This window comes from Dipteris shenzhenensis, chromosome 4 (assembly GCF_047967505.1).
Source record: "Dipteris shenzhenensis isolate YYH24624 ecotype China chromosome 4, Dip_SZ_1.0, whole genome shotgun sequence".
Lineage (NCBI taxonomy): Eukaryota > Viridiplantae > Streptophyta > Polypodiopsida > Gleicheniales > Dipteridaceae > Dipteris > Dipteris shenzhenensis.
This window is the reverse complement of record NC_141599.1, coordinates 9,760,048-9,832,136: the sequence shown is the minus strand read 5'-3', so window position 1 is coordinate 9,832,136 and position 72,089 is coordinate 9,760,048. Positions and strand designations below refer to the sequence as shown.

General features: G+C 42.3%; 1 protein-coding gene and 1 non-coding gene across 2 annotated transcripts; both read right to left on the bottom strand.

The window, feature by feature from the left end:
* Window positions 1-27,617: 27,617 nt before the first annotated feature.
* LOC147902437 (uncharacterized) lies at window positions 27,618-65,991 on the bottom strand. The gene is made up of 14 exons (XM_087373477.1): window positions 65,864-65,991; window positions 65,494-65,604; window positions 65,119-65,180; window positions 64,809-64,896; window positions 64,514-64,575; window positions 64,219-64,306; window positions 59,037-59,549; window positions 58,095-58,568; window positions 57,786-57,941; window positions 55,508-55,603; window positions 55,126-55,209; window positions 31,818-31,974; window positions 28,863-28,911; window positions 27,618-28,714 (listed from the first exon to the last, which is right to left on the bottom strand). Exons 2-14 carry the CDS (start codon window positions 65,590-65,592, stop codon window positions 28,324-28,326), a joined length of 2,319 nt encoding a protein of 772 aa, XP_087229603.1. The 5' UTR covers window positions 65,593-65,604; window positions 65,864-65,991; the 3' UTR covers window positions 27,618-28,323.
* TRNAG-UCC (transfer RNA glycine (anticodon UCC)) lies at window positions 30,789-30,860 on the bottom strand. Its single transcript has one exon. It is a non-coding gene; the product is annotated as a tRNA-Gly (tRNA).
* Window positions 65,992-72,089: the final 6,098 nt, after the last annotated feature.

Below are 72,089 nucleotides of genomic sequence, written 5' to 3'. Positions count from 1 at the left end.
CGTTACACGCGACCCCAACCTTTGATGGATTGTAAACCATGCCATCCAACCAACGGCCTTTTCTTCGCGAAAAGTAAAACTGTGTATTAAACTAGATTTGCAGGAGGCAACCCTTCCATCATGGAGCACATAACTTCTAACTCGAAACTAATCGTGACTCCTAGTAGTCTATTAGAATTTTAAAGAAAAAAAGCAAATGAGTAAGAGAGACACGACACAGGGTTTTGTTGGGACTTGATCATCCTTGCAAATGTCACGGGTGATATTTTATTATTGACTTGGCGATAGCCATATTGTTTGTGCATTTTGGGATTTTAAGAATACATGAATAAGGCGACGCTCACAAGAGCTCATAATTGATGCTCATTACAATGTATACAATATTGTCACATGAACTACAATCATATGAGTAAAGGTGTTGGTATCTTTCGATCTTACATCTAGCTTGGCTTTCCTTGCTCCCTCGCATCGACAACATGCATCAAAAGAGAGGAATGTTGCAAGAAATATTCAGATTGGAAACAAGCCATTTTGAAATTGAAAACATTTGTATGATAATATGTAATATATAATTATTATAACCACACATAGTGTGGGCGGGGAGGTGGCGTGCTTCCTTTCCCAAAGAGATATAATTCGAGGGAACTGGCCCTTCCCTGGGTATCGAGAATATAAGCACCGAGAATAAGTCTCATGAATGGATAAGATATTGACATATTACCTGGCTGTCAATTGTCATAATCATAGTCGAACGTCGGTAAAATCACCACAAGTGACTGCTTATACTTTCTTTGCTTCAGCTTTTGCTACAAATAAACTGGAACCATCAAGGTGAGAAGTAGCGTAGGACCAGCTCTCCCAATCTTCACCTATCCAGAGTACCAAAGAAACATGATGAAAAGGCCAAACATTTCACACCTTCATATGCTTGTTCCACACCTTAAGTCCATCACAACAGCAACAGCTTGTGATTGCCATCTGATATGTCAATATTTGAATCTACATAGCTTTTCCATTGTCACATGACATGAAAGCAAATGGCTTAAAAAGTATTGTCGCCTTGTCCCCCCCCCTATTTGGATAACCTAAAAACAATTTGAAGGAGATGGAAGCTAAGGAGAAGAAAGATACCCTTCGTATGTTGAGCCCTTTGGGCTCTAAGCCCATAGTGGTTTCATAGTGTTGTAGGATCGTTGGGGAGAAGCTTTTGCTGTTTCATGAAAGATTTGTTGTAAGCCCTAATAAAAAATATAAGTTTTTGCTTCTTTGATTCTTCTCCTGCTCCTTCTTCTTCTTCTCCTGCTCCTGCTCCTCCTCCTCCTCCTTCTTCTTCTTCTTCTTCTTCTTCTTCTTTTTCTTCTTCTTCGGCTACAACCTTGAGTCCCATCCCTTCCAAACTGCTTTTGTCTTTTTAATGAAAGCTTTTGATGTAAAGATTTGTCATAAGCCTTAATACAAAATATAAGTTTCCGCTTCTTATAGGTTCTTCTCCTGCTCTTTCTCTCTCTCCTTCTTCTTCTTGTTCTTCAGCTAACCTTGAGTCTCATTCCTCTAGATCACTTTTATCCCTCTCATATGGCAGCGAGAAAGAGCCATTGTTATATTTCTAAAAAAGAGCCATTGCTACAAAAAGGATGATTAGGGTCTGATTGTATGGTTAAGATATCAAAAAAGTTAAAATTTTGAAGGGTTGACACTTGCATGATGTAGCATAGAGCTTGGAGAAGACCATAAGGAACTCGAAGTAGAACTTTGATGGATGGGTCCTCCAATCAAAATAGCAATTTTGAGTTTTTGAGCACCTTGTGGCTGTCCAACAGCCTGGATGGAGGATTGTGATATGACTTTTAACTCAGTGCAAGCCAGCTATGGCGGCTTTCCTCTACCAGTTCTATGAGTCTTGTCTTGCCTTTAAAGGTCTGATTTATGACTCGTACACAGTCTCCCTTTGTTGTCGACCTTGAAGGAGATTTCCATCCATTAGAGACAACTTCTTTCCATGATTTCCAAAGCTTTCGCAAGCCTGTTGTAGATCGTAGAAAGCTTTCAGTCTCAAAACCAATGAGGAAAAGATTGCAATTCGGGGGTGCTCCTTCTAGCCTTCTAGGTGTTTAAGAACAATTCAAATGTGGGGGGCTAGAGAATTATTTAATGGACTTTGATTTTTCGCTTGGCTGCCAAATAGGTGTATTTTTCAAACAAGTACTTATCGGATGGGGATGCCACTTTGCACATAAGTCAATACTGCCTAGGTTGAGGAACGTGTAAAGTCTTGTGTCCATTGGATATGCTTTGCATAGTCGATCTCACATGATACACCATTTTGTTGCTAGTGTTATACCCATGGATCTTCACTACACAAGCCAGCCCACATCCCAGCACTTCCATCACAAATGGGCGACTCCACCATCTCCAACACACCCCAAGGTCTCCTACTCAACCCAAGCTCCAGAAGCAATGCCTCCAAGCTTCAAGTTGACCCGCCAACCTTAACACCAACCACGTGCTGGCATCAACCATCTGTAGCAGCAACAATGTCCATACACCCTCGGCTTCTACAACAGCTCCTGCATGGCTAAAGAGCATGTAGCTCCAGCTCGAGCAAAAAGTAGTATCAAAAGCTCCTTCTACGAGGCTCACGGCTCCAACTGCATCTACAAATCGGGTTAGGGGAGCACAAGTAATCAACCTCCTCGGTTAGCACTTCAACGTCCTTCAATGCAAACCGACCAATGCCAATGCCTATCTCCTTGATCGACCCGACTCGCAAACTCCAACAAAGGCTCCCACCGATGAGTCAAGCTCCTGAGAGCTTCTCCATGATTGATTCTCCATTGACGTCCAACATAGCGCCCGCTTCTACAACTGTGATGAAAATCCGCAAGCAGATAGAATCTCCATAGATTCCATTAGAATCCTCACAAGATTCTGGCTTCCCAGCAATCAACACATGGCAGGATAAGGTAGCACCTAGGTTAGGTATTTAGTGTGCCATGTGGCACCCTTATCTCTAAGTGCCATGTCATCTACCACGGTGGTAGCCATGTCACTAGGGACACATCACTACCACATCATTAGGGACATGTCATCAATGACATGTCATCAAACACATCATCAGTGCCATGTCATCATTGCCACATCATCTACTGATATCATATGTGCCACCTCAGCTGTCCAGTCAGCACTGACCTCTACAGGCACACACAGTGCTCCATAGTCACTACATGTGACCACTCCTACCACCTCAGCATAGGACTCCACTGGCACACCTCTTGCTAAGCATGGTGCCACATCATCACTGCATGTGACCCACAGTGACACATCATCATTGAGCACCATTTGCACTCCTTTTGCCCCTCCACCTAGATCAAGTCGTATCTCTTGATCCAGGAAGAATTTGAGGGCGCTCCAAAAAGGAAAGTCGCTCGTATTTTTGTGCTCTACATGCTCGTCAGATCATATGCACATTTTGATGCAAGTTACACTCACATTTGAGCCTTGCTAACAAAACCACTTCCTTCACACACATTTTCCTCTACATCAACGCATCTGACCCAACACTTAAAAAGAACAAAAGAAAAGGAATTATTTGCACTTCTTTCATCGATCGACGGTTGGTATAGATCTGACTAGATTGCCATAGAGGGGACGCTTTGAATTTCCCCAAGTTGCCAATCTAAGCCATGCTCAAAATTCTCAACTAGTACCTACTCAGAGTCAGTCCATTCATTACATTACCTGAAACCTTACGTTCATCAGTTCAGTGAGTAGACTTCAGAGAGTACAGAGGCATTGCAAATTGTTTCAGTGGGCATATCGCACTTGATTTCACACACACATGCCACCATTGTAAAGCCTATTCGGTTATCTCACAGCATTGTGCACATCATTTCAGCCTTGTAAAGCCTCTTGACTATTCCCAGCATCATTGCCACAAGTCTTGTAATACAGTTCAGATTTTATATATTGTAGTTCCATCTTCACCGACGGTTCAGAGATTTCACTTGGCATAGTCAGTGTATTTATAGTTGATTCATACAGATATTTTCACGACACTTTTGAGTACATTTCTTGCACCATATCTACAACTAGCAACCTCAATCTGGAGGCATCTACTAAGTTAGACAACTCCAATTACGGTACATGGAAATATTGAATGGAGACCATTCTTGTACTTCAAGACAAATGGGAGAATATCGATGGGTCTACACCTAGACCATTGGATGATCTACCAGTAGCTCTACTCCATCTGTTGTCACAGCACCAGCAACAGGATCTACAAGGGGTCTACAGCTACACAAATAGTTTCCACACCTGTAGAAAATCCTACCTTTGCCAAGCTCAGGCAGAATGGGATAAGAAAGACAAGTATGCCTATCATCTGATCAAGCAGAATGTGCAAGATGTCATGCTAGGACATCTCAACACAATTAAGACATCAAAAGAAGCATGGGATATGTTCGCAACTCTCTACGAGTCCAAGAACACATCCAGGATTCTCACCCTGAGAAACCAAATCAACCAGAGTTTTTGCAACAGTAGCGAAACCAGTCATGCTTATGTACTCCGCATAAAAGACTACAACAATCGACTGCAGCAACAAGAGAGACTATGAATCCCACAGAAATGGTTCAAGTCATTCTGAATGGACTAGGAGAGGGATACGAGAATCTAGTCCAGAGAATTGCCATTCAACGGCAAATTTCAACACTGGAAGAACTTCAGTCAGTTCTACTTTGTGAAGAACTCAGGACTTAGGCAATTCAAGCACCTAAAGGTCATTCTAATGATCAGGCATTCACAGCTTCAGACTGAAGCAGAGGCAGAGGCAGAGGCAGAGGCAGATCATACAAGAAAAGTAGTCATCATCAGCAACAAATCAAAGTCAGCATTAGCATCATCCTCAGCAACATCAGAATCAGCAAAGAGGAAATCATTCCAACGGAGGAAGATTTCAAGGACAAGGGAATGCATCCACCAACATGTTAAACATTCAGTGCAACTACTGTCACAAGTTTGGACACTATGAAAGAGATTGCTGTAAGAAGTAGTACGACCAAGGCGGTCAATCCAGTAGTAATCAAGGGAATTTTCTGTTAGATATCAATGCTCCACTCGTGTAACTACATGGGAACTAGCTAACTCTACTTGTAAGCCCCCCCATATGAGGAGAAGGCATTTTAGTAGCTCGGTTATCTGGTAGGTCCTGGTTTGGACACCAGATGGGGGCCATGTGTGGCCTGATGGCTGGACGGCTTCAAAATGCAAGTGTGGGAAGGCATCCCATGACTGACCGCACTAATCCTTGAGATATCCCATCAAACCCCCCCTCAAGGGAATGCCTCGGGCTATGTCAAAGATACATCTAGTCTCATAGTTTCTCATGCCATCTCATGGTGGTCAAGGATAAATTTATGGCTAGGATCTCATGCTAGCAAGGGTTCCCAAGGGTGTGAAGTCAAACAAAGGGATACATAAGACCTTCCAATGGTTATCTCCCCTGCATGTACATGCACACAATGTCTGCATGAGGTACCATGGAGCAAAACACATACACATGGCCTACATCATATGGTGACCAGAGGTGTTTACAAAGAACACAATAGTTTATTCCATTCATTTTGGAGGACTATCTAGGCAATGTACCTTGACTCAACATAAAAGAGAGATCTAGAGCATATATGGAGATGGTTCAAAAAGCATAATCATCATAGGAGGCCTCATCTTGTGGAGGCACATCAACTGAAAGTAAATTGGCAATTTCTGGTTTTGTAGTTGCTTCCTTTTTGGCCTTACAAAATTTTTCATGGTGATTGTTTTTGCCACAATATTTGCAAGGATTGATCTTGAAGCAATCTTTTGAGAGGTGATTAGTCTTCCCACAATGTTTGCAAGGTTGAAACTTGCCCATTTGAGTTTTTATGGCATAGGCTGTGTCATTGCCTCTCCGGATTTCCTTGTGCCTTTCTTCTTCTTGAAGAGCAGTAATAAGACCTTCAAGAGTAGGATTAGGAAAATTTTTCAATGTGGTAACAACATGATCATAATCTTTAGGCATACTTTTGAGCAATACTGCCATTGCATCATCTGTAGTGATTGGAGAGCTGATAGAAGCAAGTTGAGTCATGAGACTCCGCATGTGATTGACATGGGCAGCCAAGGGAGTGCCACTAGCCATCTTCAATTCAAAGAAAGCAATCTTAAGTGACAATTTTGAGATGTGAGAGCTAGCACCAAAAATAATATCAAGCTTCTGCCAAGCTTCAGAAAGAGACTCCAAATCAGAAATGTGATGAATATAGTCATCTCCTAAGCCAAGAGCAATAATGCCATAGGCTTTCTCCTCTCTAGCAGGATCTCATGCCGGGTGTAGGAGCTGAGGATTCTCCAGCATTAGAGGCTGTTGAAGAAGAAGTTGAAGTAGGTTTGACAAGCCCCCAGAGGTTTTCCCTCATCAATGCAAACTTAACTTTCATCTGCCATGTGTGAAAGCCTTTACCATTGAACTTATCCATATTCAAGAAGGTAGCCATGAGAGAGTCTAACCCAAAATGGGCAATGTCTACTCTCTTACAAGGCTATAAAGAGTTGAAAAGCTTCAAAGTACAAGCATTTAGTGTAGGAAAGACTTGTAACCAAATTCCATACTAAAAATCATAATGGAAATGATACTTCAACTTGCATGCTTCATAGAGGTGGCTAAATGAAAGTATTCCAAGCAAATCTAGGTATAGCAACCTAAAGGAAAGTTGTAGCCACAATTGTATTGATGCTATTCAATACTTTAAAACATCAGAAATGCTAAAGTAGCATCTAATGTAGCACCAAACTCACAACATTGTCAAAACTGTCCAAAATAGAGTCCTGATCTTGGAGGGCTTGGATCTCCTTCTTTAGAGCAAAGAAAATAAGGCTTTTTGGCTCAAATGAAATCACATATGGGAAAATCTCTGGTGTAGAGGTCAAGCATAATGTCGCGTGGTGTTGTTGGCTGGAACGTCATCAATGTCAACTGATTTTTAGCTCTATTCTCCTCGAATATACACCCATTGCTGCTCAAACTTGAACACAAGAGAGTCCAAAGTATGAAAATCTTTCGCTAAAAGGAATTAGAAAGAGGTGGAGCAGAGAAGGAGAATACATGAAATAGAGCTTCGATGGAATTCAGGGAATGGCGACCAGCAGCGACAATCATTTTCTAATTCCTTGCATGTGGAAGGTCACCCATATGAAGGGTCTCTCCAGCTTGGAGAATGGTGAAACGATGAGGGAGAACAAGCTCTCACAAGTTTGGGGAAGAAATGGTGAAGATGAAGAAGAAGATGATGATAACATGGCATAAATGGGCTCAAGGAGGATCATAGTGCTCTAATACCATGTTGAAGAAGTGAAAGGAAAGCATGAAGCTGAACACGAAATGAGAATGCTTGCTTGCCAAGCCTATGAAGCCCATATTCATCACTGGCTATAGCAACCCTGATTCCTTAGCATCCAACCTCCCTCCTCTACTGTTTCCAACATGCCATCGAAGCTTCTCTCATAGGATCGCACGGCTGGGAGGCAACACCATCTATTGTATCAATTTTACAGTAATCAAATTTTTTATTCTCCATACTATCTGCTTTTCTCTCTTGCATAAAAGATCCTGTTATATGTTGAACACAGACGTTGTATTATTTTCTTACATTTTCGAGGGAGAGGAAATCATCGTGGTGGCATTCTAGTCACAGTCATTTTGCAAATGAACATGAAAATATGTTTCTTGCAAGTGAGGAAATGCATCAAACTAATACAGTGTACCCAGAAACTGATTACAATCCCAAAGAGGATTACAACTATCAAGTCAACCAAGTGGAATAGGATCCTTCATACATCGACAGTGGTGCATCATCTCACATGACAAATCATCAAGAATGGTTCACAGAAATGAAGCCATTACAAGGACAAAAAAATGTCATCTACACAGCAGACAATACACCAAATCTAGTACAAGGGACAGGTTTTATCCCTATGAACAATTTCACTGGTACAAAAGGATTAGTAAAAGATGTGCTCTATGTTCCGAAGCTCAGTAAGAACCTCTTGTCAGTAGGTCAAATGAGAGAACGCAACTACAGAGTCATTTTCGACAGTGATGAATGCACTATCAGAGATAAATCCAGAAGATGTTAGCTAGTAGCAAAAGGTGTCAAGGAAGGATGCTTATACAAAATGCTAGCTATAGTACCAGATAAGCATGCCATGTCAGTTCAACCACAACAGATGCCACTATCTACAAAATGGCACAAGAGATATGGTCATGTCAACTTCAAGTACTTGTTAGATCTCAGGAATTAGAATATGGCAATTGGGATCCCGAAGCTACAATTTCTTGGAAAGGTTTGCAAAGCATGCTCCTTCGGCAAACAAAAGCGAACCAACTTTGTCAAAAGTACCTCTCGTGCATGAGGTATTCTTGATTTGATACATACAGATGTATGGGGTTATGCCTAGACCCGCAGCATCAATGGTTCACTTTACTACTTGACTTTCATCGATGACTACAACAGATATTGTTGGGTCTACTTTCTGAAAGAGAAATCTGAAGTGTTTTCCAGATTTCAAGAAATCAAAGCCATGGTAGAAAACCAAATAGGCAGAAAGATCAAGGTCATGCGATCAAAGAGAGGAGGTGAATACATGTCCTCAGCATTCATGAACTTTTTCAAAAGTCATGGCATATGAAGACAATTCACATGTGTGCATACTCCTCAGTAGAATGCAAGAGCTAAAAGGAAGAATGGAACTTTAGCAGACAGTGCTAGAGCAATGCTTAGTGAAAAGCATCTTCTGAATCAATATTGGGTAGAAGCAATAGCCACTGCAAACTATTTGCCTAATCGGCTTCCTACCGAACCGATACAGGGTATGACTCCTTATGAAGCATTCACTGGACACAAGCCACACATTGGGCATCTCCGCATATTTGGTTGCATAGCATATGCCCACATACATGATGATCATCGCAGGAAATTGGATGCGAAGTCATGCAAATGCATCATGGTTGGCTATAGTGAAGAAAGCAAAGCATACAAATTGTATGATCCCATCAAGTGCAAGATCATTATCGCCATAGATGTAATCTTTGATGAGGAATCAGAATGAAAAACCTCACCTACACAGGAGATAGAAGCATCGACTTCACAGTCATCTACAAAAAAGGTTGATGAAGAAGAGCAAGAATTGCCAGCAACACCCCAAGCAGACCCACAACAGCTCAGACGGTCTACTAGGAAAAGCAGACCTCCAGCTAGATTGACATATGCTCAGAAAGGCAAAGCAATTCAAGTGGAAACCACCAACTATGCTCTTATGACTACCATCATGGCTACAGAAGAGCCAATGTACTTTGAAGACACAGTAGACAAGCCGAAATGGCAAATTGCTATGAATGAAGAAATGGATGCTTTGTATAAGAATAATACTTGGGAATTATGGGACCTTCCACCAGGAAAGAAGGCCATAACAAACAAATGGGTATACAAAGTGAAGTACAATCCAGATGGAAGTTTTTAGAGATACAAAGCCAGACTAGTTGCGAAAGGATTTGCACAGCAATATGGTCAGGACTATGATGAGACTTATGCTCTAGTAGCAAAGATGGATTCCATATGGTTCTTAATATCACTAGCGACATTCAACAAATGGAATGTGTATCATCCCGATGTCAAGAATGCATTTCTCAATGGTTATCTAGATGAGGAAGTCTACATGCAACAACTAGCAGGTTATGTTGAACCAGGAAAAGAGAATAAGGTTTGCCATCTCAAGAAAAGTCTCTACAGCTTAAAGCAAGCACCCAAAAGTTGGTACAGCAGAATTGACAAGTATTTTGCTGATTTGGGATACATGAAATCCAATGCAAATCATACTCTCTATTACAAAGTTCAAGGGGAAGACATTACTATTGCACTTTTGTACATAGATGATCTGATTGTCATAGGAAGCAAGGATAGCTTCATCAGAAAATTTAAAAAAAACTTATCTGTAGAGTTTGACAAGAAAGATCTTGGACTTATGCACTATTGTCTTGGAATTGAGTCCTGGAGAGATTCAGATAGCACATTCATGAGTCAGCTCAAGTATGTTGACAGTCTCTAGAAGAAGTTTCATATTGCAAGATTGCAACCACTCCCATGGAACAGAGTTTGAAAATTACTAAAGATTCAAAAAAGCCTACAATCAATGACAGGTACTACAAGCAGCTCATCGGATCTCTTATATATCTAACAATCACACGACCAGATATTTGTTATGCAGTAAGATCACTAGCACATTTTATGGCAAATCCAAAACAGTCTCCTTGGAATGCAGCCAAAAGCGTCTTGAGATACATCAGAGGTACAAGACAGTTTGGGATAGAATGCAGAGGAAATCATCTACGATTACATGGATACTATGACAGTGACTATGTCAGAGATCATGAGACTAGGAGATCGACACAGGGATATGCATTTTTCCTTGGTCAAGGTGCTATATCATGGTTGTCAAACAAACAGCCAATTGTTTCTTTGTCTTTGACTAAATAAAATATCTACATATATCTATATGTCTATATATATCCAATTTTATAGACAAAGTGATCAAAGTGATGTTGTGCTGCAAAGATCCAAAGTGATTGCAGTGATCCTTTTCCAGGACAAGGACCATAATGTTAGACGAAATATTTTGAATATCTATGTACATCTATCTATCTATATACTATAGAAAGATCACTAAAATTTGCATACTCTTTTATATTCAAGTAGTAAAGTGAACCATTGATGCTACGTGTCTGGGCATAACCCCAAACATCTATATGAACTAAATCAAGAATACCTCATGCACGAGAGGTACTTCTGCCAAAGTTGGTTTGCTTTCGTTTGTCGAAGTAGCATGCTTTGTAGACTTTTCCAAGAAATTGTAGCTTTGGAATCCCAATTGCCATATTCTAATTCCTAAGATCTAACAAGTACTTGAAATTGACATGACCATATCTCTTGTGCCATTTTGCAGATAGTGGCATCTATTGCAGTTGAGCTAACATGGCATGCTTATCTGGTACTGTAGCTAGCATTCTGTATAAGCGTCCTTCCTTAACACCTTTTGCTACTAGTTGACATCTTTTGGATTTGTCTCTGATAGTGCATTCATCACCGTTGAAGATGACTCTGTAATTGTGTTCCGTCATTTCACCTACTAACAAGAGGTTCTTGCTGAGCTTTGGAACATAGAGCACATCTTTCGCCAATCCTTTTGTACCAGTGAAATTGTTCATAGGGATAACACCTATCCCTTGAACTACATTCGGTGTATTATCTGCTGTGTAGATGACATTTTTATGACCTTCTAATGGTTTCATTTCTGTGAACCATTCTTGATGATCTGTGATGTGAGATGATGCATCGCTATCGATGTACCAAGGATCCTGTTCAACTTGGTCAACTTGATAGCTATAATCCTCTTTGGGATTGAAATCAGAGTCTAGATACACGATATCAGTCTGCTGCATTTCCTCACTTGCAAGAAACATATTTCCATGTTCATTTGCAAAATGACTGTGACTAGAATGTCCACCACGATGATTTCCTCTACCTTGGGAATTCCCTACTGGATTGACCGCCTTGGTTGTACTGCTTCTTGCGGCAATCTCTTTCATAGTGGCCAAACTTGTGACAGTAGTTGCACTGGATGTTTGACACGTTGGTTGATGCATTCTCTCGTCCTTGAAATCTTCCTCATTTGGAATGATTGCCTCTTTGCTGATTCTGATGCTGTTGATGCTGATTTTGTTATTGCTGATGATAACCACTTTTCTGGTATGATCTACCTCTTCCTTTGCCTCTACCTCTACTTCTCTCTGAAGCTATGAATGCTTGATCATTAGAATGACCTTTTCGTGCTTGAATAGCTTGAGTTCTGAGTTCTTCACCAAGTAGAACTAACTGAAGTTCTTCCAGTGTCAAAATTTGTCATTCGATGGCAATACTCTAGACTAGATTCTCGTATCCCTCTCCTAGTCCATTTAGGATGACTTGAACCATTTCTTTGGGGTTTCAATGTACCAAGAATCTTGTTCAACTTGGTCAACTTGATAGCTGTAATCCTCTTTGGGATTGAAATCAGAGTCTAGATACACGGTATCAGTCTGTTGCATTTCCTTGCTTGCAAGAAACATATTTCCATGTTCATTTGCAAAATGACTGTGACTAGAATGTCTACCAAAATGATTTCCTCTGCCTTGGGAATTCCCTCGATTACTATTGGATTGACCGCCTTTGTCGTACTGCTTCTTGCAGCAATCTCTTTCATAGTGACCAAACTTGTGACAGTAGTTGCACTGGATGTTTGACACATTGGTGGATGCATTCCCTCGTCCTTGAAATCTTCCTCATTTGGAATGATTGCCTCTTTGCTGATTCTGATGCTGCTGAGGATGATGCTGATGCTGATGCTGATTTTGTTATTGCTGATGATAACCACTTTTCTGGTATGATCTACCTCTTCCTTTGCCTCTACCTCTGCTTCTCTCTGAAGCTATGAATGCTTGATCATTAGAATTACCTTTTCGTGCTTGAATAGCTTGAGTTCTGAGTTCTTCACCAAGTAGAACTAACTGAAGTTCTTCCAGTGTCAAAATTTGCCATTGGATGGCAATACTCTAGACTAGATTGTCGTATCCCTCTCCTAGTCCATTCAGGATGACTTGAACCATTTCTTTGGGGTTCATGGTCTCTCCTACTGCTACAAGTTGAGTGTTGTAGTCTTTTATGCGGAGTACATAAGCATGACCAGTTTCACTATTGTTGCAAAAACTTTAGTTGATCTCGTTTCTCAGTGTGAGAATCCTAGATGTGTTCTTGGACTCATAGAGAGGTACGAACATATCCCATGCTTCTTTCGATTTCTTGACTCTGTTGAGATGTCCTAGCATGACATCTTGCACATTCTGCTTGATCAAATGATAGGCATACTTGTTTTTCTTATCCCATTTTCTATCTGAGCTCGGGCAATGGCAGGATCTACTATTGGTGCGAAAATTGTTTGTGTAGTTGTAGATCCCGTTGCTGGTGCTATGACAATAGATGGAGTAGAGCTACTTGTGGCTGGATCATCCAATGGTCTAGGTGTAGACCCATCGACATACTCCCATTTGTCCCGAAGTACAAGAATGGTCTCCATTTAATATTTCCATGTACCGTAATTGGAGTAGTCTAACTTAGCAGATGCCTCCAGATTGAGGTTGCTAGTCATAGACATGGTGCAAGAAATGTACTCAAAAGTGTCATGAAAATCTCTGTATGAATCAACTGCAAATAAAGTGACTGTGCCAAGTGAAATCTCTGAACCATCAGTGAAGATAGAACTGAAATATATAAAATCTGATCTGTATTACAAGGCTTGTGGCAATGATGTCGGGAATAGCCAAGAGGCTTTACAAGGCTAAAATGATGTGCACGATGCCATGAGATAGCCGAATAGGCTTTACAATTGTGGCATGTGTGTGTGAAATCAAGTGCTATCTACCCACTGAAACAATCTGCAATGCCTCTATACTCTCTAAAGTCTACTGACTGAACTGATGAATGTAAGGCTTCACTAGACAACTGAGGTGGCATTGCTAAGGTGGCACAGAGGATGATGTCAATAGATGATGTGACAATGATGATGTGGTAAATGATGTGGCAGATGGCATGGTAGATGATGTGGCACAAGTGACGTGGTAGATGATGTGGGAGTGCTAACGTGGCAATCGATGATGATGTGGCCTATTGATGTGGCAAATATGACATGGCTATCACTGTGGTAGATGACATGGCATTGTGGATAAGGGTGCCATGTGGCAGAGGATAAGATAGGTACACCTGGCACATCCGAGGTGCCTAACGATGTGGAAATTGGATAAGACTCCACGTGGGAGCCCGATGAAATCTTAACAAGATGCGTCGGAATCTTCAGAAGATTTTCTTCGTGCTAGTCATCTGCAGCCTTCTGTTGGATCGAAGACTTAGTTGGAGCCTTCCATCGTATGAAGAGTCAGCTGGCTGTGTGTAGCCCGTGAGCTTATCTATAGTGATGTAGGGCGTAGAGGGTGTCGTAGGTGTAGAGCCAGGATTCGAGAGCCTTGTGGAGAGCATTGGCAGAGGTTGGAGGTAGCCATTCATGGCTGACAAGCCGCGCTGTAGCCATTGGAGAAGCTTGGTTGATGCAAGGCCGTTGATGGCGACCTAGATCCATTCCCACTTGCAAGCGAGCCGATTACACCCTGGATAGCATTTGAAAGGGCACCGTCTTGCTGTTTCTCTACAAGCAAACGAGGTAGGAGAAATACTGCAAGGCCGCGGATCTGCTGCGAGATCAACTACCAACCGTACACCAACGAGGGCGGATTCTAGCACAAGCTGGTCTACCCTTATCAGATGTGGCTAGATGGGTTGTTCATGGCTGAGCCCTTCTATGCGGAGTACGCGATGGATCAAAGGCTGAAGCTCATGGAGTAGTCGACTAGTTGCTAGTATGCGATGGATCGAATGCTGAAGCTCATGGAGTAGTCGACTAGTGGATCTGAGGCGCTGGAGATCCCTGAGCGCAGAAGCCTTTCTTTTGGAGCTAGAGGATGCATGTCGCGTTGGAGAGGAAGAGTTGTTTGCTGGCTGAGTCTTGCTGCTTGTAGGTATGCTACTGGAGCATGAGCAGTATAAGGTCGTGCGGGGTTGGTTGCCTTATGTTTGGAGTAGAGCCCTTGCTTGATGCAACGCTGTGTGCTTGTCTGTCTGGTTGGATGGAGGTGAGACTAATGTGACAGTCATATGTTGTGCTCAGCTTGGAGAGTCATATGTCATTGGAGTAGCCCATGCAGCTTGGAGGCTGCCGGTTGGAGAGATGGTCATCCGCATTGCCTTTGTTGGAGTTGAGGTATTCTTGGAAGCCTTAGTTGGAGCTACATCTAGGAGCAAAGAGTTCGAGAGCAGCTCATCAAGGAGGGAGCTTCTGTTGATGAAGCCGTTGGAAATCTTCTAGACCTTAGAATAGATTTTCTCAGGGATTTGAGAAAGAGACTCTTTCTTTTTCAAAGAATCACAAATCTCTATCACTTTCTCAATTCTAAAATCTCAAAAGGAATAGAACCTCTCTCACATGAGCATAAATCTCTTTCTTCACGCATGTAATCTCTCAAACTCTCTCAACAATGGAATACGGAAATTTTTTATCACTCTATAGAAGTGAATGGAACACTCAATCTCTCTCGATCTCTCAATCTCTCTCGCACTCTCAAGGATCTCAATGCCTCAACGGAAGGCAAGGGAGCTCTGATACCATGACAAAATATGAAGAGGGGAGAGGAGAAGAGTGGAGATGAGGAGAGAGGGCACAGCTAGAGAGCACACCACAAATGACTAACTATATACTAGATTTAGTTGAATATATACAAACCCATTTAGGGTTAGGGTTAGGGTTAGGGGATATAACCCTTTCCTTTATAGCACTCTATAAGGTTAGTACTATGCACATATGATCACATGATGGTGCTATGCACACATGATCACATAATGTTGAGCGTGAACTCTCAACATGGGGGAGATTTGTTGCACAGTAGCAAATAGATATTTACTTCATCCCATCTCAAATCCCCCCCTTCCCCTCTCATGGCTGCTATTCTGAAAGCTTGGGGCTGCTTTAGAAACACACTTCACAGAGTTCCACCCACTTCCCATGAAGAGATTCAAAGGCAGCCATAGTCATGTGCAATGACGCGATTTTGGATCATGATGGCATGCCACTTGGAGTGTCACATTATATGCAGTGGTCTAGATGGGAGAGGGGACCTACCTCTACTATAGGTGCTTGGCAGGCCTTTATGAGACTTCGAGAGGAGTAGAGACTTTTAGCAGTTGGCCACCTCAGAGGGGCACTCAGGATATAGCAGATACAGGCAGCCATTCCGCTAGAGTGGATTGATACAGATGACATGCTGCTTACAGAGTCCACTTGGTGGGGAGCATTTTCAAGGATGGGCATTCCATAACAGATCATTGCGTTGCAGGATAAGTTTGGGAGATTGCCGAGAGGTTGAAAGCACATTGGATAGTGTTTATCGTAAACTAGTAATAATGATAGTCATCATCGGCATATGTAGCTAGCTTATGGTGTGTGTCCCCTTATTGTAATGATCAATAAACTCCACTGCCTGGTGGAGGTTTAGGTGGCATGTAAACCTATCTGTTACCGACTACAGTCCCACAGATTAGATGTAGGGAACCACATCGGGGTCTTAGAGTGCCCGGTACACTGCGACATTACGGTAATAAAGTCTATAACCCTTGGCATTGCACTTGAACTGTGAGTGCAGTACGACTCCTTGTAGTTGTTCAAGCCAATCTTAGCTGAGAGGTGAACTTGCACTACATGCTCAAAAAAGTTATGTACTTCAGTATTGTCCTGAATGTAGTGTTTGCAAAGTGTGCATGTAGAGTGTTGAGCCAAGGATTTGGGCTCCTAAAACTGCTCTTGCTCCACTTGGTCGAGTAGTGGCATAGATATCGTATGAAATGATGAAGGTGTGACTTAACGAGGAAGGGCAAATGAAACTTCACCAATGAGTTCCTTGGCAAAGAAGAGGTCATGAACACTTATGAAGTGCAAAGAGGTGGTGGACATGTAGATTAAGGAGGGGCAGAAGTGATTGTGGGAGCATTTTGAGGCTATGGGAATTCAAAATGAAATCCAACAGAGTTTCGGTATGAGATCAAGTGAGGTCCTAGAGAATGAGGCTAGCTATTTATATAGGGTACCTATTAAAGCAGTGGGCCAACTTTAGCAATAGCGCAATGACTAGATTTAATAAAGCAACGATTGGCATTTGCTAGCAAGAAATATAGCACAACAACGTTGATAAAGCAACGGGGGAGCGTTATTTGAGCAACGGTTAGCTTTATTAAAGCATAGATCTGCATTAATGGGATAGCTTATCATAGCATTAGAGGCAAGGACATTATCAATAAAGTAGTGGGTGGCATCAGTATGGTTGTAAGACTAGCTTTATTTTTAGCTTATCAGGTGAGGAGTCGCTCTGTTACTTGTATAGCAGTTGACTGAGTCAGTCGTCACACTATCAGTCACTACGTTATTTTTATAGTAGCGATGACTTTGGTTTCTGGACCCTACTAAGGAATTTGACTGCCAAACTGACTTCTATGGATTATACCTCAGTGTGTGTAAGTGCATATGAAGTGGTGCAAATGATGTGGTGGATAAAATTGGGAGTATTACGATGTGACCCTAGCCACGTGTTGGTGCGTGAATGTCTTGGTGAATGGAGTGCAAGTGGACACATGGAGCTAGCAGCGATGAGCTAAACTATTATAGCATAAAGGATTGGACTATCAACGGTGAAGACTCATTTTTTACCAAAAGATGATGTGGTGTGGATCCTGCTCTATTCTCACCTAAGACGTAGACTTGCTATTCTCACTTAGACCCAGTGCATGGATGATGGAGTGAAGTTGTTAAGACTGAGAGTACCTAGAATCTCTCTAAGTGGCATATTTGCTCAGCGTACCCGTGAAGAGTGCACATGAGGCCTAGAGAAGTGCCATCACACGTTTGGTGGTACTGTCTTCAATTGATTGGAGAACCGCCTGAAGTTCAACATAGACATGTGGAATCCATTGATTTCCAATGGTCTTGGTGAGGAAATTGGTGCAGGCCTCTAATGCTTATGGTGCAAAAATAGCGACGACAGGTTCTTATGGCTCTATCACTTCCTTTATTAGGGACGATTGCTAAAGTGTGTATGGAGTCACATTTCACTTGCAAACACCAAAAAATGAGTTTGAATCAAATCAAGTTGGCACAGGAGTGTGTTCTCAGCCACCACCTTCAAAAATCCTCATTTTGATGCTTTCAAGTGGTTGTTTTTTGTGTATTTTTTATTGGAGTAGGTAGAATAGGTAGTGTAGCTTCCGTTTGTGCTCACAAATCTTGAACAAAACTTCAAAATTCTCAAAGAGTACTAAAATCCAATAAGCGATTGTGCCAAACTGGGAGTTGTTGCTATAAAATTAATGCAGTGACTTAGTCAATCGCTGCTATGTAAAGAAGCGACTCAACCAGTCACTACTATATAAAGCAACAACAACTGACATGTGGACTGCCAATTGGCCACCCACCCCCACCCATCTCACCTAACACCATGTGGAAGTTAATGAAAAGGAAGGCCAATGGTACAAAGCCTTAGGCCTGAAGAAAATATCAACCAACCGAGGAGGAAACCGATCTGTGTCAAGTCCCTAGGCACTTTAAGGCTCACAGTATAGGACCGTAAAGTACAGTTAGAGTAGGCTAAAAGGTCAGCCAAACAAGGAGACCAAAATGGGTATAACGGTCCTACCAAGGTCAAGGAGGTGAACCTATTGGTCCAGGAGAAGACCCTAAGCTAGTTTAAATAGTTGATAACCTAACTCTCGAGCAATAATAGGCATTGCTTGCCTTGTTTCATGAGTTTCAAGATTGTATCACCTGGAAGTACACATACATGAAGGGCATGCCACCGAAAGTAGTGTAGCATACCATCCTTATGATGGATGACATTAGACTGGTATGGAAACCACCCTATCCCATGAACCCAAAATATGCACTGATTATCAGAGAAGAAATACAGAAGCAATTTAATTCACGGTTCATTTATGAGTTTGAGCATACAAACTGGGTATCGCCCATAGTCATAGTGCTAAAAAAGAATGGCAAAGTTAGGGTATGCATTGATCTCAAGAAAGTAAATGCCGTAACTCGCAAGGATAATTACCCGTTGCCCTTCACAGAGCATGTCTTGGAAAGGGTCACAGGCAAAGAAGCATAGAGCTTCTTAGATGGGTTCTCAAGATATAATCAAGTGTCTATAGCAGCTCAAGATCAGCATAAAACTACATTTGCCATGGAAGGGAGAGTCTATGCTTCAAAAGTGATGATCTTCGGGCTCACTAATGCTCCTGCAATATTCCAACAACTAATGATCACCACTTCAAGGAATACCTGAGGGATTTTCTAGAGGTTTTCCTAGATCATCTGTGCACTCACTCTAAATGGGATGATCACCTCAAATATTCGAGAATGTATTCAAGAGATGTCGTCTCTATAGAGTCTCCCTTAATCCCTTGAAGGGCTAGTTCTGGGTGAAACATGGGGTGATATGCGGGCATGTAGTGTCCAAGAATGAGGTTTCCACTTATTATAATAAGATCAAGCTCATTCTAGAATAACCCCCACCCATGAATGCAAAGGGTGTACAGCGATTGATAGGGCATATGGGATACTATCGCCAATTTACTTACAATTATGCTGAGATTGCCCACCCCTTGTACAAGTTATTGATTGTATTCCATTGGATAGAAGAGTGTCAACTATCCTATGAGAGCCTTAAGTTGGTTTTGGCATCTGCCCCTATTTTGCAAGCACCCAATTGGGACTTAGTATTTCATGCTCACATCGATGCCTCAAAATTTGTGATAGGGTGCATATTGGCACAGTCGAGTGAGTTTAACTTGTATTATCCCATATACTTTACTAGTTGCTAGCTAAACGATTCTAAGATGAATTATAACAAGACGATCTTCCAGATGCCTCATTATTTGCAATGGACTTGGTTCTTGAACGGGCACAAGAGATCGAACACTTCTTGGCAAATGGGTTCCCCCAAGACAAGACATTCAATAAGGATAGGGTTAGAAAATGATCAAGGATGTGAAATTGATAATTGGGCAACTCCATCAAATGGGTAAAGACGGCATTATGCATCGATGTGTCTAGGAAGATGAGTTTGTTGAGGTTTTGAAAGATGCTCATTCGGGCATTGCAGATGACCACTTCGCGGTAGAGCTTATGCCCTGTAAAGTACTACAAGCTGGATTATGGTGGCCAATGCTCTTCGTAGATGCCACTGAGTTTGCCAACGCCACCATACCACAGAGCCAGGACTACATGCCAAGCTATATACCAAAATTTTTTGTTTTCTCAAAGAAAGGACTTCTATCAACTATGAAAGAAACTCCAAGAACAAATCTCATGGAAGAAGTATGTTATGTCATGCAAAACATGAGAAGCCAAACACCCTAAGCGAGCAAGGGGGTAAAAGTTCCACCTCAACTCTATAAAGGCCTCTAGGAAAACGGAGAGCCAACCAATCTCTAAGAAAAATAGTAGTCTTGGAAGAATCTATGCGCGGGAAAACCCATACATGCTCATCCAAATGGTGATCAAGGTATGTATACTATTTGTCCAAAAACTAGCCAATGTATGTGAAGGGTGGATCTAGGAGCCATCCAAAGCCTTTGTGCATCTAGATCCCCAAATATGCCATGCTCAAATGCTTGCCAAAATCTACTAGGAAGTATCCAATGAGGCATGTACAGGTCTATAAGTAGAGCCAAGAATATCGTCCAGAGAGCATGACTCAACTATATGTGACCAAGCCTTAGGTTATAAAGAAGGGAGAAGGAATGGAAGTTCCCAATAGACTATTAATCCCCTTCCAGATGGTCACTTTATACCAAACTTCATAACACTATAGCACAAACATGCCTCATGCGTGACAATTATATAACGGCCACTCCAAAGAGTAGTGCCTTCTATCCCTAACAGTGCTTCCCACACTTGCCAAAAGCGCTCACACAATGCTACTAGCATCTTGAGAGCTCTTCCTCTGTGCTTTGCAATGCTACAAGATCATTAAAGCCACTAAAGCATTAAATCTAGCACTCTGTTACCAGCCTAGCCTTGGCAAAATCAGCCTTGCCATCCCAAACTTGGATTGCTAGAAGGGGAGGTCTAGTGGCTTTGTTATGAGGGAAAGAAGTGCCCTTTGTGGAAACCAGTGCAGAAAGCTAGGGTAGGTGGGTAACGCATCAACAAAATTGGAGGCTACATGCAGGGACAATTTGATGGATCTTTAACTTAATCGCCCAAGATTAGCTCTTTAGCTCCAGTTGTGACATGGGAAAATGATCTATTCTACTATAATCCAGATCACCTGTGATTCCTCTAGCAATCGCTTCAAAGTCTCCAATAGCCATTTCAACTACAGCTTCAACCCCCGACCATTTGTAGATTGAATCCCAAGCCTTGCAAATCAAGCACCAGACCAAAATCACCTCTCGCCCCTGTTGTATCTTATTTCTCATCTTCCATAATGATTCAATGTCTCACAATACCTACCACATTGTTCCTCACACTGCTTGCTCAAACAACCATTCTCAAGGTCACACAACCTTTCCTCTCGCCTCTTACGTGGACTAAATGCTTGGCTGATTGGATGTTGGCTCATTTGGAAAGAACCCCTCCTACACTATGCACCCACTAACCATACTCCATAAGTGAGTCTTATCCCCTTCCTTAGCACTAATGAAAACCCTTTATTAACTCCATGACACCAATGTGTATGTGACAAAACAAAACCATGACACAAATCTAGCAATGCTCAGAACAAAAGTCCACAAGAACCACTAGTTGAGGGGATACACAATTAGTGCGGCGGTAAGGCAAAGAGAGTGAGGGAGTGCACAATACTTCGGGAGAGGGGAGGGCTCATTTTTCATTTGATCTTCAAGTAATTGTGGGGAGGTGGCATCTAACTTAGATGAATTAAGGTTCATATTTGTGGGGGGGGAGGCTAATATTGATAGGACTTCTTGATTCTTTCTTTGATGAGGGCACATAATGACCATTTCCACATGACGCCCATGGCTAAGTGACAAGATTCATACCCCAAAACCCCCCAATTAATCCCAAAATCTCCTTCATCTAAACCCTTGAGTGATCAAATTAAAATAAGCTCCTTTTCCCCACTAATTACTTATGCTAAAGCGTCCCATCTATATGCAAGTTTGGGGCATGAGTGTTAAAGTTTTCCAAAATTCCCACTATATGAACCCTCCCATGTAGGTGTCATGATGTTATGTACCAATCCCTCTCTTATCTCAAGTCTAGCTCAAGTCAACAACGAGTGTTATTTGTGTGGGTACCACACCACCTCTCTTATCTCAAGTCTAGCTGAAGTCAACAATGAGTGTTATTTGTGTGGGTACCACACCCCCTCATTACCTATGCTAAAAGCATACCATCTATGTGCAAGTTTGGCATTTGAGTGTAAGAGTTATCCACAATGGCCACCATTTGTGTTATGATGTTTATGCACCATTCCCTCCCTTATCTTATTTGTAGCATTGAATCGACAGTAAGGCATGTGCGGGTAACACACCACATCCATCATCAATTTAATCAAGAATTGTCTAACTTATGTATTGTTTGAAATAAAAGTTTGTTAAGTAGATGGATAAGACACAAATTCAAAAGTTTATTTGGTTGAGTAGATGGCCAACATGTAATTTCAAAAGTTCCATGCAAGAGCACCCAAAATAAACTTAAGGAATGTTGTCTGCACATCCCCTCCATGCCACAACCATTTGACATTCACATGCACAGCATGTGTATGCACATGTTACGTGCACACACACACACACGCACACAAACACATTGCTTTGTACACTATTATTTTCCATTTTGTCCATAAGTGCACACCAAACATTTAATTTCCTTTTTCTCATGCAATGAGTGTGGACAATTAGAGTCCAAGCAATCGACCAAGGGTAGCAAGGAACAACTAGAGAAAGAAAGAAAGAAAGAAAGAAATATCTATTAAGTCCTTCACTTTATTGTAAGTCTTGAATCCCAAGCTCTTGCACGTCTTACGAGATGTTGTGTAGTTTGTGTCCACCACCCCTTCTTGCAACTAGAAACTAAAAAATGCCCCTTTTCTTTTAGTAGGTGCATCCTAGTTGCAAATAGGTAGCCTTAGGGAGGTAGAGATGCCCACCATAGTGTCTCTCCCAGTAGATGCAAATGGATGCCAAGAACAAAGTGTACGTCTCTTGAACTTGGGAGGGGGTTTCATTACTGCTTCCACTTTCTTTATGACTATAGCTTCAGAATTTGAACTTGCTATGGGGTTCCATTGCTGCTCAATTCCACTTCCTTCAAAACTTCGTCTTGAATGCAAGCCTTGGTTTGCTTTTCTGTTTCTTTACTCCTCCACTATTCCCTTTCTTCCCTTGGCCTTTTTGCCCTTCCCTAGCTTTTTTTTCCTTCTTTTAATAGACCACCACATGCTTGTCCTCTCCTTTTCCTTTGTATCAATGTGAAGCTTCCATATACCAATGAAATCATCTTTGAACAATAGTTTGTGGCTTAAGGCCATCTTTATAAGAGTCTAGCCTCTTGTTATGGCTCTTAGGATGGTATACATTGGCAATGGTAGAAAAGTTGTGAACTCCTTGAGCATTACATCTCCTGGATGTGCACGTTACTAGTCTCTTGTGATGAATTTCATCAAATGCTTATTGAAACAAGTCCAAGAAGTATCAAGGACCATTTTCCATGAATACCTCCCAATCATCCTCTTGAGGGTTATGTGATTTCATGTGCTAGCTCCTTATTGAGCATGGACCATTAAGAGGACATCTTATTGATCTTCATTTTTTAGCTTGGCTACCTTCCATGTACATCCCAGCTTGCATCACTACATTTGTTGCCTATGTGTCCTTAAATGGCTTGTTGACAGTTATTTTGATATAGAGACAAAGTTTAAATACCTCAAACCTAACCTTTATGTTAGTGTCAATAGATGGTAATCCAAATGCTCGTCAACACTATTGTGTCCATTGCTATAGTCTTCAAGGGTTTGTAGACTACCATATCTAATGGATGTAGGTTGTGACTAGTGTGTCACAATATCCAAGCTCATCTCTTGTGTAGTCTCAACATCAACTAGCTATATTTATGACTTGTATGCATCCAACTTAAGTAAGTGTTACTTTGTGGGACTCGTAACGTTGAAGTAGGATGAACTACTTGCCCTTCACACATGCCTTTTTCAGCAACATTCTTTCCCTTGTGAACAATGTGAACAGTCGGATCTGATACGAGGGTACCTAAGGGAATCGTAGGTTCCACAATGACATTAGATTTTCTTTACGCCCACGCCTGACAACCCCCACGATTCACCCTCATCTTCTTTGACACGTCTAGAGCATTTGCTGTCTCGAGTCAGCGAAGGAGCTTGATGGTTCTACTCTCTACACTTGAACTACACATCAACTCTTTTGCATTGAAGAGCAATAAATATGACCTTTGTGTCCTCCATCGATCATGTTATTGGCTGTTGTCCTTGGACGATTACTTGGACTCTATCAATATCTCTAGTAGTTCACTCTGGTTCTTAAATTGATGTTATAAAGGCCACTCCCTGATAGTATTAGAATGTGGTTATGTTTTATAATTGAGAAGCTGGGCTTTTGTGCACTCCCTCAATTCTTTGGTTATATAGATGTAGTAGGTCACATTTTGGTGTTTGTACTTTGTCTCATATGCCCATGAGATCTTCTACATCTTTGTTTGCTCTCATGCCAAAAAAAAAAAAAAAGATCTCCATCCAAGGTATAAGGATGGGTGGGGCAATGTGCTATGGGAAATCCATGGGCTATTCATGAACCAAATGGAGCAATTTATGTAGACCATAGGGACAAGACTCGGAGGTGCACTCAAGGCTAGCAAAGGCGACTCAGCAATCACACAATAAACGTACGCTATATTCTTCATAGAGTCGTGACACAAGTCCCTGGACAATGTACACATCAACAATAGTTTTGTTAAAATAATTGTGAGTTTAATACCTATTGTTCATTGCAAACAAAAATCTTCAATCCCACTTGAATATGAGTACCCAAGTTCTAGCTCATGAAAGAAGTTTAGGTAACACATGACATTGCATAGACAAACACCACATCCAAAAATAAATAACCTTCTAGTCTGTGCGACCTCAATGCATTGAAATGACCCTTCTAATCATGAATCTCAACTGGTTCCCCTCTTGCTTGGATGGATGAGATCTTCGGACTCGAGAGAAAAACACACAAAAAGTGATGCAAGGAGCAAAGAGAAAGGCTTAGAGTGGAGTAATGGCATGGAGAGAGTTGCTGCTGCTTCCAGATAGGAAGAGATAGCCCTATTGCTCCATAGGTAAATAAAGGGCAAGTTTTGTACACAGAGAACCCTAAAACTATAGAGAGTGGCTGTTGTAGAGAGAAAAGCCTGGCAAAGAAGATAGCTACAACACCAACAAGGCCTGAGAGGGAGGCTGGCTACACCAAGATGGGGAGCGGAGGAGGTCTACTGCACCAAGGAGGGAGGTGAGGCTCTTCTTATACAAGCCTAGCCGACAATCTACCCAAGATGGCAAGCTTTTGGGGGCTAGGCTGGCCCAATTTGACATCCGAAACTCGCCTTTTTCAGCCCGACAAATGGTGGGCTGACCCCTACACTTACCCCTCTCCTCGCCACTGGCCCCCTCCTATTGCCAAGTGGCTGGGCCAACTAGCCCTGCTACCAACTCAACCTAAAGCCTACCACGAGTCTCAAAAACCCTAAAAATTCAAACTTCACAAAATTTGAATTTTAACTTCACCAACGGGTTCCTAACAAGAGTCCTAGACATTAACCTACTCTAGACGCACTTTTGAGTTTGATTAAACTCAACTAAGAGGTTTATTAGTTTGACATTTTATCTAGTATCTCCATGTCTCTTGGCTCACACCCAAGTCGTCCCAGAGACATTCTCTTGGATGCTTGCTACATTTGATGGGTCCCCAAAATGATTACTTAAAAGTGGGGTGTGATTTCTGATGCCCTCTTAACAGAGGGCATCACTCTTAGGGTCACTAATGCCCATAACCCCAAGCAAGGGGGTCCATCCTCAAATGCTAGACCTGGCCCCATGACCTAACCGAATAGAAGGAAAATGTTTTCATTCATTTGCAAAACATACTATTTAGAATAAAAAGAAATTTAAAAGAAAAATTACCAGGCAAGTGAATATGGGTTAAAGATGTGTGACAAAGTAGCCAGTTCATTCTAAAAAGCTCAACTTAGCTCGAGTAACTTTAGCAAATTTTTAGTGCAATATTTGTGAATCTTTGTTACACTTCAAACCTTGCAACATTTTTTTAAAGTGCACATCAAATAACATGCACATGAACTCCTGTCTCATTTCAAGCATGACCTTTGATCCACTAAACCTGTGTAGCTGCATCTTCAAAAGTCAAGCTTTGCCTTCCGTGGAATTTTTTTTTTTAGAGAGGATCTTGGGGTACATTTGTAAAGCACGATTTCACTGTAAGGCTCTGTTTTCGAGTACAAGTGACACCAGCAAGCAACTTGGAAAATAACCCAGCCATTTCCATTGACAGTCTGAAAGGTGCAATCTGTTGCACAAGCTCAAGATACTACCCACATAACAATCAAAGCTGTCACATACATTTACTGGTCATACCTAATTGGAAGAAGTAAAGCTGAACCCTACCATTTTTCAATAGCATTTGGGGTGCAATTTGCTATACAAATCACCCAGTGATGCCCATTGACAGTCTGGAAGGTGCAATTTGTTGCACCAGCTCAAGGTTGTCACACGCATTTCACTGGTCACACCTAATTGGTTTAAGCTGAACCCTAACATTTGGGGGGTGGTGGGGAGGAAAGAAACACAATTTCACAATAATGAGTGCCCTGGTAAATTCATTTCCTCAAACAGGAAATAATCAAAGTCATTTGTAAAAAAGATTGGATACAATGAAAATTCAGAACTCCCGTTAATGCAAAAAACATCTCTACATGATTTATACATTTAAAACAAATGCACGATACAAGTTCGGAAGCTTTGTGCAATGACAGCCTCTTTGTGTCTTGCTTTCACAAACAGCTTTTCATTCAAACAATTTACTCGTGCCAGAGACAGATCCACTATTACTCGACTGATAAAGTAATACAGGAAATTCATGTTGTTCCTCCAAATATCAAACCTGATATCATATCGTGAGCAACAACCACAAAAACCCAGAATAGATCTCAAGGGCACCCTGCATAACTCAAAGTTGCGCAACTATAATGGTTGGATTTCATCAGTCAGCAATGGATCCTGCACTAAGAAAAAACCCTTGCATGCATTTTTCAGCTGTAAATCCCCCCCCCCCCCTAAAAAAAGCAGTGATTGCCAATTCACATTATTTTCTATTTTCCTTGTTAAGAACAGTTTACAGAAAAAAGAGAGAAGCAAAGGTTCATGCCACCATGTCCACCCCAGTTCTTCCTATAAGTAGAAAACATATTAACTCTGGGAAGTTTTTCCATAAACACTAAAAGTCAATAGCTATTATAGAACCATTTGTAGAGAGTTGCCATCAAAACACAAGAAACATAACATAGCCAGAGGAACAATAGAACACTGTTTGCAGGCTCAGCAGGAATCTATGGAATTTAAAGCAATAAAATCCGTCCACTTCCATTATCGAGAAAGAAAAACATTGTCAATAGAACAGAAGTACATTACATCCATATTCAGGGAAATGCGTAAGCTTATCTCAGTAAAGCTCAACAAACTCAGCCATTAGATAACCCTATTGTTACACTACAGAAGCAGGTATTGCTCTTGCATCCTTAACGCACTTTGAAAGGCAATTCAATGTAACTCTCGTAGCAATGTGCAACCTCTTGACACATTGAAAACCAACTGTAATGCATTATTCAGGCAAAGCATGGGAACAATAGCAGTGTACAAGCATGACTACAAAAAAATAAGTACATACGGAAGGTATCTGAACCATCAGTATCCTAAGAGGTGGCCGTCTCTTTCTGCCATAATATTCCAGTGACTCAACTGAAAGGGCAGAATTCAAGTCCTAACACAATTTTGCTAAGTCTCTCTAGCTGCTGCAGCACCTCTCATAATATAGGTTCCTCACAACCGTAGCTTAGTTATCAACCCAAACAATTGTATAGGGTAAAACTGCCTCGAAGCCACCTAAAGAAATCGTACATGAAGACCGCTGGCACCACAAGCCTATTGTTGTATACAATGCCGTCTCACATATCAATGAGAAGCCCAATTCATAAGGATACTGCTCATTGATAAGCAAGCTACATCTTCAAATATTCTGCAAAAGCAGGCATGATTGTGCATCTCCCGTAACTTATTGAGCAGCAGCACACAAAAAACATAATCAGGACTTCCTGATGTGTGTGGAGATAATAAAACCTGATCACCTTAATACAGATATGGACATCCCAATGGCTCGTATGAATTTTCAACCTTGATCTTCCCAGCAGCGGAAAGAATGTGCCGCCTCTACACCATTCATGATAAAGATCTTCTCAAGTAACAGGAAGTGGTTTTCCATCTCAACAAAACCCAGGAAAAAAAAATAGTCAACCGAATGGATTGCCAACAGGACCCGAAGACGTGCGTGTAGGAAACTGAGGTGGAGCCTGACCAGGGAAATGGGGTTCTGTGCCTGGAATACTGCTTAATGATCCAAGTGAGCTTTGAGATATAAGCCGCTGACCTGCTTGACCAGAAAATAAGAAATCTGAGCTTGCTGCCATCCCCCCCAATGGTCCCATTGTGTTCTGGAAAGGCACTCGAGGGCCACTCCATTGCATAGCATAAGACGGATCTTGCCCTGTGCCAAATGAATTCTGAGAAGAAACTTGGGGTGGACCTTGGACAGGGAGAAAGGACTCTATGCTTTGCTTAGGTCCAGTCGGGTAGCTCCCAGGCAAGCCTACTCCCATAGAATGCCCCACTGGACCTGCTCGCCTGCACAAAGTCCACCAAATCCAATAATCGACAATGGAGACAAGTAAACATCTAGTAAATTCAGAAAACCCCTCCCAAAAACTCCCCCGATCATGAAAGAAAATCTCAACTGAGATCCTATGCAATAGGTAGAACTTAAATAGCTTACATTGTCTGAGGCATCATATTTGGTACTTGACCACCTATGAAGAGTCCACCTGCCACACTAGATAAGATAAGCAACAATAAAAAGTACAAAGGCATAGGACACAGTTAATAATGTACTTACAACCTCAGACTCATATTCATCCAGATTCCGATTAAACAATGGATATAAAATTTTCTTACAAAAAGCACCATACCTTTTCTAAGAGAGCTGAATTCTAAACTGTGAGCAAAAAGGATAAAGCCAGCCATGGACAACTTCTTTCATAAAATCGAAATGAATATTGTCCAAGATGTACATTCATAAGACTAGAATATATCCAATCTTACAAATTATAATTTTTTTTTAGAACAAGCAAAAGCGCAAAGGAAGGAAAAATTAAAAGAAATGAGTAAATGAGAAAAACAAAAAAGAAGAAAAAGAACTTAGTAAGCAAAGCTACACTTGTGTTCTCATCAGTACCCAACCATACGCAGCCATTTGGGTTTGGAAAGATTCTAGAATCTCTTGGGTAAACCCAATACTTACTAAGCTTTGAAATTGCAACCAAACAACAAAAACTTTGAAAGCAAAAAGGAAGAAATGTGCGGAAAAATAGAGAAGAAAGAGAGAGAGAGAGAGAGAGAGAGAGAGAGAGAGAGAGAGAGAGAGTTTATTAGCGTCCTCGGGGGGCCAAAAATGACCCATGGGACCCGTCTCGATACAATGTAAAAAGAGTCTCCTCAAGGAGAGAGGTCAGGAGTCTATGAGTTACTGACGACAGATAAAAAGACGAGTGACAAAAGATCCCAATGCTGCCGGAGAGGCAGTGGAGAGAACTGATGTCAACTTAGCGGAGTCCCCCAGTATCTGCTGGTAGTCCTCCCTGATATGTGCTATCGAGGGCACTGTAGAGCTACATGTGCCTCCGTCTCAACTGTCTGCATGTCACAAAGGGTACAGACTCTAGCATGTCTAGACTGGTGTATCCAAGCTCCCTGCTCAATGGCAAATGTATGAGATCTGGTATGGAACCTGGCGATGTTTCTGCGATATAGAAGGGGGATAGGTGTGCTAATATAAGACTGAGCATGAGTCTCTATGGACATGTATGTAGACCAACATGTGGGATTTATGTTGTCTTGGTAATATTCCAGCTTTACCCTCTTTTCATTTGTCAACCAGTGATTCCGCAAAGTGCTCAGTAAAGAGAGATGAAACTCTTGCATGTTGACCCTTTCAGGCAGCATGATCAAATATGCTTCCACTTTCCATCTGCTGAACCATTTTCTTATGTCGGTTGCCCATCCTGTGCAGATGACCTTACTTTTGTAGTTCTTTTAAAGCTTTGTGCTGGCATTCCATGCTTTATGAGGCAGCCTATAAGGTTGCATTTGCTGCATCTCTATTAGGTATTGCATAACTCTGATCAATGCATGAAATTCAATTGGTCTTCTTCCCGTTTCCAACAGAAGTATTGAGTATGGAGTAGTGGGTTTGACACCAAGGTGTCTCCTTAGGAAAGCTTTTTGCATTTTCTCAATGTCATTCCATGTAGAGGCTGAAATGGTGCCTCCCCATACTTCCACTCCATATAATACTGTCTGCACTACATATGCATCAAACAATATATTTCGAATTTTCCAGTTCCTAGTGTCGGTGTGCCTGCAATCATTCTCAAGCTGGTAGTACTTCCCCCAACCAGTGTCCATCCTTCAATGTATACATTGCCACTATCTGTCATCTGCCGGGATATCAATCCCTAAGTATTTGAAGGTGCTGACATACTCAATGATCTGTCCATCAAAGGTGATCTCAAGGGGATGTTCTGGCTGATTGGTACAAACTGCCATCATCTTTGTTTTTCCAACATTTACTTGCAGCCCGCTATCCCTACAAAAAGTCTGGAGCACTTGTAAAATCAAATTGGTGCAAGACAAATAAAGCTGATGCGTCTGCCGGGAGTCGAACCCGGGTCTATTGCTTGGAAGGCAATTATCCTAACCGTTGGACTACAAACAAATTTTTATCGCAATCCAACTTAACCCTCAAAATTTTTGCAAGGAGAAAGAAGAAGAATTAATGTGCTAGCACAAGGAAACAAAGATAAACCAACGTACATATAAGACAACAAATTAAACACCAACACAAGCACAAGAAAACAATTATGCTCAGAGCATCTTGATAAACATACCAGAAGAGGCCAATGGATCACACTGTTAAGGCCGTGTGGTTTTTCATCACCTAACCTTAAGCACACCTACGGAATTGACCCGGTTTGGCAATTCTCAATTCATGATCGAGTCATTGCCTTCAACAGTTAATTGTATTGCAATAATGTGCATTCAATAAATTTGCATATAAATGTATAGCTGCCTATTTCCTACCTGGTTAATAAGTTGCCTTTCCAATGCCCAGTAATCGCCTGATAGATAAACTTGCTAATAGAACATCTACTACACATTAGTTTTACATATTAAGTATCTGTGTATCATCTACCAGATTCCACGAAGTTGGAAAACCATTAACAAAGCCAATCAACAAAGATCATAAATAATCAAGCAGTGATCCATTTAAATATGTAGTAAGTTTGTCAAAAAGAAAAGTGGTCTTAAACACTTTGTACAAATCATAGGGCCGACAAAACTAACTTCAAAAGATAACTGTATATTGAGAATTGATAACATTTGGCAGGCATCATCATTGTTTTTCCTTCGAAAACTTTGTCCTCAAATTTCACACATCTTTCAACTACGTAAGTCCAAGAGAGGACTATGTCCGAAAAATACTATATATGCTCCATTATAGTTAGAGTAGCTTTCACTTAGTTTTCAATCTCAAAACTGATGAGCCCATAACAAAAACACTAGTGAAATTCTCTTTCAAAGCAGACCCAAAATCATGCAGGAGAACACTTGTTTGTGAACTGAACAATTTTGCTAAAGTTTTTTATTAACAGCTGGTGGTCTAGATTATCACCTGAAGGAACAGCAGCTGGATATAAAGCTGCTGGAGGAACCATCATGTTCGCCTGTGTCCATTGAGGCCCAAGACCACCTACTCCAGGCCCTGGCACTGACACAGGTCCCATGTTCAAACTTGGAAGTGCTGCTTGCAATGGGCTCATACTGGGAAACTGCAGAACAAAGCATAATGGTGCATGATCAACGATATCCAAAGTAGACATACCTTTTCAAATAGCACTATAAATTTACAGAAAACAATCCTGCATTTTAAAAATGAATTCATACAACTGCAGTTCTATTCTAATTACTAAGTATTTCAGCCCACCTAGGTCACCATCTTTATAGGAATGTTTAAAATATTCAAACCACTAATTGGCATGATTAAGCTTTGGTTACACATTTTTGGGGGCTCCTTATAAATTTCCTTAGATTATCTGTATGAGATGGTATTAATATGCTGAGACTCACGGATTGCTTTCCAATTATCACAAGTTTATCTGGAAAATTCTATCATCGGTATCCAATCATAAATAGAGATAGTAGCAGAGCCATAATTAACAGACAAAGAAAACCATAGAATTGAAACACGCAATGAGTTCTTAAATCCATGGTAGTCGCCCACAAGCATAAAATCCATCAAAACACCCTTCATCCGCCACAGGAACAAGCGCCCAACAATGACAGTAGACATCATACAAATATATGCTCCCACATAGCCACATATATCCCCCCCAACACACACACACACACACACACACACACATAAAATGGCCCAAGGCATGTGGGAGAACAATCACAAGACCTTTTAAAAAGAATTTAAGAAACTCCATTCCTTAACTTACCTAACCACTCACAACTAGTAGAAATTTAATAATGCTCAGAGAATAGATGGATCCTCATCACAAATAAGACACTTAAAAATCGGCTCATTTTAGTTGCACAACTCTCATAAGAAGGTCACAGTGATCAGAGAAACGCTGTCACAAGTAGCAAACACTTCCATGCAATATTTTTGCAATATTTCACAAGAACTTCGTGATAGAACCGGAGAACACAAACTGAAATCTGAAAATCAGAATTGCGGCACTTATCTCAAAGATTCTTCGTGATAGAATAGAGGGAGAGAAGAAGGAGACGCCGCACACGCAACACTAAGGCCTAGAAAAAAGGGTTGGACCCCCCAAAGGTCTTTATTGCAGTAGAAAATACTTTGTACAATTCGCTCTAAGAAGAGCATGAAGATGAGTACAACTCTTCCATCCATCTAGGAGCCTTGAGGCCCTTCTTTTATAAACTTGACTTTTACAAAAGCTAAACCTGCTTTTTATGCTACTTTTTACATAATAAAGCCAGCTTTAATTGCTTTTCTCCATCATTAAAGCGCTTTTGCCCCCATGTGGGTTGCCTTTAAATGGACTTTCTAGCACTAGTGGGCCCTCTATACAAGTAGGGATAACCCTTTTTAATTTTTTCCTTGTGGGACCTCCTTTTTGGCACTTGCGCCTTGAATTTAGGGCCTTTTTGCATTCTAATCTTGGACTGGGCATTCCCACAATTTACAAATGCAAAGTAAAAGTAAAACAAAGCTTATTCTAGTTAACCAAAGTCAACTTTCTTAACCATCATCAATGCAATTGCCAATAAAGATTTCTCTTTATGTCTTGGGAGAAGTACCAATTTAGTGACATCCCCTCAGCTTCTAATCAATTGTCCGCAACTGAAAAGATTCTTGATTCAACTATAAAACTTGAGGATACCTTCTTTCTTGGCATCAATTGCCTAATAGTTCAGGTACTTGGCAAAATACCTACATATAAACTTGCCTCTGGGTGCTTTTCTTCTCTGTGCGGTACGCAGTCTGTTCTTATTGGAGGATCTCCTCCATCTCTTCCACCTAAAGTGGATCTTGGAATCTGGTAGCTTCTGATCCTTGACTTAGATCGGTATTGTGGCATTCTCTACTCCTTTTGGCCGATTGACCTTCCAGGGAACTAGGCAGCCACACGTCCCTCTTTCTGTATCTAAAACACTTGCTTTTTGCACGGAGATTCTTGCTTTTCTTTGGCATTTCCTGCTCTTTAAGAGCACTGGGCAGCCATAGGCCCTTCTTTTTCTTGGCGTTTCTTGCTCTTTAAGAGCATTGGCCAGCCATAGGCCCTTCTTTTCTTGGCGTTTCCTGCTCTTTAAGAGCACTGGGCAGCCATAGGCCCATCTTTTTCTTGGCAAATCCATGCCCTTGTTCCAAGTGGAGTTGACGGCTTGCCTTTCACAGGCCTTGACTCTTGCTATTTATGCTGGTGGTGGAAGGAAAGTGTTCCAAAACAATCATAAGACTCTAATAATAGAAATCCATCAATTTTTCCATACTCTGCTTATCATCTTCCTTACAAATAACCTCGACAATTCCGTAATAAGATGGGCTGCTTCTTCCATGGGCTTTGTTTTCCCCTCGACTTCTTTAGCTGCAACTCCACCTTTGATTCCCAAATAAGAGAAGTAAACACTTGGCCAATGATCACTTGTACCGATACTCGCGCGCATCAAGCTCTAAAGACTTCTCATTTATGAGTAGTGTTTCCACGAAACAAATTCAAGAAAACAATCCACTATTCTCCTTGCCATGCCATACAAGGGTTAGATCTTCATAAGGCAAACTTTATCAACGTAAAAGAGATACTTAGCCTTAATAAAACTGTTTCTTCGAATCTTTCCATATCCTCCCAATACTCTTCCAAGAATTATAAAGCTCAACTTCGAAGTTCCTTTGGTAAGAATTGTATATTGGAGAATATCTACAATTCTATTCATTGATCTGGTGCTTCCTTATATATGAAAAATATTGCTACCAAGCACTTACCGTGCTGGTCAAACATAAAACTTGAAGGGTTCTCAAACTTTTCAAAAGGACATATAACTGACAGATGAACTGAAAAACTCTGTCTCTTTGGCCATAATAATCCATGAGAAACGATAAGAGTTCTTGTATAAAACAAATCCCAATGGAAACTATTGAATAATAGAATCCTAAAGAAAATATTGGACCAATAGTGACCAAATCAAATCATGTCATCATTTACAAAAACTGGTTCTTGAATATATCAAGCGCCCTCATAAAAACTTATGTTTATTTAATACACAATTCCCAATAAGAGAACGGTGGAATGATAAAAATCATGTACCTTGTGTGCCTGGCTATTGATTCCTAAAACAATCAAGGAAACAACACACTTCTTTCCTTATAACAGAATACAAGGGTTAGATCTTTAAATAAAGATAAATCAAACTTCATAATCATAAAAGAAATACTTAGCTTTAGATGTCCCATAACATCTCTAAAAGCACTTTGTCCAATGACAAGCTTTCACTAAGTGGTTCTTTCTTGCTTTTGCCAATTCAGCCAATAGTTCTTGATAGGAATCCTCATCCTGGGATCTTCTCCCCTTCATTTCGCAATCTTGCTTAGGCGTTTCTCAACAAGAGAATGGAAGCATGTCACCAAAGATGATGACACGATGAACGTCTTTCCCACTTGATAGATCACAAAGAAGAGAAGAAAACAGCCCAAGAGATAGGGCGATGGGAACAGAGAGAGGAGAGACCTCTGGCCAAGACAAATTTGTGCCTCCTAAAAGATGTGCCTCAACTCCTAGTGCTGCAACGAGCCTCCAAACAAGAGTGCCCCACCTTCATGGATGTGTATTAGTTCACAAACAGAAGCGCCCCACCTTCTCGAGCAAGAATCAGGTCACAATTAGTGCGCCTCACCCTCCAGCACTCGAACTGATACAAAAATAGGTGCGTCTCACCTTGATTCACAGCTGCATGCTAGCCTTGGACCATTTCCACCAAGGAAAATGTAAATCCTATGCTCTGATACCACTGTCACAAGTAGCAAACACTTCCACGCAATATTTTTGCAATATTTCACAAGAACTTCGTGATAGAAACTAGAGAGCACAAACTGCAATCTGAAAATCAGAACTGCAGCACTTATCTCAAAGATTCTTCGCGATAGAATAGAGGGAGAGAAGAAGACGCTGCACGCACAACACTAGGGCCTAGAAAAAAGAGCTAGACCCCCCGAAGGTCTTTATTGCAATAGAAAATGAAGCTGAGTACAACTCTTTCATCCATCTAGGAGCCTTGAGACCCTTCTTTTATAGACTTGACCTAGCTTGTGCTTTTACAAAAGCTAAACCTGCTTTTTACGCTACTTTTTACATGAAGGTAGCTTTAACTACTTTTCTCCATCATTAAAGCGCTTTTTCCCCCATGTGAGGTGCCTTTAATGGACTTTCTAGCACTAGTGGGCCCTCCATACAAGAAGGGCTGCCACTTTTTGAGTTTTTTCTTGTGGGACCTACTTTTTGGCAATTGCCCCTTGAATTTAGGGATTTTTTGCACCCTTCAAGGTCCTACACACCAAATTAAACAATTACCTACACTTTAACCCATTAGAGGTAAGTCAAATGGATGCACTCTAATCTTGGATTAATCCTAGCCCCTAGTGGGCATTCCCACGGTTTACCAATGCAAAGTAGAAGTAAAACAAAGCTCATTCTAGTTAACCAAAGTCAACTTTCTAAACCATCATTAATGCAATAAAGATTTCACTTTCTGTCTTAGAGAAGTACCAATTTGGTGACAAACGCTATGACACAACCTAACAGTTGTGCATTTCTCTGCATAAGGCCAATCTACCTAGTAGAGAAGACATAACATTTATTAGCAATCAGGCAACAAAAGCACATGTTAAGCTATGACGTCAATTAGGACATCTCCCATCTGAAGCCCCTTTTGGGCTTGGTCCTACTCCTAGATTTTTAGAGCAGCTCTATGTGCCTTCTATCACCTTTTGTTAGCAGTCCCTTAATAGAAAAGTGCTTTACGGCATGGTGAATTTTGGGATTCTTTACATTGTCTTATATTTTATTTGTAATAATCATACTATGTTAGGAAATCTCTCTCTCACATTGAGTGGGATCGAGGGGTGTCCTCAAAAGGAGGCAAAAGCACAAGCAATATTTAAATTCAAGGCGATAAGGGTAAAGATTTGCAGACAAACCTATAAGGTAAAAGGCACAAAGATGTGGATGTCTAAAGCTCATCTGACCAAGCTCAAACAAAATATCAAATGCATCCTCGTTGTCCATGTGATCCCCTATGTTACAAAAGTTGATGTCCCATTTGGGAAAAGGAGCCTTGAAGCATTGAGGATAGCACCTCTCAAAATTGTGCATGTGCATCCACTAATGCAGGTAATATGGGACGAGAAGGCATTCTCACACGAGGGGGGGGCAGTAGTGTAGTAGATTACATCATGGGATCCCCTACCTTCACTCCATGTATCACCGACTTCACCGTAGCACCACTCCCTCCAAGAGCTCATCACACATACACCTATTCTTCACTATCGCCACCCCACGCTTAGCCACACCACACACACCACATAGGAAGCACGACACCTACCACGACATACACTTTGATCACAGCCTCTCACCGACCTACTGTGAGAGAATGGAGAGGAAGAGAGAGCAAGAGAGTGAGAGCTAGAGAGATGAAAGCTTGAGAGCTGAGTTGCAATAGAAGAGTGTAAAGAGTACAACTCAAAGAGTGAGAGATAAGGTTTTGTCCTAGTGACAAAACCTTAGTAGTCACTAACCATAGTTAGTAAATTAACTGCGGTTAGGGGAAAAAATCTCTTAAAGAGGAAAAAGTGCCCCTAACTAGCTTATTAAATTACATTGGTCACTGCTGAATTATATCTATAATTCTAACACCCCCTGCAGTGCCAATGTCATGTACAAGGCTGATCAATCACCAAACGGATATAAGTTCAGGGCACTGCGAAATGCCTCAAACTTTTCACGTGGTAGTGCTTTGGTGAAAATATCTGCAACGTTGTCATGTGTGGACACAAAGATCATTCTGATCTCTCCTACATGCAACTTCTCTCTGACGTAGTGATAGTGAACCTCAATGTGCTTCGTGCGAGCATGAAACACTGGATTCTTTGCCACTGCAATGGCACTCTGACTATTAGTGAGAATTGGAGAAGGACCCTCCAAAGACAGATGAAGATCAGCAAATAGACGTCGCAGCCAGACACATTCAACTGTTGCTGTGAAAGCTGTCCTGTACTGAGCTTCACATGATGAGGTAGCCACTGTAGATTGTTTCTTGCTCAGCCAGGAAATCCAAGATTTACCCAAAAAGAAACAATTGCCACTAGTGGACTGCCTAGTGTCATAATCACCAGCCCAATCTAAATCACTGTAGGCATGCATCTACAAGTCACCCCTCCTGGGAAATAGCAAGCCAAAAGACTTCGTGCCCTGCAAATAACGAAAGATGCGCTTAACTGCCTGCCAATGCATAGTTTTTGGACTGTGCATGTACCTTCTCACCTGAGATACTGCAAACTGAATATCAGGTCTAGTGTTGCAGAGATATATGAGGTATCCAACAGCCTGACTGTAAAGTGTGGCATCAACTAATTCTCATGCATCATGCATTGTGAGTTTCAGCCCCGGCTCCATGGGAGTGGCTATGGGCTTACAATCATGCATGTTAAATCTGTCCAAGAGTTTCTGCACAACCTTGGACTGAGACATAACAGTGCCACGTGTCTCATGAGAGAACTTGATCCCCAAATAAAAGTGAAGCAGCCCCAAATCTGACATGTCAAAGTTGGTCTGCAAATCAGCTTTGAAATCTGCAATTTTGTCTTCATTGGACCCTGTGAGCAGTAAGTCATCGACATAAAGAAGGATGACTAAAATGTCCCCCCCATCCATCTTGATGTAGAGGGTGTTCTCAGTAGGACTATTGTGCAGCCCCTTGCTGGTCAAAAAGGCATGAATCTTAGCATACCATGCACGAGGGGCCTGTTTCAACCCATATAAAGCTTTGTTGAGCTTGCATACTTGAAGTGCATTTGCTGTAATTTCAAAGCCTGGAGGTTGTTTAACATACACCTCTTCCAGCAAGTCCCCATTTAAGAAGGCTGTTTTTATGTCCAACTGATGAACATTCCACTCAAAATGTGCAGCCATTGCAATAACTAATTGAATGGTGGTCATCCGGGATGTAGGAGCGAATGTCTCCTCATAATATATGCCCTTTTTCTTAGCATAGCCTTTAGCAACCAGCCTTGCCTTGTATCTGTCAATGGAGCCATCTGGCTTCCGTTTGACCTTGAAAACCCATCGTGTGCCAATGGCATGTTTACCCGGTGGCAAGTCTACAACATCCCAAGTCTAATTTTTTTCAATGGACTGCAACTCATCGTGCATGGCATTCATCCAATGCACATTGTCCTTTGCCTCTTCGAATGTGGCAGGCTCCTCCTCATCAAGAAGAGTACCTGCATATGCTGATTCCATTGAATTAGCACCTTCCATGTGCCTTGCTGCACTGCGAGTCATGCCAGGTAACGGAGCATCAATTTTACTCTCCCTGAGAGTCTGTAACAGCCAGTTTGGGACTGTTTTTGCTGCATGTATGTCGGCAATTTCTTGCTACACCACCTGTTCCACTGCCTATGGAGGGGACAAGACATCCTGTGGCGGAACTAAAGCATCTGGAGGTGGTTGTAATTTTTGATTTGCATCAGAAATATCAGTAGGGGAACCCAAGGCAATGGGTAGCAACCCCTCAAAGACATCCTCTGAAGAAGAAGGCATTTGAAATTCAGCCTGAGTGTGAGCTGAATTTTCAGCAAATATTACATCTCTACTGACTATAATCTTGCGTGTAGCAAGATTGTAGAGACGGTACCCCTTGCTTTCTGCACTGTACCCAACAAATATGTACTTAATGGCTTTATCTGACAACTTGTACCTAAATTCAACTGGCACATGAGCATAAGCAAGGCATCCAAAGACTCGGAAGTGATCCACTGAAGGCTTTCTCCCATTCCAGACCTCATATGGAGTTTTAAAGCCTTAGTGGGAGCCCGATTCAAAATGTAATTGGCACACATCAAACCCTCAAGCCAGAATTCGTGAGGCATGTGTTCGCTTTTCAGCATACATCTGTCCATCTCCATGAGAGTTCTGTTTTTCCTCTCAGCTTTGCCATTTTGCTGAGGGGTCAGCCTGACTGTGAGCTGATGCACAATACCCTTGCCTTTCAAAAAAGCATCAAATTCTGCAGACAAGTATTCCCCACCTCTATCTGTGCGCAATGTCTGTATCTTAAGTCCAGTTTCATTTTCAACCATGGCTGAAAAGTGTTTAAACACCATGAACACTTCTGATTTGCGCTTCAGCCCAAAGACCCAAGTGAAATTGGAGTAATCATCAATAAATGTAACGAAGTAGAGATGACCACCCAACGATGGAGTCCTCATGGGACCACAGACATCACTGTGTATAAGCTGTAATTTGCGGACAGCTTTAACTGAACCATCCTTCTTGAAGGGGAATCTATGCATCTTGCCTAAAATGCACCCTTCACAGGCATGTGAAGGAGGTATCTCAAGAGGTGACAATGCATCAACCATGGAATGCTTCTGAAATGTCATCAAGCTGTTGTAATGCATGTGGCCATATCGGGCATGCCATAATTCTGCATTCTGCATGGCAACAGTAGGGGTAGAAACTGCAAGAGCATGGGCTGCTCTTTTCTCAAAAAGATCAAGCTGAAAAAGCCCACGCAGCAAAGTACCAGATAATCTTAAGACATAATCATCTTCCCTGTCTCGGACAGCACATTTGTCATCCTCAAAGATGACCTGAAATCCAGCTCTGTTAAGAGTGGACACTGAAAGAAGATTTTTGGTTATACCAGGCACATATAAGACATCTGAAAGTCTGAAAATTGAGCCATCAATGGCAATGAGCTCAACATCTCCTGTGCCACGTACTGAATATGATGAGTTATTGGCACAAGTGACTTTCTTACCAACGGGAGGTGGATGCAAGGAAGTAAAAAGACACTTCCTAGAAGTGATGTGCTTGGATGCACCGCTGTCAAAATACCAAGTGTTCAGTGTTTCATTGACACTGAAAGCAGATGCATCTGTAGAAGAGTCATAACTACAAGTCAAAAATGCATAAGTATCATCATTACAAGTGGCTGTACTATCCCGAGCATCTGGAGCAGCCAGCCTAGAATCTGAAATGCAAGATAAAAAGGCATAATCCTGTCCAACAAAGTTGGCTGCAGCATCCCCACTGTCAGATGCATGAGGAGCTGAATCTGAAACAGCCATACCGGAGCTGTTTTTCTTCTCTTTTGCAAGCCTTTTCCTGCATTTTGCAATGTGATGACCTGGCTTTTTGCAGTGTGACAAAAACCCTTCTTCTTGGGCTTACTTGCATCATTTTTAGCCTTTTGTGAAGGCTGTCCTGACCCACTGGAAGGCTGGTTTACTGATGTCTTTGCCTGTCCCTTTGTTTTTTATTTAAACTTTGAGAGCATGGCTTGTTCACCTGCACGTGAAGCCAAGTTTTTCCTGGTCTGCTCTTCCTGAAGCAGAAGTCCTATCAACTCATGAAAAGTGAGAGGATTTGCACCCCCCCTCAATGATAAGTTCAGCGAGGTATGAAAGCTGAGATAAGACTCAGGAAGAGAATAAAGAGTGGTTGTAATCATCTCTGAATCAGGAATAATTTCATCTATGTTTAACAATTGCTCTCTGAGAGATCCTGTAGCTTTGTGAGGTGGGCTGACATGGAGTCACCCTCTTCCATATGTGTATTACTTAACTCTCTTTTCAAGAAAGATACCCTTCCATCATTCCGGGCTGCATACATGCTTTCTAAAATATCCCACGCTGCCTTGGAGGTCTTACACGACCGGATATGCGGAATGATAAATCTTTTCACTGAAAGAGAGATGCATGACAAAGCTAAGGCATCTCGTGAATCCCATCTCTTCTGATCTAGAGTAGTGGCTATAGCTGCACCAACAACTTGTTCTGCAGCTGCCCCCTGTGCACGACCTCTTCCACCTCCTTGCTGAGGAGGGGTATTAGGTGCCATACCTGCTGGTCGGATCTCACCCCCATTCACATAATCCCATAAATTGTGAGAAATCAGAATATTGCGTACCATAAAACTCCAAAGGGAGTAGTTGGTACCATCCAACTTGTCTTCCTGTGAAAGACCACCGAACTGGAAGTCATTCTGATTTTGATGGGCCATATCTGAGAAAGAGATTTAAGCAGATACAAAACTGAATTCCCTTACTGGGAATGAAATGCACAACTCCCAAAAAACACAGCCAAGCACCGGCTGTAAATGCAACTCATATTTCTGTACTTGCACTGTCAAAAATCTGTCCAAGCATCAAAAACTCTCCAGAATCTGCCAAAAGTGCTGCAAAACACTTCAAGAAAGGCAGTATGAACTGAAAACTCCAGAAATTGCTCTCCCAACACAAAAGCCCCAAAATAGGCCTGAAATTGCAACCGGAAAGGGGCAAATTGATCAAAAGCCCCAAATGTTGCAAAAATTGCGCTCTGTCTGCAAAAGCCCCAAATTTCACTACGAGACTGCAGTGTAATTACAAAATCCCCAAATTTCTACAAGAAATTGTACTGCAGAATCAAAAGCCCCAAATTTCAGACCAAATCTGCAATGTTTGCTCCAAGTGTAGCTCCGAAACTACAAAATGATTGCAATGTCTGCAACAAACAAAATGCCCCAAATATACTCCCAAAAAACTGAGCCAAACAATGGCTGTCTGCAAAATGTGCCTGCCAAGGATCACCTGCAACTTTCTCCTGTACGGAATCAGAGATTGTATGGAGGACTACCTGCTGTACGGAAGCAGGACCAGTACGGAGTACGAAGGTACGGAGTACGGATGGCTATACGGAGTACGGACGACGGCACCACACGTGTTGCAGCTCTGTACGACGCGGATCTGTACGACGGTACGGACGGCGTTGATACGTACGGGGCTGTACGGCAATGAGCTGTGCAGCCGTACAGTCGCACGGTATTCGAGTCTACAGGTACGAAAGGTACGGCTGCACTTCAAAGCTGCAGGTACGAAAGGTACGGATGCAACTGGAGCAATACGACATGTACGATACGACGGTACGGACGTGCAAATACCAAGTACGGATTTCGTACAGTCGTACGGACTGTACGGGCGAGGTGTAGCAACAGGAGCGTGGGCTGGAGCTGAACGGGAAAGAAGCAGGGAGCGGGATCAATTGCTCTGATACCAAATGTGAGAGAATGGAGAGTGAGAGAGAGCAAGAGAGTGAGAGCTGGAGAGCTGAAAGCTTGAGCGCTGAGTTGCAATAAAAGAGTGTAAAGAGTACAACTCAAAGAGTGAGAGATAAGGTTTTGTCCTAGTGACAAAACCTTAGTAGTCACTAACCATAGTTAGTGAACTAAGTAGTCACTAACCATAGTTAGTGAACTAACTGCGGTTAGATGAAAAAACCTCTTAAAGAGGGAAAAGTGTCCCTAACTAGCTTATTAAATTACATTGGTCACTGCTGAATTATATCTATAATTCTAACACCTACTCTAGACGCCTAAACAGACTCCTAACCTACATCGATCACATACCACTCATTGAGGACCGTGCTGCCCTGATTAGTCACACACTCCACAAGGCTGCTCTTCAAATCTTTCCCTACACCACACGGTCCACTAGACCACCACCTCTTGGTTTTGTACCCTGCAACAATTGATACGATGCGGAGTGCAAGGCTTATCACCGACAACTCCGACTTGAAACCAGATGTTACCTCCCGAACACACCAGACACGATACGCAAGTATCGACGTCTTGTATGTCGGAAGAAGCAAGCATTTCTTTGTCGAAATAAGGAGGAGCTGCCGCACTTGGACACTTAACACCATCACCCCCATCCACAAGGCAGGGGATTCCATGGACCCAAGTAACTATAAGACTATCAAGATTGGACATGTGATGTCCAAGATCTATGTAGCTGTATTGGATGCGTCAGTCAGCCTATTCGCAGAGATGAGAGGACTCAGAGCAGAGGATCAGGCCGGTTTGAGGTGAGACCATGGGACTATGGATCACATACTCACACTCAGAAGTGTCATTGAGGAGACCAAATCACGGAAGCCTTTGACACACTACCTCGAGCTCATCTCATCACATGCCCACAGACACTGGGATTTGATCAGGAGATCATCTAGACAGTCATGCTTATAGCATACCTCAATGTGTGTGGTTCGCGTGGAGATACCAGGGGGCTTTCGACTCTTTATTCCCCCTATTTGGTTAAATTTCTAAAGCTTCAAGGTGTGTGAGCTGGATTGGGAGCGAAATTATGCTTTTGGATTCAAGGGTTTGAGTCAACTTAGAATTGCAGGAGTTTCCCTAGTATAGCGAAAAGCGGGTTTGGTTTCAACGTAATATATGCTTTGTCAGCTGTAAAGTTGGAAGTTGGACTTTCGATTTATAATTACAGTTTCAAGCGGTGTTTTATTTTTTTTTATTTTTGATTTTTTTTAACACCCATTGACCTGAATGGAAGTAAAAGAAGAAGCTTCCAGGATGGATCCCGTAGAGTCGGGAGTTCGACCGACCCCGCAGGTGTCGCGCCCAGCAGGCCATACATTGTCTGGCAGAATTGCAATGTTAGAGGATGCCTTACAACAAATTTTAGCGCAGCAGTTACAAACAAATGTGGGGCAGTCTAAACTCAAAAAAATGGTGCATAGTATGTCTGCAAGACCATCAGGTGAGGAGAAAGGTAAATCTCCGATGGAACCGGAGTCCAATGTTCGTACGGTCGAGCCTAGGAGGGCTAAGGTGCCTAATATTGCCAATTATAGGCCAGAAAAGTATTCTGGTCAGATGTCTGACCATAGTTCCGATATCATTGACACCTGGTTACACAAATGGGACGAGGCATTCGCCATTTGTGAAATCAGAAATGATATGAAGAAAATCCGCGAGGCCACCCATATGTTTAATGAGGTAGCGGATAGGTGGTGGATAAAACAACAGAAAGATGAAGTAGCATCCACTACCTGGGCCCTGGTTTGAAAAAGAATTTAGAAAACACTTCCTACCTCTTGAAGAAGCATCCCGAGCTTGGGATCGGTATCGAAACCTTCGTCAGAGAAATTTATCAGTTGCAGAATACACTGATAAGTTTAGAGAAAGTGCAATGAAGGTTGATGAACCCCTACCTCAGTCAATCCAAGTAAAAGATTTTATCTTTGGATTGAATGATCGAATAAAGATGGAAGTTCGGGCTAAGTATGCGAACACGCTAGATGAAGCAATTGCCATAGCCCTGAACCATGAGGATGCAAAAGGAAACAGACCAAGTGGGTTTGTGCAGGCTGGGACCCAGTATGGGTACCCGAAGAAAACTGGGTTTAAGAAGAAATGGATTAGTAAAGGGAGTGCCTCACAGCCTAGTGGTCAAGCCAAGCAGGCGAAACCAATTGAAACTCCTAAATCAAGTACCACCATTGGAATGAAAAGAAAAGTAACACCAATGGCAGCCCGGGCTTGGTCGAAGTCCTCTTTGAATCCAGAGCAAAGGCAAAAAGCGAGGAGAGAAGACTTGTGTTTCGGTTGCCTTCAGCCTCATCAGTGGAAAGATTGTCCACGGAACAAAGATCGTCGAATAGCTGAGACGATGGTCTCAGAGTGCGACGTGGAAATGGAGGGAAGTCCCAGAGCAAAACAGATGCAGATTCAACTAGCGGGATCTTCTCAAAGGTCAGTTTCTTTTTTGTTATGTGTGTCTGTTGCTAAGTTAGTAACCAATGCACCTGATAATATCCTGTTAAAGCCCACAGCAACGGGGTATACAGCCTTTCATGATACGGAGTTAATTAAGATGAAAGAGCAAGTAGCTAATCATCAGGTCATTGTGTTGTTTGACTCAGCGTCAACGTACAATGTAATTAACTCCAAGCTCGTAAAGAGGCTGAAACTAAAGACTAGCCCATCTGACTATGCATATACAGTCAGGATGGCAGACGGAAGTTCAACTGAAGTATGGGACCAAAGGATTACCCAGTTAAAGCTTCGAATTCATGACTATGCTGAGAAGCTTAATTTTGAAATGACCAAGCTTGCTCATGCAGACATAGCCCTGGGTAAGGCTTGGCATTCTAGGAAGAATCCAACCATAGATTGGAAAAAGCACATTTTTAAATTCAAGATGAATGATGTGATGTATGTCTTCAAGGTGAGAGGGATATACCTCAAGGACCGTTGGTTTTCGTGATGGAAATCCGAGAAGAGTTTTTGTTTCTTTGTACAGCATCGGTAGAGCCGGTTTATGATTCTTCGGCTAGCACTAATGTTGCTCAAAATGGAGAGATGGCCAAGCTTGTTGATCAAATAACAGAGGAGTTCTCTTATTGTTTTAGGGATGAGCTACCTTATGGGTTACCTCCAAAGCGGAATGTTCAACATAAGATTGAACTAATCCTGGCGGTAGAACTTGTAAATAGACCTCCCTATAGGTTAAGTTTTACTAAAGAGGTGGAGGTGCGAAGACAACTGGAAGAATACCTTAAGTTGAGACAAATTCAACCAAGTTTCTCACCTTTTGCTTCGCGAGTGATATTAAAGAAGAAGAAAGATGATACTTTTCGTCTCTGTATAGATTACAGAGCATTGAAATATATCACTATTAAGCACAAATATCCGATGGCTCGGATCAATGATTTGCTAGATGCATTACATGAAGCCGTAATTTTCAGTAAGATAGATCTTAAGTGTGGCTACCATCAGATCCATATTAGAGTCGAGGATATACATAAAACCGCTTTTAGAAGCAGCATTGGACATTATGAGTTTTTGGTAATGCCCTTTGGACTTACCAATGCTCTAGCTACATTCGTCATGCTTATGAACGATTTACTACGTCCGTATATCGAAAAGTTTGTAGTACACTTTATTGACGATATTCTGGTATTCAGTAAGAGTATTACTAAGCATTATGAACACTTAAGAATAGTGTTCAATACTTTTGAGGAAAGCCAGTCTTTATGTAAATAAAAAGAAAACTATACTGTGTATGGTAAGACTTGAATATTTAGGATTCATAATTATTCTTAAGGAGGTAGAAATGGATCCAAAGAAAGTGGCTGCGATACTTGAATATTTAGGATTCATAATTATTCCTAAGGAGGTAGAAATGGATCCAAAGAAAGTGGCTGCGATACTGACTTGGCCGATCCCTCAGAGTCTGACCGCTTTGCGATCATTCTTGGGATTTGTCCAATTTTATCGAAGGCATATCAAAGGATATTCCAAATAGTATCGCCATTGACTAATCTGACCTCAGATAAAGTAGCTTTTATATGGGGACAGAATCAACAGGAAAGTTTTAACACCATAAAACAAGCTGTGGTCTCAGGCCCGGTGTTAAAAATAGTTGATCCCCAGAAACCGTTTTTCCTTGAAACCGATAAAAGTGGCATTGCGGTAGAAGCAATTCTCCTCCAAGAGGAAACAGTAGCCTTTGAAAGCAAGAAGCTTTCCCCCTCTCAACGAAATTGGCCAACTCATGAATTAGAGTTGTATGATGTTGTCCATGCTTTGAAAACATGGAGACATTATTTGTATGGATCAAAGTTTTATATGGATGTTGATCATGATACTCTGAAACATTTTTGTAAACAACCTGACTTAAGAGGCCGCCAAGCTAGGTGGGCAGAACTCATGCAGGAGTTTAATTTGACGATCCGGTACCGAAGAGGGAAGGATAATAAAGTTGCTGATACGTTGTCACGCATTATGCATAACATGAGTTTCACGGTATTAGATTATGCATGAGTTTCACGGTGTTAGAGAGTGCTCTAATGACCAAGATTAGAGAAACTCAAAAGGTGGACGAGTTCGTCCAGAGCCTTTGGCCTAAGGCTCATGTGTTAAACCCCGGGGAAAAGGATGACCTGGCATCCAAAAAAGGCCAAACTTATGCAAGATATGCCCTAAGGGATGATATGCTGAAAAGAAATGGCAAGGTAGTATTACCTAATCAAAATGATCTCATGCAGAGAGTCATTCAACAATGCCATGATAGCCCACGTGCGGGACATCCAGGAGTCGAGAAGACATATGATCTCGTGAAGCGAGATTTCTTTTGACCAAAGATGAAAAAGCATATTCATGAATATGTGACACGTTTTTCGTGTCAAGTAAAAAAGACAGAACGGGTGAAGCCACCCAGACTTTTACAACCGCTGGAGATAGCACTAAGTAAGTGGGAGAGTATTTCCATGGACTTTATTGTAGGTTTGCCTACGACACAAGGTGGGTATGATTCTATCCTTGTGGTGGTTGATCGTCTTATCAAGATGGCTCACTTCATTCCAACTAGACAGTCTGTTGGTGCCCCGCAAGTGACGGATTTATTTATTAGACATATATTTCGTTTGCATGGATTACCCAAATCCATAGTGTCCAACAAAGATGTCAAATTTACCGGTCATTTTTGAACTGCGGTATTTGAGACACTAAGGACTAAATTGGGAATGAGTAGTGGGGATCATCCAGAAACGGATGGTCAAACAGAAAGAATCAACCAAATCTTAGAGGATATGCTTAGAGCATATGTGTCATTGAGGCAACATACATGGGACAAGTGGTTGCCATTGTTTGCCTACAATGATAGAAAACATTCCTCTACAGGGTTCAGTCCGTTTGAGCTGAACTATGGGTATAGGCCAACGAATCCAACTATGGTTGGAGTACCTCAGAAAGTGCCTAGTGCCGCGAACTTTGTGGTTCAGATGCGAGAGATGCTAGCACTTGCGAGAGCTAACATCCGCCAAGCTATGGATAGAGCTAAGGCATATGCGGATGAAAATCGATCCGCTAGAGAATTTAAGGAATGAGAAAAAGTTTTTCTTAGAGTTCCTTCGCACTCTAAGTCTTTGACTGCAGGAGAGTGTGCTAAGTTATCACGTCGATATCGTGGGCCATGGTTGATTCTAAAAAGAATAGACAAGGTAGCCTATAAATTAGAATTGCCACAGGGTTGTAAGGTGCACCCAGAGTTTCATGTTTCTCGTTTAAAAAAATTTTTGCATACAGGTGACTCACTAATCGAAGGTGTTGTTTTGTTTCAAGAGATAGAGGATAATGCAAGACGCAAACCAACAGGAATCCTGGACCAAGGAACAATGCAAGTACGCAATCGGAAGATACCCACGATATTGGTTGCATGGCATGGTCTATCTCTATCAGAAGCTACCTGGGACTCCGTATACCAGTTACAAAGAGTGTTCCCAAACTTTATCATCGAGGACGCTAATGCTAAAGAGGGAAGGAATGTTACGCTCAAGTCGAGGTAACATCACCTCGGAAGGGTCAGTCGACATTTTCCTTTAAAGGATCAATGTTTGTATTATATTTGTTTGGGCTTCATGTAGAAGATCAAAAAGGAATAAGGTCAAGGTCCTTGGTGAGGGTAACATGGCACTAGACTAGGTGGATCTAAGGCTAAGGGACTTTAATGCATTAAGCAGGCCCTAGCTTTTTGCTAGGCCTAGTCTATAAAAGAAAGGCCTCTGGCCTCCCAGATTCATTGAGAATTGTACTCAGCTCTATGCTCTTTCAAGAGCTAATTGTACAAAGATTATTCTATTGTAATAAAGACCTTCGAGTGGTCCAACCTTATTTCTGGGCCCTAGTGCTGTGTTTTTCTCCTTACCCTTCTCTCCCAGCACTCTATCTAATTGGCAATTCAATTTCCACAACTCCAACACGTATCTCGAGAAGTGTACAGATTTTCCAACACCATGTATCTTGTTCCGAGTACCACGATTTTGCTCCAGAAGAGTCCCATGTCATTTGCGAATTGCTCCACGGTACCGAAGTGAATTGCGATTTTTATCTGGTTTTGGTTACACGCCACCTCTTGGTATCCAGGAATTTCTAGGATATCTGGATCCGAGACTAGACTTCTCTCTCCAACACATGCATCTATTGCCTCCGCAACCACTATCACTACCAATTATGGTTCATCGCACCCGAACAAATTCGTTGGAATCAAAGAGATACACAGGCACATGCCATCATTGCTATGAATAGCAAGAAGATTGTTATACCTCAAATTTGTATTGCAAGACAGCTAAGAATGTATGGGACACGTTGGCCAATCTCTATTAGATTAGGACTAAGGACACGGTTGCCTATTTTCGCAGGCAAGTACATTGGTGTTAGTATGAATGAAAGAGACAGCATGAATGCCTCAAGTCAAGGACTTTCGAGAGCAGCTCATCAATGTTGATGAGATTGTCCCAAACTCACAAAAAGTGTCCACGACACTTGATGGGCACCCTGTGTAACCACAACCACTATTCTTTCAATCAACCGTTTACCTACTCTTGCAGGAGGAGCAATGCCGTCAAAATAGGGCTACTTCTACTCACGCAGATAAAGCCTTGGCCACCAATCACAGGGGCGAAGGCACAAGGGGGAAATTACAGCAAGACCGAACCTTCATTTGGCACCTCATCATCTTCTTCTCTTGCTGCAGGGAAGAAGCAGCAGTGCTATAGTTATTCCAGGAAGCCCAACCATGGCATCTCTGCATGCCGGAAGCGCATTGCTTCGAAAAAGAAAAAACAGCAGCCACGTCTTGCAACTACGAATGCTTCAGCTGCCCATGATTACTCTCATGAGGCAGCAAACCGCTCAAGATGAGTGGGCATTTGTTGTGACCTGCCACTACAATGCAGAGATGCATGCTTCAGCATGTGATACACGGACACTCGTGGAAGTTTTGTGTCAAGAAGAATCTGATTTTCATTTCATTCATCTCCACACATGGCTTCAGAGTTCCCTTTTACTGTCATCGTTGTGATGTGTATGATAACCATCACGATAACTATCTTATACTACTAGGACACTCAACAACAATCTATACAACCTTGCTATATTTTAAAAACAGGCTGCTATAGATGCTAATGCCATTGCTGAATCTATGATTTCCAATGCTCATTTATGACATGAAAAATTCGGGCATCTAAACTTTAACAGTTTCATGAAGATGCATTCAGGGGACATGGTGGTAGATCTCCCACCCATGCATGCAATCACAAAACGTGTATGTGAGGGCTGCTTATTGGGGAAAATGCATTGATCCTCATTTCCAAAAGATGGGACCATTGGAGCATCCAAGACGTTGCACCTAGTACATATGATGTATGTATGTATATACCTAGATGAATCCAAGAACATTCCCAAACTCATCCTCTAAAAACACAACATAGTGCAGTTTCAATCTCACGATAGTCACTCATAAGATTGAAAACCATAAACTCCATCACGCATAGCAAGGACTAGCTACTATGACATCCCCACTAACGTCATCAACGCCCAACAGTGGGTGTAGACCATAGTATAAAAATATAATCTCACACATACAAATCCGCATACCCATACATACTTGGGCATCCATTTATACAAAGTCTTCATACAGAGTTTCTGTCGGCACTCCGGAGGTGAAGGACAAACTCAACCATGACGAAGGCTAGCACTAAAGGAGAAGGCGATGCAGATGGGGCTACTTATACTATTCTACTTTTGTGGATAAGTTCTCCAGGTTTACTTGGATTTATCCCATGAAATCTACGTGGATGTCTTCACTTGCTTCAAACATTTTCTTGCCTTAGCAAAGAATTAGAGTGGGAAAAAATCTTGACCCTCCACAATGACAAGGACGAATACTTATTCCCAAAGTTTTTTTTTTTTTTAAAGCAACCTGAGGTATCATACATTAGTGCACATTGCCATACACTAGACAACAAAATGGACTTGCAGAGTGAAAATGAAGAATATCTATAGGAATGGGCAGGTGCATATACCTAGAGGAATCCAAGAACATTCCCAAACTCATCCTCTAAAAACACAACATCGTGCAGTTTCAATCTCATGATAGTCTATCATAAGGTCGAAAACCATTAACTCCATCACGCATAGCAGGGATTAGCTACTATGACATCCCCATTGACGTCATCAGTGCCCAACAATGGGTGTAGACCATAGTATAAAAATATGCTCTCACACATACAAATCCACACACCCACACATACTTGACCATCCATTTATACAAAGTCTTCGTATTGAGTTTCTGTCGGCACGACGTAAGTGAAGGGCCGAGTCAGCCATGACGAAGGCTAGCACTAAGGAGAAGGCAGGTGCATTCTTAAGGTAAAGTTTTTACCAAATAAATTCCGGTTGGGTGCCGTTATGAGAGGCCATAAAATGCATTTTCATCGGTTACCTCTCACATAGTAAAGGACACAGGTTGTTTCAGCCTAGCATAGGTAAGTTCGATGTCAGTAGAGATGTGGTTTTTGCTGAGAATGCAGCTTTACATTGGCTGGACTGTAAAAAACAGCCATTAGTAGAAGCCGCTGATGTATTTGATTCCATGCCGCCGTTCAAAGATTCCAATGACCCTTTGCAGAGCACAACTCCAAATGCTTCTTGCAGTTCACAGCCTCCTATCACCAATGTTAAGCCTTATTTGCAGCCACTTGATGACCATGCAATTGATCAGGCAGTTGATGAGGAGCAGGCTGTCATTAGATAGCCAAAAAGAGTTCCAAGGTGGCACTTGGATACTCTCCAGGACAGCAAACAAGCTGATACCTTGGCTGCTAGCACCAGAGGTGCACAGAAACAAATGCATGGCAATTTGCTTCATGTTTCTTTGATTGTTACTCCCTGTAATGAGGAACCTCTATATCATAAGCACGCATTTAATAGCAAAGAATGAATGGATCCCATGAGAGCTGAACTTGATTCCATTCATGCAAATGGCACATGGGAGTTGTGTGACTTGCCAACTATAATGAAGGCCAAGATTGGGCCAAGTTAGTGAGGGTTAGGCTAATTCCTCTAGAGGATGTTCAAGCCTAGAGAGGGCAAAAAGGAGATAGTGTGGAGGTGGACTTATATTAGTGTGGAGGTGGACTATACAAGTCCACCTCCCCACTATCTCCTTTTTGCCCTCTCTAGGCCTGAACATCCCCTAGAGGAATTAGCCTAACCCTAACTAACTTGGCCCAATCTCGGCCTTCATTACACCAACAAGCAAGAGTGCCATAGGCACTAAGTGGGCCTACAAATCGACGCAAAACACCGATGGCAATATTGACCGTTACAAAGCACGTCTTGTTGAAAAAGGCTATGCCTAGCAACATGGCATTGACTTTGAGGAGATATTCACTCTCACCACTTGTTACATTAAGACCACTTTCCTTCATGGGGATTTATTGGAAGAGATCTATGTCACTCAACCTTCAAAATTTGAGGTTGCAGATTCTGAAACTCAGTCCCTCTATGGTGAAACAGGCACCACACGCATGGGGGATTTATTGGAGGAGATCTATGTCACTCAACCTTCAAAATTTGAGGTTGCAGGTTCTGAAACTCAGTCCCTCTATGGTGAAACAGGCACCACGCGCATGGTATGCCAAGGTACATTCTTTTTTGCTATGCCTTGGGTTTCAGAACAGCCATACAGAGCCCACTCTTTATGACCGAAAGAGTGAATCAAAAATTCTGATTTTAATTCTTTATGTGGATGACATGCTTATCATTGGGCCCGACACGCAAAAAATGCAGGTTTCAAGGCAGATTTGCAGACATTATTTGCAATATTAGGAGGTTCCCCAAGAGGTTGCCTCCCGGTTTTTGTCACATCTTTGAACAAGCCCCATGCCACTGAAGATCTTCTCTCTTCTGGATGGTGGCGCACGAAGGTTTGGCCACTGGCCCATGGTTGGAGTAGATGCGGGTAGATGGTGCTGCCATTTGTTGTACAAACAACCTTTTGGAGACAATTCTGCACTGTCTCTAGGACTGCCCTGCAGTGCAGAGGATCTATTTGAGTGCCCTCTATATTGTGGCCAGCACACGTAGGATTCCAGCCTACTAGATTCAAGGCTAGCAGGTTTTCGGGATAGAGGCACAAGATGCAACACCTCTAGCTCACCTGGGACCTTTGCTTTTGCTAGAGGATAGTGTTTGACAGACAGTATCCAGGCCCACAGTCTGGAACATCTAGGTTGCCCCTACAATTTTGTGATGGGAGCTTGCCATTCTCATCGCCCTCTAGCATGATATCATCTACACTCTGCGCACCATCTAGGAGTGCAAGACTCCAGGTTCTAGAGCAACCCCCAAAAGACGAAAGCATTTTTTGCAATGCTTGGCATGCAAGTATCTTTTATGTTGCGACTCCGCAGGGTATTCCTTGGATGTATAGACCTCCACCCTGGTTATTAGCCCCTATTCCAAAGCTAACCTAGACAGTGAGGTGGATTCTCTGGAAACAGGCTGGTTCTTTCCTAACACCAGTTGTTTCTCCTTTCCATGATCAATACCTTGTGGATTGCTGATTTTCATTCATTAATAGAGGTTCTTTTCTCTAGAAAACCAAAAAAAAAAAAAAAAAGACAACTCTAAGGGTAACCCTTCAGGTCCTTTTGGGATCCAATACAATGATGAAGAAGATTAAGTGTTAGAATTGCAACAAAATGGGTTCATTATGCCAAAGCTAAAAATCAAGTGGATGCCAAGAATGGTACTCTCAATCCCAAGGAGGAGATCAAGGCAATATTCTTCACCAATGACCTTTCATAAGAATGACCAATGAGCTCTAGGTCTTCCTAAAGGAGATCCATGAAGAGTTAGATCATTCCAATTAATAAGACCACCATCAACAACCCATAGTGTTTAGTGCTAAAAAAGGTACAATTCCTCATCTTACCAGCGAAGTCCATTTAATTCTATATATTCCTGTCTCTCTTAGAACTTCTGGATTTTCAACCTTCATAAATGTATTCCACCCTCATTGCCACTGCTAATGGCAATTCTAATGATTGATGTTCTCGGCCAAGAGCAAAAGAGATTCACTCTAATGCAAATGTGTTGCTGCGTACCAGGGTTAAAAATTTTGAGCAGTGATTTGTGCATTGATGGAATTCTCTGATTAGTTCCAAGATGACAGTGCACTCATGCATCTTCATTGCTACCAGGTTAATTAAATGACCAAGATCTAACATGCAGACCAAACTTCTGTCAAGACTTGACTTACATGGGAGGGAATTCAACCACAACTTCACAAAACAACTGCTCCTCAAGCCATGCCTCCACTACAAACTTGAAATTTCAAAATTCACAACTATGTGCCAAACCAATTACCCAGGAGGTAACAAGACTAAGAGACTGCTGGATAATCTTATAAGCATGTGTTCATCAACACAATTGGGAAAATTCACCACATCTAGGGGTTTTTTTGAGTTGGGCCAACAGCATGCGGGCGGGGTGGGGAAGATGTTGAGCAATCACAAGGTTTATGCTACTATGCTTAAAAGCCCTTACCTCTGCAGCAGCCGACACAGATGAAGGCTCCCCAGGAAGATCAAAGGGATTTCTTGTTTTCTGAGCTTGGCCATAATTTCCCACCTGGCAGCCAGACAACCGCCTCATTACATTGACTATGAAGACGAGATATATAGCAAGTATTATCCACAAATTACTTAATCACAAAAACAAGATATGATCTAACAGAGATTCTGTTACATTCAGACTTCTGCAAAAGCAATGACTTCCTTGAAATTAAACAAATGCTTAAGAATCAGCACACCATCCACGAATTAACTGCAAAGTCCCTATTAATTTACAGAATAGAGTATGTGACTGACACAAAATAAGCATGAAACCTGCAAACAAGTACAGCATGAACAGGATTCTCAATACTCACCGGCATGCCCATTCCTCCCAAAGGTGTGTACTGGGGCATAAACGAAGGAGCTCCTGTGAACTGTAGACCTGTAGGTGGTGGTGCTGTAAAAAGGTCCTGCACCCATGAAAAACTATGCCAAATGAGTTTGAAATTGCAAATTATATCGAACACCCTTAAGGGCAAAACAAGCTACTTCAAAATCTGCCACTGCACACCCCAAACCAAAGTTGCATCTGCAGCATGGATGTATAAAACTATGATGGAGCAGGTCGTCCAAACTGTTAGGCATCTAGAGGTGGGGGAATCCATTTTGAAGTGAGGGGCGCAGCAGTAGCAACTACTGTACCTTGAAATCAGTACACCACTGCAGCTGCAGGTCCATCCATACATAGACCTAGATGAGTCCAAGAACATGCCCAAACTCATCTTTTAGAAACACAATATAGTGCAGTTTCAATCTCATGATAGTCACTCATAAGGTTGAAAACCATAAACTCCATCACGCACAGCAAGGACTAGCTACTATGACATCCCCACTGACGTCATCAGCACCCAACAGTGGGTGTCGACCATAGTATAAACATATGCTCTCACACATACAATTCCACACACCCACACATACTGAGCATCCATTTATACAAAGTCTCCGTACTGAGTTTCTGTCGGCACTCCGAAGGTGAAGGGCAGACTCAACCATAACGAAGTCTAGCACTAAAGGAGAAAATTAATCAAAAGGAAGCCCAAAATCTCTTCATTCAAGCTACAACTGCTTGTGAAGACTAAATAATTTCAATTTAGTCTCTCCCAGACGAGCATCAAAATCTAGCTGATAGGGCAGCACACCACTTAAGTTAGAAAGAATTATCGCAAAACCAGCATGCCGCAACATGGACAAAAACATCACAAGGTGAAGTTTGCATGTCCGCTAACACGGCAGAAGCATATACCTAGATGAGTCTAGGAGCATGCCCAAACTCATCTATATACCTAGATGAATCCAAGAACATTCCCAAACTCATCCTCTAAAAACACAACATAGTGCAGTTTCAATCTCACGATAGTCACTCATAAGATTGAAAACCATAAACTCCATCACGCATAGCAGAGACTAGCTACTATGACATCCCCACTAACGTCATCAACGCCCAACAGTGGGTGTAGACCATAGTATAAAAGTATGCTCTCACACATACGAATTCACACACCCACACATACTTGAGCATCCATTTATACAAAGTCTTCGTACTGAGTTTCTGTCGGCACTCTGGAGGTGAAGGGCAAACTCAGCCATGACGAAGGCTAGCACTAAAGGAGAAGGCTAATCAAAAAGTAGCCCGAATCTCTTCATTCAAGCTACAACTGCTTGTGAAGTCTAAACGATTTCATTTTAGTCTCTCCCAAATGAGCATGCCCAAACTCATCCTCTAAAAGCACAATATAGTGCAGTTTCAATCTCATGATAGTCACTCATAAGGTTGAAAACCATAAACTCCATCACGCATATCAAGGACTAGCTACTATGGCATCCCCACTGACGTCATCAGCTAGACCATAGTATAAACATATGCTCTCACACATACAAATCCACACACCCACACATACTTGAGAATCCATTTATACAAAGTCTTCGTACTGAGTTTTTGTCAACACTCCGAAGGTGAATGGCAGACTCAGCTATGACAAAGGCTAGCACTAAAGGAGAAGGCTAATCAGAAGGTCCATCCATATATGCTATATATCTAGATGAATCGAACATGCCCAAACTCATCCTCTACAAACACACATACTGCAATTTCAATCTCGTGATAGTCACCCATAAGGTTGAAACCATAAACTCCATCTCGCATAGCAAGGACTAGCTACTATGACATCCCCACTGACGTCATCAGCGCCCAACTGTGGGTGTAGACCAAGGGTGTAGACCAAAGTATAAACATATGCTCTCACACATACAAATCCACATACCCACACATAATTGAGCATCCGTTTATACAAAAGGTCTTCATACTGAGTTTCTGTCAGCACTCCGGAGGTGAAGGGCAAACTCAGCCATGACAAAGGCTAGCACTAAAGGAGAAGGCTACTCAAAAAGTAGTCCGCATCCATATATGCTACAATTATCTGGAAGGAGCAACTTATTCATTTATTTATTTCATTATAGGTCAAATTTCAGAACTTACTTTCAAGTCTAACATGTTATTCCAAATATTGTTTCAAAAAAAATCATGTATCAACAGGCTTCCACACAAACTTGTCTCTCAAGCGTGCCACAATGCCTTCACAAATTATCTCTCACCTCAGGTATTGCAGGTCTTGAAGGAGGTTGACCAGGTGTAGCTCGTGGTTCTGCAGCTGTCAGAGGATTGGCACTGAAAGAATCTTGTGATGTCACTGGTTGCCCTGCTGAGAGAGGTGTCCCCGGAGTCGGAGACATGGAAAAGGGGCTCCATGGCTGAAAATAAATAAAGCCATTATGACTCCCCCTCTAGAAAATACATACGTACAAGTGCAAGCACCAGTTTCAAGTTTAAAAAACAAATGAGCCATCAGCTGTAAAAGTTATCACAATGCATATGACAGAATGTAGAAATTCATAAATAGCTACCTGAGAGTTCGTTGCAGGAACAGAAGGACCTACAAGCGATGACCAGCTATCTGTACTGGATTCCACTGAAGGAGAGACAGAGGCAGTAGGCATAGCAGGCCATTGTGGTGCCCACTGTGCATTGCCGTTTGTCTGCGTTGTTAAATTATTGAAGACTCCAGGGACAATTGAGGCTGGTGCAGGTGCAGGTGTGGGTGTGGGTGCAGTTGGGGGCGCAGAAGCTGAAGCAAACATGTCAAATGTAGCCCATCCAGTGCTGCTGGGCGTACTAGCTGTACCAGCTGTGGGTTGTTGAGCAACTGCTGTCAGTCCAAAAGGGTCAGGTTGCTCCCTTGCTACATTGGCTTCAGGCTCTGCCAAAAAGTCAATTAGACTGGTGGAATTTTCCCTTCTAATGGCTGGAGCAACAGCTGGTACATTCCCATCGACCGAGCCAAAACTACTGGAAGAGCCAAATCTTTGACCTCGACCGTCCTTTTCAAAAAGAGAATGACCACAGAACAATAATTCAATATATACCTTCAAAGGCTAGAACATATCCACTCTTACATCTTCAGGTTCCTTTCATACTGAATAGAATGAGACGAATTCAAATTGCAAATCCTGGCATCTAATTAATTGTGATGGCTTTACCAATGAACAAACTGGGGTGAAGAAGCCACAAACTGATGCAGTCACTAACATAAGGAAAGAAAAGACCAGACTGAGAAGCCAGTACCTGTTGCAATCACTAATATAAGGACACAATACGTTTGCACAGACATCATACATTTATAAGTTACCACAGACAGCCACCTGTCCTGTATTAAGCGTTGGACATGTCCTCACTGAATGGAACATGTGCTTCCACATGCAAATTCCAAACAGGTTCATTAATGCGTGCCATATTCCCCAGAACACGACCCACTGACAAAATTTTGATGAAGGTATGAAGTTTCAAACCTGAGAACGATGAGATCTGTCTGCTTCACGGCCACCATTGGTCTGACTTCCATGATCTTCAACTCTAAGTGGGGGCACATCCTCACCAAGAATCTCCCTTACAGGACGAACAGGGGGGGGGCTGCTGGCACCATAATCTCGACTATTTTGAGGATTGCGCCTCTCATTTGTAAAACGCTCTTCAAACCGCCTGTCAAGACCCTCATTGTAGCGATCTTCATACTGTCTATCACGATTGTCATAACGACCTCTATCATCATATCGCCGATTATCATTGTAATTCCGTTCATATCTACTTCGGTCGGTTTCAAACCGTCCTGGGCTTCTTCGCTCGTCATAACGGCCACCTCGCTCTTCGTATCTCCGGTCTTCGTACCCAACATTAGAACGGCGGCCCCCCGATGGACGCTCCTCATACCTGTCTTCATAGGGAGGGCTTCTGGAATCTGCACCATAATAAGAACGCTGCTCGGGGCGTCTGCTTTCATGTGTTTCATCCCGATCCCGGTCTCCCTGCATAAAGTACTCTGCTGAATCAGCACATCTTCCTGACTGATCCTACAGCTGTCTTACGAATGCCATGTCTCCAGCCAATATTACACATTCAATCAAGGGTGAAAGCAAAGACAAATTTCAAATATAAATAAATTGGGCTTTAAGAAAGACCTTCAAACCAACATTCCAATCACCATTGTAGAACAAAAAGGCATTATGATCTGCATGCGTAAATTGATCAATTAAAAACAGAGTATCACTATTACATGGCATCAAAGCACACAGGTGCCCTGAAGTTCACTATTGACTCCTACCTGAAATTCAATTAATCAACCAAGTATAATTTATAATGAGACATCCAGTCCATCCTCTACACGACTGCTGTAAAAGGACATATAAGAGCACCCATTTCATCGGAGTCCTGCACAAAGAGCCAATCATGACATTCTCTACACATTTTGGCTGCTTAACCACCCTAATGAACCTATGTCAAAGTATAAAGTATAATAGGTGGCTTGCGAAGGTAAACCATAACCAAGTTATCCCACCCAATCCCAGTGATGGGTGCAGATCATTGTATGAATTTGATGGTAGAACCAAACAATATCAAATAATAATGTGATATCCCTAGATGAATGTCCTCATGTTGTTTACTATTGCAGCAAGCCAAGAACACCTCCTGAGTGCCATATTCCTGTGATTCGAGAGCCATGCACCAGTCTTATATACCTTTGTAAGACTAGAATATATCCATGCACCAGTCTTGGTGGAACTATTCATGAAGTCTCCACTCAACATGTATACACGTATCTTCTTCTCCTACAGTGTTGACGGGCTCACCCTCAGTCTGGAACTCTGAGCAATGTGATGTCCTCCACAAAGTCACCTCTTTGCCTCTGAATCCTGAGTTTGCTCTGAAATCATATTGAAGAATCTCCTTGGCTCTGATATCAGTGTCCAGAATCAATGTGAATGGCCTTGCATGAAAGCTGATGCCCAAACCAAAATACACAATGGAAAATAAATCGACCATGAAATCACACCTGAGATCTAGATCCTACTCAATATGAGTGCACGCGTATATATAATATAACAACTCCATGCTCAGATCTAGCAGCAAACAGTAGATGAATCGAAACGTATTGGTCCACTGGAAGGACCAATACATAGATGCAAAAGTGCACTGCTCCACTGAAGTTAAACCCAGAGGCCATTAACTGTTCCCCAATCTTCCGCTTACTCCTGCTGCATGCCTCAGTCGAGCTTTCAAGTGGCTTAGGGAGGGGGAGGAGCCCCTCTCAACCTTTGTCAGATCCATTTCTAAACCTCTGTGTTCTGCTCACCTTCTGAGCTCTTCATAAGAGCTATAAGCTGCTTGATCTGCTGCTGATGCCTTTGCTGCACCCTGCTGCTGCCTATGGTTCCCCTTCTCATGTGCCTGGATGCACATCTGAGGGCTGGAGGTGCTGGCTGTATGCTGCTGCCTTTCTCTGCTTTCTCTAGTGCACTTCTGAAAGCCAGATCTGCAGCCTGCTCTGCTTACGGTTCTGTGTTCTGCTCACCTTCTGAGCTCTTCATAAGAGCTATGGACTGCTTGATCTGCTGCTGATGCCTTTGCTGCACCCTGCTGCTGCCTATGGTCCCCCTTCTCTTGTGCCTGGATGCACATATGAGGGCTGGAGGTGCTGGCTGTATGCTGCTGCCTTTCTCTGCTTTCTCTAGAGAACTTCTGAAAGCCAGATCTGCAGCCTGCAATGCTGGGCTGCTTGCTCTCTAAAATGCCTTCATGCCCCCCCCCCCAATGGGGACTACAAGAGGGCTGAAAGTTGAAACCCTCTGTAAACTGCTGACTGAGCCGCCAACCAGACAGCCCATGGCTACATATAAGACCCCCTCCAGCTTCACGTTTCTGCCCACAAACACTCTCTGCCTGCCTCCATGCAGGCCTGTGTGAGCCTTATCTGCCCTTCAAGAGTGGGAAACTGTGCAACCTACCTACAAGGCTACAGCAAACTTAATTCATTACGCAGATTCAAAGACACCATCCTTAAACAATTACAAAGGAATCGGGATCTCTCAACCACTGCTCTATTAGACATGAGCTTTGCCACACCCTAATCAATCAATCCTATCTTAATGCTCCTAAATATAGCCACCTCCTCTTCACTAACTTGGCTACCTTTGGTTCTAAGCCTTTTTCTCTTTCTTATCCACCGCAGTCATGCACCAAATGTCCAAGCTGATCACAATAATAGCATTTTTTCCCCTTGTCTAAATATCCTCATTCTCAATTTATTTTTGCTTACCTTGTTCGAGCTTGTCTTTTCTGCTGGCTTTCTTATTCTATTCTTCATGACCTGCACTTCTTTCGGTACCAAAACCACTCCCAACTCCTCCAACGTGATTGGCTCTGACCATTCTAATGCTCTGATTGTCATCACAAAGCTCCTAAAGTTCTTAGACAACATCCACTTTATGACCAACTCTCGTCTATTGATCTCTCATCACCTCCACAATATTCAAGTGCTCATGAACAAAATCTGCTTCCTCCATCACCATGGTAAAAGAACCCTCTTCATATTCTTCATTTCGAATGTGTCTCAGAGAATCATCCATGCTTGTCCGCCAACTGGATGTGTAGTATCACAATGTGAGGTTGTCCCAATAATCATGGACAGCACCTCACAGTTCTTTTCCTTCCATACACTGAATCCAGATCTACATGGTGAGTGACCTTAGCCAAAGCATCCATAGTATCCTTGGGCTTCAGCTCCATAACTATGGTCACCTTCTAGCCAAGAAATGGCTTTGTATCTTCACCTCTCGACATAGGATAGTTTGGCACACCCAATTTGCCATTTCCCCCAAAACCAGGCCATACCTGAAGAAACTAAAAAGATGGTACTAGCTGCTGCCAACTCAAACACCTTCCAACCTTGAATCTCGCAAGAGAGATACGTCTCGCTTGTATCAATCTGTGCACCTTCCTTCTCGCAGAGGTCTAGTCCTCCAAATGTCGAGATAGATCAGTGAATACAACTTCTGGCTCTGATACCATGTTAGAAACCGGATGTGGCCAGCACATTACAGCCTAGCTAGCACAGAGGAATGTTGCCAAAATCAAGATTACCTATTCAAAACAAGTTTATACAGGTATTGTTAATGCTGTTCCGAGATCTGTCCGCCTCTCATTTTCTGCAGCATGCCGTTGCTGTGGGCTTCAGAGGCTTCCAGTAGGAGACTGGACTTCTCCGTTCAGGCCTCTTTTTATAAGTGAGGGCTGCTGCACCCCACCCCTACTTTTGTCCAACCTAACAGCCAGATCTGGCCAACCACTCCCTCCACAGCCGACCCCACAGGTCCCACCGACCTGAACGTCGACAGGTTTGGAACTGGCCAACCTCTTGCTGAGGCTATTTGAGGCCCTCCATTCAATTTGCTCTATGCTGAGCTCACAAGCGACACCAACCAAGGGCCTATGTACGCCACCATTGTTGGCCATACTTAGTAGCCCACGTGGCTGTGCATCCACCCCCTGCACCAGACCTTTACGCAGCCAGTCTTGCTGCCCAGTTCTTCATGTGCCTATGTGACACCTCTTGCACGTACCCACACAGTACCTCTCACACACTCCTAGCAAAGGTGTCAAGCCCCTAGGTCGTCCTCATATGGGGGCTCAGAGGTGGGACATTGATCCTAGTACCAACCAGAGGAGTCAAGAATCTCTTTTTGATGCATGCTGCAGCAAGTCAACTTGATATTGACTAGAAAATTAATGGTCTCAGCAAAGGAATCCACTAATTTGTTTTCTCATCACAAGAGGTGGAACCTTCAGAAACAAGGAGACAGCTTAGCAAATACGAACCACAAAGAAGTAAGTCTCGATTGCGTAGACAAATTCACACCCAAAAAGAGAGAGAGAGAGAGAGAGAGAGAGAGAGAGAGAGAGAAAAGCTGTCCTCCACAATGGCAAAAACGATGTAAGCTCTGAGCAACCCAATTGGCAAGCAACATTGCCACTGACATCAAGGTTAACCATTCTCAGTCTTTGGCTTGGATAAACTCACATAGGTTCAAGTCAAAAGCTAAGATGGGAGGGATGCTTTAAGGACTTTATCATGGCTTAGCAACAGACTTCAACATTACTTTAGGGGCCCGACTTGAGTGTCCTGTGTGTAGCAACTATAATGACAGTCCTTGAGCAGCCACTCATAGTACTTCACTCAGCTAGATGAATATTTGGAGCAAAAACAATAGCTTTAAAAGGACACCTTCAATCAGCAGGTTCTACCATTTTGTTATGATGCGTCCATTGCACAGATCCTTATGGAGCCAATTAAATATGTCTCCATTAACAATGTTGCAGACTAACCAAAGGGCATTATATCCATTATTTAAGTTAGAAGACTGTAGTCTCACTGTTAATATACAAGGTTACTACAGTACACGTGGCTACTGAATTATACACGTGCACTCATTACATTGAAAAAAAAGCTAACACAATGCAAAGTTGTTTGGTGACCAAAACCCAGCACTCAAACAAGACTGAAATTTAGCAATTAGAGACTTCTATCCCTCGACGTTAAGCAACAGAAGCCATAGCTCCTTTCGGATTTGAAGCATGTTGAATACAGAGCAGCCTCAAAAGAGAGTGCCGTGTGGTGGAGACTATTAGAGAAAACAATACCCCTCGGCCACGGGGCAGTGGCCTTTCTCCAGAGAATCGCTTGTCCACATACACACTTTTGATGAAATCCCGTAGCCGGTCCACATTGCTGCCAGACACACATACAAGTGAGACAACTATGCGCATGTATGCATCATATATTCCAATAAATAGACAAAGAACAGACATCCCTTGGTGAAGCAGGCTTTTATTGGATAAGTATTGATAGAGGACTGTTTTTTTCCACATGGGAACAGAAAATCTTTGGAATCTTCTGTGTGCCTTGATATGGTTCAGAAGATGCAGTCAAAACTACCTGCTGTCTGGTAAAGGTTGCCGCTGTGGATCCCAATCTTTAAAATAAGTCTCCCGTGCTCGCTGCAAGAGAAGTTTTGGGTATGATGTATCAGCAGACGAAGCCAGAGAAAGGATCAAACAGACACCCCTAGTGCCTTGGCTTCGCTCCATCTCTAAAAATATTTATTTGTGCTATGTTTGCTTTTATGGCGGTGCCACAGGAAAAAAAGGTCATATGTTGAGTATTATAGTTTAAAGAGTTGAATGCAACTTGCTTCGTCAGTTCCGAAAAAAATTAGACTGTATGAACCCACCTCATTGCCACCGTTCTCCAGGTTGGAAACTTCTTGAGAAGTGAATTTTGACATCGATACAGACTTCACGCGATGTGTAAATTCTCGACTGCAATAAGATACAATGAACAAGTCAAGCGCAACTATGAACAAACAGCCGCACTAAAAACTGTACATCCTTCCTACTCGAAACCTCCTCGGGTACAAGACATGTTGTACTACCACCAATGAATAACAGGTCGCATTGTGTTCCGTATAGTGAGTTAGAAACCTAACAGATCACCATCAATCCTAATGAGATTTAGCTTTGAAAATAGTTGGTCTCACTTACTGAATTCCACTGCACTGTGTGCATACGAAGGTCCAAAAGTTTAAGCATACATACTGGGGCCCCTGCCAAAGAACCATGTCCAGTAAGGAACATTATCGCATTGGCACAAAGTGAATAACCTCAGCATAAAAAAGCGAGGGTATGGAATTGATTTGAAAGGGCACTCCATCGCGTACAAGTCTATCGCATAAGGCACCGTAAGCCCTCTGACAGCTCATTTACCAGCAGCTTGTGCTTGCGAGGCTTCTAGTTCCTAACAGTAAGAATCCAGAACCTAGATCTGGTTCCTCGTGCCAGAAACATGACAGTGCAAATGAAAATGAGCTGCTGCGGCGATACACGAGGAGGAAGAAACAAGAGGAATAGACAGTCTACCCGGCTGTTGCAGTTGATACATCTGCTATTAGGGGGTTTCCTGAGAAGACTTCGGATTGCCTTCTCATTCTTCTCCTCCTCCTTTATCCTGCTGCCCATGCTGGGGATTTCCTGGATTCAACGATCACCAAATAAACGAAGGGTGAAACGAGCAAGATTCAGTCGCGGGCAATGACAATAGCGACCTGAACACAGGCCCGCAAGTGAGGGAGGGAACGGAACAGCGCGCAAAGGCGGGGAAGAGGGAGAGAGGGAAAGGATCCGCATTGCGGGAGGGGGGGAGAAAGGAGATCGAGGGGGGAAGGAGCGAGCGATGAAAGGGGGAGGGGGGGGGAGAAAAGGAAGGGAGGGAGTGGGAGGGGGGACTTACCGAGGAAGATCTGGAGGGGAGGGAGGGAGGGGGGGGATCGGGCAGGAAGCAGAGGATTAGGGCAAGCAAAGGAGAAGGAGGAAGAGCAGGAGAAGGGAAGAAGAAGAAGAAGAAGGATGAAGAAGAAGACAATGAAGAAGAAGAAGAAGAAAGAGTAGCAGAACCATCCCTTCTCTCTCCTTTCTCCTCTCTCCTCCGGCCTTTCACCGCCCCCTGCCGGTCACCCCCTCGCTTTCACCGGTCACTCCCGGTCGCCTCCCCCCCTTTCTTTATCCCTTGCCTCCCTTCGTCAACCCTTCGTTGACTTTTCTCTTGCTTTCACATAGCCTAGTGGCTTGGCTGCCCAGTTTCATTTAGCCCACATTCCCGCTTCGCCCTGGCCTTTTTGCTCCTTCCCTCACCCAAGCAAAGGTTCCCACTATGGCACATGCTTGTTCACTTGTGCGAGAAAGGCTAACAACCCGAGCTCTCGATTCACTGAAACTACTCACCAAGAGCAACAAAATGCACAACTGTAGAGGCTTTTCTCCCATCTCCAACGAGGTGTGCAAATGCTGCTTTTGCACAACAAAGATTCAAAGGCCAAATGAGGAAACAAATGGAATGCTAGCATTTCTCAACAATTTTGCCAAGGTAACATACTCTCAAAGCAAAAACAAGACCCCTCCACACTCTCCACCAATTTTCCAAAGTGCCCCAATGCATCAACAATGTGAGTTGTTAGTTATATAGCTACTCTGATCTCCACAAACCAACGCACATCTCATCAACCCATCTCAAGTAAAATTTCATATGCATGTTCTATTGCAAGGATTTAAGCTAACATAGTTCCTAAGATCACATAGCTACTTTTCGCAACAAGCCACAAGCCTTTAATTATATTAATCAACCTAGCTTGAGAGAATGTGTCTTTTATGTCATTCGGCAAGTCCTAGGAGATGCTCAATAGGTCCATTCGTCCTTAGCAAAGTAAAGTTTGCCTATGACAGCAAGAGCAATGCTCCATCGCTCTCAAACCTAGCAACTGTTTCTTACCATGTTAAGCTTAATTAAACATCACAACCCCTTCCCATGACGTCAATGCTTGCATCATGACTACAAAGGGTTGCTTGCCTTTAGATCCCTTAGGCTAAGGACTTCTTCCTTACCCTCATATTAAACCCACTTGCGAATGTCAACCTTGATTTTGGCTATACCAAACTCTTAGCGCGACAACCTTAAATTGCACTAAGCAAAAGCTATTCATATTGTTTAATGTTCTTTATTTTGTTGGTTTGTCGTTCCCCATTGCATGCACTATGTTGGGCTTTCCTTATTATTAAGCATGATCTCATTCCCCATTCGATGCATTATGTTTGGGATAGTTCTCATTGTTGAGCATGAGGCCATCCACTAGACGATGCAACACAATCATCAACCTTAACTTTAAAGGCAAAAGCCCCACTTAGCCATCTCCTTAAATGCATATTTTACTTGATGCTATCCCCAGATCCATGGAAGGCCATGGCACAACCACTTAAGGTGAGATGACACATTAACTTCATGGAGGGCACAACACATGAGATGAGGTCTATAATGGTGACAAGCTCACCTTCCTCAAGCTAAGGGTGACAACCCTATGAATAAAGTATAGACAAGCTTTTCGGACTATATTGTATTTTGTTTTGTTATAATGTCTTCACAACTTATAGAAAATGACACACAATCATCTCATTCAAAAAGAAGCACAAAACACATATAATGAAAGCCCATAGTGAGAAGAATGCTTGCAAATATTAAGAAAAGTTGAAATGAAAATAAAGAAAGAGGTGCTTTCGGATGCTATAATATAGTAGGAGGTAATATACAGGGAGAGAGTTTGATGCAAAGGGGAGAGAAGCAAAGAGAAAGAGAGGGAGAGGGAGGGCGAGTAGGGATTTGTGACGATAGTGTTAGAACATTCGTTCTAAAACGCGGTATAAAATGTTTTGATGAACATTTTTAAACTAGCCCAAGGGTAGTTTGAAACGGGCTAGTAGCGAATTCTTACCAAGACCGGTTACAAATGATTACCTCGTGATAAGTACGTATACTACACGGTACTTGGATTTATCGCACGGCGTCATATATACCGCATGGTGTGTCTATTTACTACACAATGATTAGGCATTATACTGCGCAGTGTTTATCACTTTATATAAATTGACCGCCACATTCATACTATTCACGTTATCAAGATTCCTAGTATTTCAGGAAGTCTCGAAAAAAAACAATAAGCATAAAAAAGAAGGATAGACAAAGCTACAAAATAAATTGTAAGTTTTGTTGATCCTTCTAAAAAGTATTCGGTGTTGGTGGTGGGCTCACGTTTGCCAGTCGAAATCCACTCGCACTTAGATACTAATTGGATAGTTAGCACTTAGATACTAATAGGAAAATGAGTTTGTTAGTTACATGAAACATTTTAGGTGTCTTTGGAAAGACTTAAGAGTTTAATGTTAGTTGCATGAAATATTTTAGGTGTCTTTGGAAAGACTTAGGATTTTAATTTGTTAGTATGTAGTTGCATGAAATACTTTACTTTGGAAAGACTTAGGATTTTAATTTTAGTTGCATTAAATATTGAAGGTGCATTTGGAAAGACCTAGGATTTGAATTTGTTAGTTGCATGAAATACTTTACTTTGGAAAGCCTTAGGATTTTAATTTTAGTTGCATGAAATAGTTTACGTGTTGGAGGTTCGCATAAGCCGACCTATAACAACTCGCTCATTTATGAAGAATATTAGTCCTTTTGCCGGTTGGGGGTTCACTTAGGCCAACCTGTAACTCTCGCACGTGGATATAAATTTTATATTATATACTAGTACTCTCTATAAAGTAGGACTCAAGAGTGTAGAGAGAATACTTGACTTTGAGGCGGTTGTGGGCTCGCATATGCCAGTCGTTCGTATCTTGCTCGAAGTCTAGCTAGTTGTGGAGCTCGCAATTGTCGGCTCATAGCAACTCGCAAAATTATGATGCACATATATGGATAGATCATAGTATACATAGGTTTATGATCCTTCTTTTTCATGTATTATCGTGTGGGAAAAACTAGATAAGATTATGTTGCATATGTTACAATTTGTAGCCCATGACGCCACACTTATGTAGAAAAGATATCTTGAGGTTTACAAAGTACGCTAGCTTAGAGTCTAGCTAAAAAAGTGCTTATAAGTGCTTGTGTAAGTAACGCTAGCTATTGCACTAGTGTATGTGAAATACAGACATTTGTCAACAGAGCATAATTTTGCGAATGATTATGGTGCATAGAGATGCTTACTCGGGAGAGAGAGAGAGAGAGAGAGGGATGTGGGAAAAGGTGATATGCCATCCCACGCCCATTTTAATAGGTAGATTATCACGTTCATAATCATCCAATCATGTTGGGAGGGGGCAAAGCAATGGATGATTTCTCTCTCTTGAGGTCTAGCAAGCTTACATTAAATATTGTAAGTTAGATGTGCCCAATAGCCACATCAATTTCTGGATGTAGTACTTCAAATGAAGCCAAACATTGTTATGTCCTAAATTTCGTGGTAGAAATGCCAGAAATGTGCGTAAATGAACGTATCACTTATACAAAATTGCTTATGCTTATCTTGCAACCTTGATAGCAACCGTGGCTCCAGAGAAATGAGGGTGAAACCTGACAAAGGCTCGGGCTTATGTTACAATGTTAAATAGTAAGAAATGGAAATGTAACATTTGCCATGAAGAGTACTCGAGGCTCTAGCACAAGAATGCAAAGGTAGTTCTTGGGTGATCCTGAGAAACAAATCGGAAAATGTAAGGGCCCACGAGTTGAGAGAGTTATAGCCGTTCTAGGTGGATAATACTAGACACCCAAGTGGATGACATAGTAGCATGTCACCAATCCCAAGTGCGTGAATCTATGTCTGATGAGATACTCACACCTCGATGATCTGAAGCTAGTCAATCTATAGCTATAGATGGTTCTTTGCAAAATGTGGCAGCTCACAATAGTGGCATGGCTTCGTTGACACAAACAACAAGTTGCTCCATGATGTATATAGAGAGTGGACTAGGTAGTGACGTGGCTCATTCACAATCGTGTACACGTCCACAACAAAGGTCATTGGAAGAGTCATTCGAGCAACAACATATAGAGAATACATTTTGTCACAAGAAATCGACGGAAAGAGTATAGAAATTGTGTTGGGCAACGTTAAGGGAGAGAGTAATGATGGAGATCTAGCAAAGTGGGTACATTGTGATCTCCTCGGTCCATTGCATGATCCTCCCATCGTTGGGCAAGTGCAAGCCAAAGCAAGCTCTAGCGAGACGATGAGGATGAAGAGACCATGTGACGTATAATGTCATAGTATTGACACTCTTGTTCGTGGTTGCATTATGAACCATGAGAAATTGTGCCATTTAAATTTTGCCGATTAATATCATGCCACTTGGAATAGTATAGACTTGCATTATGACCCATGGAAAGTTGTGCCATTTAATTTTTACAATTGGCAAGTGTGTTTTTATCTTAGAAAGAATTGAAATGACTTGTAGCCTATAAGTGCTTGTGTAAGTAATGCTAGCTACTGCACTAGTGTGTGTGAAATACCGACATTCGCCACCAGCAGAGCATAATGTTGCGAATGATCATGATCTAGATAGATGCTTGAGAGAGAGAGAGAGAGAGAGAGAGAGAGGTGGGAAAAGGCGATATGCCAGGGGGGAAAACTGGAACCCGAATCCTGGAGCCTCCGTGGCTCCTTACTCTAGTTCCATAAGACCCTAATCCCCCACTCCTTCCACTACAACCTCGCCCTTTAGGCAATCACTTTCTAATCTAATGGGATGGTTCGGCTTTTTGACCTTGACCTAGCCAATCCCTTTGCTAGGCAAACTCGAGTGGCTGAAGGACTTCAAGACCCCCCACCAACATCCATATCAAGAAATTCTCAAAGCAATCTCGTTCCCATTTCAGCTGAGGAACCTACAGGGTTGCATGTTCAATTTTAGGAGGGTGAACCATCCTTTACTAGAACGTCTAAGCCTTAGGTACCCAGGTTCTGTCCACCTAGCCCCAATAGGCAAGGAAATGATCAGATGGACTTTGGGAGAGTACCTTACCACATCTGAATCTCTACACCACTTGGGGAGGAGCTTCAGAAGGTATCCCTTTCTCCCACAGCTCCATCTTATAGGCCTATGCCTAATGTAAGTGTGCCTATGCCAAGGCCCATATCGGTAAGGCCAATAGACCCGAGTCCACCATGCATGCCAGCTCCAAGTCCCACGAGGCTAGGGCTATCCATCCTTATTCCTATCACGTCAACAAACTTTTGTAATCCACCCTAAGGACCACCCAACTTTGGCACTGGGTCACTTCCTCAAGCACCTCCGCACGTGCCATAGATAGTACTCCTTGATGAGGCGACGAGGATCCCAGTGCAAGCACTAGGAAGGGGGGCAACACCTCAAGTGGTCATGGGAAGAGATACTAATGCTTCATGAAGCCATCCAATCATGATCTCTAAGCTCATCACTAAGTTCTTAGGTGAAGGAGAGACTGTCTCCCACGTCAAAAGGTTTGAGTAGATCTGCGAGACCTTTGGAGACATTGGTGACTTGGATAAAGCGATCCTTAGCATTGATGGTAAGGCAAACCAATGGTACAAGGCCCTAGGGACTGAGGAAAAGATCAACTAGGAGACCCCAAGGAAGGCCTTTAAAGTGGGATTCGCCTCCACAGGCCCAAAGTGGAGTCTAATCAAGTGGTTGTATGAAGTTAAGCGAAAGGAGCATGAAACTCTATGGGAATATATTGCAAGGCCAACCAAGGGCCACTACAGGCTCAAAACCTACAATTGCCACCGCTAGTTCTAGATCTAGAACCCCCGCTGCCATGAATTACTCCCACAAACTAGGTGATCATTGAGGAGCCATCGAGCAAGTGGTGGGAGGACCCTGACTACTCCTTACCATCATACGAGCCATCTCCTATGAAAGTCATATGTATCAAACCAATTAGATTAGTCATTACGTTATGCAAGATGAGCAATATATTCCGATGTATCAGATGGACCCTGCAATGCAACAAGCTAGGGACATGAATATTGTGAATCGCAGACCGCCAGCAATCCAATGTTATACTTGCCAAGGTCCACACTGCGCTAGTGAATGTCCATATAAAACAACTGCCAACCAGGCCATAGCCTGTTATAAATGCAAAGGAC

Excerpts from the sequence above, each read along its gene's own strand:
- LOC147902437 (XM_087373477.1), bottom strand. The coding sequence starts at position 65,592 with ATGGGCAGCAGGATAAAGGAGGAGGAGAAGAATGAGAAGGCAATCCGA. Across the intron at positions 64,307-64,513 it reads CAACCTTTACCAGACAGCAG|CAATGTGGACCGGCTACGGG; the intron begins GTAGTTTTGACT and ends TGTGTCTGGCAG. Across the intron at positions 28,715-28,862 it reads AATATGATGCCTCAGACAAT|GCGAGCAGGTCCAGTGGGGC; the intron begins GTAAGCTATTTA and ends GACTTTGTGCAG.